This window comes from Schistocerca americana, chromosome 5 (assembly GCF_021461395.2).
Source record: "Schistocerca americana isolate TAMUIC-IGC-003095 chromosome 5, iqSchAmer2.1, whole genome shotgun sequence".
Taxonomy (NCBI): domain Eukaryota; kingdom Metazoa; phylum Arthropoda; class Insecta; order Orthoptera; family Acrididae; genus Schistocerca; species Schistocerca americana.
The window spans coordinates 678,641,930-678,714,018 of NC_060123.1; the positions used below are offsets into that span (position 1 = coordinate 678,641,930).

Below are 72,089 nucleotides of genomic sequence, written 5' to 3' on the forward strand. Positions count from 1 at the left end.
TGTAAACCAATATTTAAAAATCTAAGTATACTGCCTCTTCCTTGCTTATATATGTATGAAATATTAAATTTCACAAAAGGAAGTATTTTAAAAGATGGAAATATCTTCAAGTATAACTGTGATTACCACCCTCATGATACTAGGCAGAAGCATTACTTGCATGTCAATACAGTAAGTACAAACATTTGTAAGAGGGGAGTGTATCATACTGGCATAATGCTGTACAATCACATGCCACCCTATTTGAAACAGATGCAAAATTTACAAAAGTTTAAAGTGAAACTGAAAGAGTACCTGCTTGATCGCTGCCTCTAGTCTATTTCCAAGTTTTTAGAGTACCAGAAAAGTGTAGTGTAACTGCTCAAATATTCTTAATAAGTCTATCATTTTATTTCATTATATTAAATTTGTCATCAATATTCAACATGTATTGAACAATTATTTATCCTTTCAAAATAACTATGTGTATGATGTCAATATAATGGAAGGAAACATTCCACGTGGGAAAAATTATATATAAAAACAAAGATGAGGTGACTTACCGAACAAAAGCGCTGGCAGGTCGATAGACACACAAACAAACACAAACACACACACAAAATTCAAGCTTTCGCAACAAACTGTTGCCTCATCAGGAAAGAGGGAAGGAGAGGGGAAGACGAAAGGAAGTGGGTTTTAAGGGAGAGGGTAAGGAGTCATTCCAATCCCGGGAGCGGAAAGACTTACCTTAGGGGGAAAAAAGGACAGGTATACACTCGCACACACGCACATATCCATCCACACATACAGACACAAGCAGACATATTTAAAGACAAAATATGTCTGCTTGTGTCTGTATGTGTGGATGGATATGTGCGTGTGTGCGAGTGTATACCTGTCCTTTTTTCCCCCTAAGGTAAGTCTTTCCGCTCCCGGGATTGGAATGACTCCTTACCCTCTCCCTTAAAACCCACTTCCTTTCGTCTTCCCCTCTCCTTCCCTCTTTCCTGATGAGGCAACAGTTTGTTGCGAAAGCTTGAATTTTGTGTGTGTGTTTGTGTTTGTTTGTGTGTCTATCGACCTGCCAGCGCTTTTGTTCGGTAAGTCACCTCATCTTTGTTTTTATATATGTGTATGATGTTGTATTTACTGTACCAACCCGACTTGTCCTACATCGTTTGTGCAAAATATGTACCTAAACACGATTTACAGGACCAATAAAGAAATATAAATACAAATACATTGTCCACTGCTGACTTTTGCCATGTAATGGAATGGACAGTTAGAAAAAAAGACTCTCTCAGCTCAATCATCTCCCTCTGGAAATTGCTTTAGATTCCCCATAAATCCAGTTAATGTTATATATACAACCAGCAACAGGCATATCAAGGAAGCAGACTGGCTACTGTACACTGCTAAAAACCAGGAGAAGTTTTACTCCTTTAACAATTTGTTAGATGCCTATCAACAGTGCATTTCAGTTATCGAAAAAGCTGCAACAGCTTTCATTCCAAGGAAAAAAGAAGTCATTGTTTCAAAGCGACTACTCCTATGTGTGGTGGACACCAGAGTATTCTAGAGCCGTAGCACAGTGAAAACTTGCGCACAGTAGCTTTCAGAAGGAATAGGCAATAGGAAACTTTATTACATACCATAAAATAGCTCCAAGAGTTCAACAGCAGTTAAAAGATATTAAAAAGAACAGCTGGAAATCTTTCTGTTAATCAGAAACTATCAATGTTAGTCTTTCTGATGTATGGAAAAAATTAAAGCATTTTGTCTCCTGGAACATAAAGATCACAATCATCCTCTCATGGAGCCATTTTCGTATGAGGAACTGTCAAGATGTATTAAAAAGGTGGCAAATTTCTTACCTGGCAAGGATGTCACTTATTACCAAATTATAGAAAATCTCCCTGACATAATCCTCTGAAAACAGTTACAGATATTTAACCAAATTTGGATGAATGACACTAACAGAAGATTGGACAACTCAGGTAGTAATAACTAAATTGAAATCACATGAGGAAGAGGAGCAGGTCGCATCATATAGACATGTTTCTCTTTCTTCCTGAATCAGCAAAACTTTAGAGCTCCTGATCAAAAATTACTTGGAATCATTGTTAGAATCAAATTGAATCCTGCCATCTAGTCAGTTGCTGTTGTTGTTGCTGTGGTCTTCAGTCCTGAGACCGGTTTGATGTAGCTCTCCATGCTACTCTATCCTGTACAAGCTTCTTCATCTCCCAGTACCTACTGCAGCCTACATCCTTCTGAATCTGCTTGGTGTATTCATCGCTACGATTTTTACCCTCCACGCTGCTCTCCAATACTAAATTGGTGATCCCTCGATGTCTCAGAACATGTCCTACCAACCGATCCCTTCTTCAAGTCAAGCTGTGCCACAAGTTCCTCTTCTCCCCAATTCTATTCAATACCTCCTCATTAGTTATGTGATCTACCCATCTAATCTTCAGCATTCTTCTGTAGCACCACACTTCGAAAGCTTCTATTCTCTTCTTGTCCAGACTATTTATTGTCCACGTTTCACTTCCATACATGGCTACACTCCATACAAATACTTTCAGAAACGACTTCCTCACACTTAAATCTATACTAAATGTTAACAAATTTCTCTTCTTCAGAAACGCTTTCCTTGCCATTGCCAGTCTACATTTTATATCCTCTCTACTTCGACCATCATCAGTTATTTTGCCCCCCAAATAGCAAAACTCCTTTACTACTTTAAGTGTCTCATTTCCTAATCTAATTCCCTCAGCATCACCTGACTTAATTCGACTACATTCCATTATACTCATTTTGCTTTTGTTGATGTTCACCTTATATCCTCCTTTCAAGACACTGCCCATTCCGTTCAACTGCTCTTCCAAGTCCTTTGCTGTCTCTGACAGAATTACAATGTCATCGGTGAACCTCAAAGTTTTTATTTCTTCTCCATGGATTTTAATACCTACTCCAAATTTTTCTTTTGTTTCCTTTATTACTTGCTCAATATACAGATTGAATAACATCAGGGATAGGCTACAACCCTGTCTCACTCCCTTCCCAATCACTGCTACAATTTGTACAGAAAGCAGATGGCAGTTATAAGAGTCGAGGGACATGAAATAGCCTTTCGCTCCCTGTATTTCACCCCTACCACCTTCAGAATTTGAAAGAGAGTATCCCAATCAACATTGTCAAAAACTTTCTCTAAGTCTACAAATGCTAGAAACGTAGGTTTGCCTTTCCTTAATCTTTCTTCTAAGATAAGTCGTAGGGGTCAGTTTTGCCTCACGTGTTCCAACATTTCTACGGAATCCAAACTGATCTTCCCCGAAGTTGGCTTCTATCAGTTTTTCCATTTGTTTGTAAAGAATTCGCGTTAGTATTTTGCAGTTGTGACTTATTAAACTGATAGTTTGGTAATTTTCACATCTGTCAACACCTGCTTTCTTTGGGATTGGAATTATTATATTCTTCTTGAAGTCTGAGGGTATTTCACTTGTTTCATACATCTTGCTCACCAGATGACAGAGTTTTGTCAGGAATGGCTCTCCCAAGGCTGCCAGTAGTTCTAATGGAATGTTGTTTACTCCCGGGGCCTTGTTTCGACTCGGGTCTTTCAGTGCTCTGTCAAACTCTTCACGCAGTATCATATCCCCCACTTCATCTTCATCTACATCCTCTTCCATTTCCATAATATTGTCCTCAAGAACATTGCCCCTCTATATACGCATTCCACCTTTCTGCTTTCCCTTCTTTGCTTAGAAGTGGGTTTCCATCAAAGCTCTTGATATTCATGCAAGTGGTTCTCCTTTCTCCACAGGTCTCTTTAATTTTCCTGTAGGCAGTATCTATCTTAACCCTAGTGAGATAAGCCTCTACATCCTTACATTTGTCCACTAGCCATCCCTGCTTAGCCATTTTGCACTTCCTGTCGATCTCATTTTTGAGACGTTTGTATTCCTTTTGGCTGCTTCATTTACTGCATTTTCTCCTTTCATCAATTAAATTCAATATTTCTTCTGTTACCCAAGGGTTTCTACTAGCCCTTGTCTTTTTACCTATTTGATCCTCTGCTGCTTTCACTATTTCATCCCTCAAAGCTAACCATTCTTCTGCTACTATATTTCTTTTCCCCCATTCCTGTCAATTGTTCCCTTATGCTCTCCCTGAAACTCTGTACAACCTCTGGTTTAGTCAGTTTATCCAGGTCCCATCTCCTTAAATTCCCACCTTTTTGCCATTTCTTCAGTTTTAATCTACAGTTCATAACCAATAGATTGTGGTCAGAGTCCACATCTGCCCCTGGAAATGTCCTACAATTTAAAACCTGGTTCCTAAATCTCTGTCTTACCATTATATAATCTATCTGATACCTTTTAGTATCTCCAGGGTTTTTCCACGTACACAACCTTCTTTCATGATTCTTAAACCAAGTGTTAGCTATGATTAAATTATGCTCTGTGCAAAATTCTATCAGGCAGCTTCCTCTTTCATTTCTTAGCCCCAATCCATATTCACCTACTACGTTTCCTTCTCTCCCTTTTCCTACTCTTGAATTCCAGTCAGCCATGACTATTAAATTTTCGTCTCCCTTCACTACCTGAATAATTTCTTTTATCTCATCATACATTTCACCAACTTCTTCATCATCTGCAGAGCTAGTTGGCATATAAACTTGTACTACTGTAGTAGGCATGGGCTTCGTGTCTATCTTGGCCACAATAATGCGTTCACTATGCTGTTTGTAGTAGCTTACCTGCACTCCGATTTTCCTATTCATTATTAAACCTACTCCTGCATTACCCCTATTTGATTTTGTATTTATAACCCTGTATTCACCTGACCAAAAGTCTTGTTCCTCCTGCCACCGAACTTCACTAATTCCCACTGTATCTAACTTTAACCTATCCATTTCCCTTTTTAAATTTTCTAACCTACCTGCCCAATTAAGGGGTCTGACATTCCACGCTCCGATCCGTAGAACGCCAGTTTTCTTTCTTCAGATAACAATGTTCTCTTGAGTAGTCCCCGCCCAGAGATCCGAATGGGGGACTATTTTACCTCCAGAATATTTTACCCAAGAGGATGCCATCATCATTTAATCATACAGTAAAGCTGCATGCCCTCGGGAAAAATTACGGCTGTATTTTCCCCTTGCTTTCAGCCGTTCGTAGTACCAGAACAGCAAGGCCATTTTGGTTAGTGTTACAAGGCCAGATCAGTCAATCATCCAGACTGTTGCCCCTGCAATTACTGAAAGGCTGCTGCCCCTCTTCAGGAACCACATGTTTGTCTGGCCTCTCAACAGATACCCCTTTGTTGTGATTGCACCTAGGTACAGCTATCTGTATCGTTGAAGCACACAAGCCCCCCACCAATGGCAAGGTCCTTGGTTCTTGGGGGGGGGGGGGGGGGACCAATGGAGTAGCAAGATATATATCAGATATACTAGTGCCCATGTCACAGCACTTGTGTATTGTTTAGAGAACCAACCAGTGACTAGAACTATACAAACTACAGAGAGATTTGTAATTGTGGCTGAGACCAAGAAGGTGGAACAATAAAAACTGTGTAAATGTAAATTGGGAAAAGAAAGAGTGTGGACATATGGTAGCTACATATAACTTTTATTCCAGACTAGTGCTCTGTAAAATGTGGACTGCACGAACAGTTCATTTATTGTAGCCAGACTTAACTCAAGAATTCCAAGAGGGCAGGACTGTAGTGGTGCAGGGCACAGGCTGGGGACCACTGCTGAAATCCGAACACTTGTCGACACCTACATGCTGAGCTTTTACATTAATCCAGCAGCTCCGAGATCATAACCTGGCTGGTGGGGCAATGATTGGCACTTTTGAGACATTTTGACAGCATTAGGTGATCTTAGCTGCAACATGACCTGCATTGTCTTGTATAAAAGCTGGCAGTCAGCCAATTTGGGCACGACACAGACAGACTTATAATTGGTGTCTGCTATATTTTGGCTTCTGCCAATGTCTGTCCAGCATCTTGTAGGGACCTCCAACTGTGTTCCAGTTGCAACGTGGATGGGCTGGAAGTCAAACTAAAGTCCTCTCTGCCAGGAGCTCCCGGGATCTGTCAGCATCTGCTGCCACCTCTGCATCACCAGTCCCAGTTCTGCCCTGGGACACTGCCATCCATCACCGTAGCTGCACACTGGTCTCTTCCAACCACAGTTATGAGAGCAGAAGTGTAGCGACGTACAGCTAGCAAGGTCAGTGCTGTGCCGCATTGACAGAAGCGCTGACACTGGCACCTCCTCGCTTGCTGTTATGGCCTGGATCACTGCATCGACCACTGCAGGTTCTAAATATATCAATAATAATTAATCCAAACATAATAGTTAATTGGATTCCAAACATAATAGTTAATTTGTCTTGAAAGGAGGATATAAGATGAACATCAACAAAAGCAAAATGAAGACAATGGAATGTAGTCAAATTAAGTCGGGCGATGCTGAGGGAATTAGATTAGGAAATGAGACACTTAAAGTAGTAAAGGAGTTTTGCTATTTGGGGAGCAAAATAACTGATACTGGGCAAAGTAGAGATGATATAAAATGTAGATTGGCAATGGCAAGGAAAGCGTTTCTGAAGAAGAAAAATTTGTTAACATCGAGTATAGATTTAAGTGTCAGGAAGTCGTTTCTGAAAGTATTTGTATGGAGTGTAGCCATGTATGGAAGTGAAACATGGACGATGAATAGTTTGGACAAGAAGAGAATAGAAGCTTTCAAAATGTGGTGCTACAGAAGAATGCTGAAGATTAGGTGGGTAGACCACATAACTAATGAGGAGGTATTGAATAGAATTGGGGAGAAGAGGAGTTTGTGGCACAACTTGACTAGAAGAAGGGATCAGTTGGTATGATATGTTCTGAGGCATCAAGGGATCACCCATTTAGTATTGGAGGGTAGTGTGGAGTGTAAAAATCATAGAGGGAGACCAAGAGATGAATACACTAAGAAGATTCAGAAGGATGTAGGCTGCAGTATGTACTGGGAGATGAAGCAGCTTGCACAGAATAGAGTAGCAGGAGAGCTGCATCAAAACAGTCTCAGGACTCAAGACCACAACAACAACAACAACAACAACAACAGTTAATTACTAAAGAGCTACTTTAGTACTACCTACCACAGAGAAACTTTCCTTAAATATTTCAATAATCAGTCTAAGAACTGAGATACTCCAAAAATAACTAATTAATTAAATTCAAGTCCAAGGAGGTTTCTTCTGTACTTGAATGAAAGAGGGAGCAATTTCATATCAGTCATATCTCGCACAATTCCAGTGATAGCAGATATTCAACACAAAGTCAAAATATACATTCCATGAGTACTCCACGTACATGGCAAAGATTATCATGACAGCACACAAGGTGTTAAGGTAGCTTGATGTACACAGCATTTCCATAATTGCACAAGATGCATTACAAATTTTGAACGACAGTTCCTGACAGAACATTTGGGAATAACTTAAACCTGGTAAGTAGAGTGTATTGACTGATTCTAAAACCAAATGAATCAGGGATATATTTGTTAAAACAATGAAAACAATCAAACATATAGTAATGCCTTTGGAGTAAGGCCTTAGAAGTAAACCACAGAGAAATTTCTTGTAATTAAATGTCCTAAACAGCAATTTGGTTTTGTAGTCTGCATTTGAGTGTAACTGATGCAATCTACACTACTGGCCATTAAAACTGCTACACCAAGAAGAAATGCAGATGATAAACGGGTATTCTTTGGACAAATATATTACACTAGAACTGACATGTGATTACATTTTCACGCAATTTGGGTGCATAGATCCTGAGAAATCAGTACCCAGAACAACCACCTCTGGCTGTAATAACGGCCTTGATACGCCTGGGCATTGAGTCAAACAGAGCTTGTATGGCGTGTACAGGTACAGCTGCCCATGCAGCTTCAACATGATACCACAGTTCATCAAGAGTAGTGACTGGCGTATTGTGACGAGCCAGTTGCTCGGCCACCATTGACCAGACTTTTCAATTGGTGAGAGATCTGGAGAATGTGCTGGCCAGGGCAGCAGTCGAACATTTTCTGTATCCAGAAAGGCCCGTACAGGGCCTGCAACATGCAGTCGTGCATTATCCTGCTGAAATGTAGGGTTTCGCAGGGATCGAATGGAGGGTAGAGCCACGGGTCGTAACACATCTGAAATGTAACATTCACTGTTCAAAGTGCCGTTGATGCGAACAAGAGGTGACCGAGACGTGTAACCAATGGCACCCCATACAAATCATGCCGGGTGATACGCCAGTATGGCGATGACAGATACACGCTTCCAATGTGCGTTCACTGCGATGTCACCAAACACGGATACGACCATCATGATGCTGTAAACAGAACCTGGCTTCATCCGAAAAAATGACGTTTTGCCATTCGTACACCCAGGTTCATTGTTGAGTACACCATCGCAGGCACTCCTGTCTGTGATGCAGCGTTGAGAGTAACCACAGCGATGGTCTCCGAGCTGACAGTCCATGCTGCTGCAAACGTCGTCTAACTGTTAGTGCAGATGGTTGTTGTCTTGCAAACGTCTCCATCTGTTGACTCAGGGATCAAGACATGGCTGCACAATCCGTTACAGCCATGCGGATGAGATGCCTGTCATCTTGACTGCTAGTGATACGAGGCAGTTGGGATCCAGCATGGCATTCCGTATTACCCTCCTGAGCCCACTGATTCCATATTCTGCTAACAATCATTGGATCTCGACCAACGCAAGCAGCAATGTCGTGATATGATAAACCACAATCGCGATAGGCTACAATCCGACCTTTATCAAACTCGGAAACGTGATGGTACGCATTTCTCCTCCTTACACGAGGCATCACAACAACGTTTCACCAGGCAACATCGGTCAACTGCTGTTTGTGTATGAGAAATCGGTTGGAAACTTTCCTCATGTCAGCACGTTGTAGGTGTCACCATCGGCGCCAACCTTGTGTGAATGCTCTGAAAAGCTAATCATTTGCATATCACAACATCTTCTTCCTGTCGGCTAAATTTCGCATCTGTAGCACATCATCTTATTGCTATTTGATAAATGCTACCTGTTAGATAAAAACAAATATATTACAGTCACAAATAAGAAGAATTTGAAGTATAAATACTCAGAAAGATCTAAAAACACACACATGTATGATTTATTTATTTATTTATTTATTTATTATCAAATATAAAGACAACTCCTTTCATGATGCTGGTACTTAATATACACAAGATTGAATCTTAATCTATACATAAATTGCACAAATAGGAAACATGTTTAACAGTCATTGCCATCAGTTTACGTGACTATTTATAATAGAGAGGCAAAATAAAGCAGAAAGTGAAATTAAAATTTAAACCACAGAACACCACACATGAAAGGCATGCTTTTCTGTAAAAAAATTCCAAACATTACAAAACACGTTCTATTCTTGCACTTTGTAAGCCATTACAATAAATGACAATGTTGCAAAAATGTTTGAGGATGCATTACAACAGGCATAATAACATTACAATAAAATAAATGGGCTCTTGTGTCAACAGTGCTGAATGCCTCAAAAGTCAATCATTGTTATCAAAACACCAATGTTTCTTAAAATATACCATATGGATTGTAAGAATCAATCTCAGCTGTGATAATAGATGACAGCGAACATCCTGATCACCAGGAAACTTAAGTCAGTCAGTTCAGTTAAGACTGTATTACTTTGAGATAATTTTCATGCAAATTCACCTCTGTACATAACAATATTTTTTTCAGTTTCATGGATTTTTACTTCATACAGTATTTCTGGGTTAGGTAGCAGGGATTTTAAGTTATTCCATATAAATATAGCAACATTTTCTGTTGTACTGACTATGTCTTTAAAATAAGGAACATCTTTATCAAGATTCTTATGATCCATTACATCCATGATCGCTTCATTCATGTACTTCTTGAGATCACTGATGTTCATTACCATGCCAGTGTCTGCAGCAACAGGACCCCTGAGTGTTACTTCAACTGCAAACAGAATAATACAACAGTGAAAGGAATACTAAATGACAAATTTTTAATACAGAATCACACACAAGAACAGAAATTAATCACTACAAAACTAATAATTCTGCAAATATGAATGAACAACTGATTAATGAAAGGAAATTTTTCATACAATCAAGACTGGAACTGCATAATATCAATTTCTTGCTGAACTAAAAGAAAGAAGAGATGAACACGATTACGTCAGTAGGAATGGGATACAAAATTGAATTAATGAAGGACAGGGAAGGAAATTGACCATGCTCTTTCAAAGAAACCATCCCAGCTTTCACCTTTAATGATTTAGGAAATTCACATTATACCTAAATCTGAATGGTGGAACAAAGCGTTGAACTGCTGTCCATCCGAGTAAGAGTCCAGTGTTTTGCCACTGAGCCACCTCACTCCGTCTTGTCAAACTAGTATTCGACAGCAGCAGACTATTGGGCATAATGCTCGGTACTAGTTCAAAAATCTACTCAGGAAAAGCACGCATAAGATATACAGAATTTCACAAGTTTTCAGAGCCATTGGCTCCTTCTGCCAGAAGGGTTGAATGGAAGGAAGAGGGATAAAGAAAAAGGACTGGTGAGATTTCATAAATGTCACCCTGAAGGCTGGATAGGGGAGATTTATGGGATGAGAAGGAAAGACTGATCATTGGTGCTTGTACCAGACGAGATTTGAAAACTTGAGAACTTATTCTCCAGTTAAATTTCACATGGTCCTAGTCCAAACCTCATTCCACTGTTCTTGCTGTTGACTTTATCCTCACCAAGGGCCAGCTACACACATTAAGCCTACAAACAAATAACAGTACTTACATTTTGACATCCTTTTCATGTTGGACATCCCTCCTATACAGACTTGCAAACAAGACAAACATTTGTTCGAGTACAGATTCAAAAAACTGATGTGCCCTCCTACCAACACCTGTACCAGCCCTGTAGATGGCAAAACATGTACTCCCCAACACATTTACTCCCCCCACCAATCTACCATGTATAATACACTTAGTTTTCTGCTGTTATTGACTTTTGCATAATGCTTTTTTCAGTAATTTGTGTTGTTTATTACCCTGTCTTCAATCTTTAAGTTATAGGTTGTCTGATGCAGGTGCCAGCAGTCAGTCTTTTCTTCTCATCCCACTGCAGTAAATCTCCCTTACCCAAAGGTTCTGGGTGACTTTCCTAAACCCCCCTCTCCCCTCATTTCTTAAATCTCACCAGTCCTTTTCCATCCTTCCTCTTCCTTTCCCTTCACCCTTTCTGTCAAAGTCAAAGTTTGGATTTCTAAAAGGTTCTGATATTGAGAAGGCTATCTACACTTACAGTGAAAATGTGCTTAATTCATTAGACAAAAAATTGCTGGCAACTGGTATATTTTGTGATCTGTCAAAGGAATCTGACTGTGTAAGTCACAAGGTCCTTTTAAGTACATTAGAATATTATAGTGTAACAGGAAATGCTGCAAAATGGTTCAAATCTTATATCTCTGGCAGGAAACAAAGGGTGTTATTAGGAAAGAGACATGTATCAAGCTATCAGGCATCATCCAACAGGGAACTAATTACATGTGTGGTCCCACAAGGTTCCATTTTGGGGCCCTTACTTTTTCTTGTGTATACCAATGACCTTTCATCAGTAACATTACCAGATGCCAAGTTTGTTTTGTTTGCCGATGATACAAACATTGCAATAAATAGCAAATCAAGTGCAGTCTTAGAAAGATCAGCCAATAAAATATTTGTGGACATTAATCACTGGTTCCTAGCCAATTCTTTGTCACTTAACTTTGAAAAAACACACTACATGCAGTTCAGAACTTGTAAGGGGTGTCCCACGAGTATAAAATATTTGTGGACATTAATCACTGGTTCCTAGCCAATTCTTTGTCACTTAACTTTGAAAAAACACACTACATGCAGTTCAGAACTTGTAAGGGGTGTCCCACGAGTATATGTCTAACATACGATGACAAGAAGATAGAAGAAGTGGACAGTGTTAAATTCTTGGGATTACAGCTTGATAATAAATTCAACTGGGAGGAGCACACCACAGAACTGCTGAAGCGTCTTAATAAATCTCTGTTTGCAATGCGAATTTTGTCAGACATAGGGGACATAAAAATGAAAAAGCTGGCATACTATGCTTACTTTCATTCCATAATGTCATATGGGATTATTTTTTGGGGTAATTCATCAAGCCAAGCTAAAGTTTTCCAGGCACAAAAACGTGCAGTAAGAGTTATATATGGTGTGAACTCAAGAACATCCTGCAGAAGCCTGTTTAGGGAACTAGGGATACTAACTACTGCTTCCCAATATATTTATTCCTTAATGAAATTTGTCTTTAAAAATATATCACTTTTTCAAACCAACAGCTCAATTCATGGAATCAATACTAGAAATAAGAATAATCTTCACAAGGACTTAAAGTCACTTAGTCTTGTACAAACAGGTGTGCATTATTCAGGAACACACATTTTCAATAACTTGCCAGCAGCCATAAAAAGCTTAACAACCAATGAAATACAGTTTAAGAGAAGCCTAAAGGATTTATTGGTGGCCAACTCCTTCTACTCTATTGATGAATTTCCCAGTAAAACCAACTGATTTCTATATAAGTACAATATAACTTCTGCACAATTTCAGTGCAGTAATGTGTTCATTGACAATGTGTGTGTGTGTGTGTGTGTGTGTGTGTGTAAGTACAATCTAACTTCTGCACCATTTCAGTGCAGTAATGTGTTCATTGTAAATAAGTATTATAGTAGTTGTATTACATGTTTATTACCTTATAAATAAATAAAAAACTTTTTTATTTTAAATTCAGTGCATTAGTATTTGTAAAATGACTCTTTCATACAGTGCTCATTAAAAAATGACGATCATTCCACTTAATATTTGTCATGTATTGTTGTTTTTCTGACATGTTCCACACCCTGGAGGACCTCCTCACTATGGATCAATTGGAATGAAAGTAAATCTAATCTAAAGCACAAGGATCAGTGGCAGCAGAAGTTTGTGCATTTCCATATTCTTTTGTGTGTTTCCTTCCACTGTTACTTTTATTTAGTTATATTACATTTTCAAATATTGATTATTTTTGTTGATACTAGTTCAGTTAAGAATAAATAATTATTCGTATTAGACAGCTAGTTACCTTCATAATATCAAAAATGAAGGTTATTCAACATATGATGTGTACCATTGTTTTAAAGGTAGAAAACATACAATTGAACTCAAAAAAGATGAAGTGAGGAAGCACTATTGACAATATTATGGAAAGGATGGGGTGCTACTCACCACATAGAGGAGATGCTGAGTTGCAGATAGGCACAACAAAATGACTGTGGAACATTTGAGCTTCTGGGCAAAAGGCCTCCCCCTAAAGTAGACCAGACGCACATTCATGCAAGCACAACTTACACTCACTTGACCTCTGTCTCTATCCACTGGGACCTTACTGTGAGCAACTGCACATGCTGAGAGAAGCAGTCTCAGCAGCAGAGTTAAGGGGGAGGCTAAGACGGTGATGGGGAGGGATAACAGGGTAGGATTGGGGGACAGTAACATGCTGCTTGTGGGACGATGCAGGGACATGGTGTGGACAAGGTGGGGTGGCTAAGGGCCGTTTGGAAAGGTGGGCAGTAGTGGAAAAGGAGACTGTGAGTGCATTTGTACGTACATACATACATACATTAATACTTGTTCCATAGATCATGAATATGACATTTCGTAATCATGTGGAACATGTCGCTTTACATAAGTTTTCTTTACACAAAATAATTAATTTTTTTTACAGTTACTACTTTATATTTAAAAATCCATCTATGAGTAGAAGGAGCTGTCATTTAGAAATTCTTTTAATTTGCTTTTAAATGTTGGTTGGCTGTCTGTCAGACTTTTAACGCTATTTGTCAAATGACCAAAGATTTTTGTGGTCGCATATTTCACCTCTTTCTGTGCCAAAGTGAGATTTAATCCAGTAAAATGAAGATCATCCTTTCTTGTAGTGTTGTGGCTATTTTAAATTGGGATGGATAACAACAACAAATTTCCTAAGTGAATATATGTATTGTGAAGGTACTGTGACTAACCTGAGTTCCTTAAATAAATGTCTGCTAGGTGATCTTGGGTGGGCTCCAACTATTATTCTGATTACATGCTTTTGTGCAATAAATATTTTTTCTCTTAATGACAAATTGCCCCAAAATATGATGCCACATGAAAGCAGTGAATGAAAATAGGCATAGTAGGCTAATTTACTGATATGTTTATCAGTAAAATTTGCAATAATACTAATAGTAGAAGTAGCTGAACCTAACCGTTTCAGCAGATGATCAATGTGTTTCTTCCAATTCAATTTATCATCAGTGCAACTGCCCTTACTGGACTTAGGTATGGGTTTGACAGTGGCTCCTCTCCAGCATCTCGGAAAAGTGCCATCTACTCAAATGCAACTGTATGTATGAAGGAGAAAGTGCTTGCCACAAAACGAAGGTGCTGCAACATCTGAATGTGAATATTGTCCAGCCCTGCGATGAAGATCAGGATGAAGTGAGAACTACCTCATAGTAAAGGCGGCATTGTAGCGTTCAGGATTCTGAGAGGAGAAGGATATCACCTGAGCCTCCTTGTTTCCAAGGGAGGGTGATAGTGGGTGGATTTGAAATCTCTCCAAAATAGTGGCCAAAGGTGTTGGAGATAGTAAGAGGGTGCACAATGATGTAATCTGCTACAGTCAGGCCGGAAACTGGTGAATGGACCTTGGTCCCAGAGAGCCAATGGAGGTTGTCCCACATGACAGAAGAGTTGTGAAATGGTTAAAAGAACTAGTAAATGAAATACAGCTAGATGTTACTTTGTAGGCTTTCTCTGCATAATAAGTCTTGAAAGTCTCTTCAGGTTTGCTGCCGGATCCTAAAATCAACCAATCCTAAAATCAACCTGATTCAATATTTCATCGATCCAAATGTTCACCATCTTCAGTAGAAGCAGTGTTCTCCTGAATATGGTGAACAGTTGGATCATCAAAATATTGAATCAAGTTGATTTTAGGATCTGGCAGCAAACCCGAAGAGACTTTCAAAAAATCCAGCTAGCTTTATTTGCTATCCTGAAGAATGCGATGATACTGTGCATGCGACAGTCATAAGATGGCTGTTAAAAATGCAGAGAGCACATCTGGGTGTGTGAATCGCATTGCAGCATGCCTCAGTCCACCAGGGGACAGAGACACAGAAGGGTAATAAATGATAATTAATTGAAACCTTCAGCTGCCGACAGGTGGTGTTGATATACCTCGATGGGGACAGCTGAAAATGTGTGCCCCGACCGGGACTCGAGATCTCCTGCTTACACGGCAGACGCTCTATCCATTTGAGCCACTGAGGACACAGATGAATGGCGTGACTGCAGGGACTTATCCCTTGTACGCTTTCTGTGAGACCCACATTCCCAACTGTCCACAATCTACATACGTATTGTACCTAATAGGTATTTGCTCATCCACTCATTACTCGCTCACACTAAGGTGACGATTCCCGTAAGAGTTTGGGCAACCAGTGCGCATTCGCACAGATGAAGGTCAATGGCCAGGTAGCCTTAAACTATATATGAAGATAGTAACTGCTCTCAAAAGATCTGATTTTGCCACCAGAGGTGAAGATCTGGTGGCTTGTCGCACAGCTGTTTAAGAAGGAGATGGGGATGCTACCATGATACTGGGCAATTTCACAACTGCAGTACTCAAATCTGCTTGGACATGTCCTTTGTGGAGTGAGACATAGTAAGAACAGTGGTATAACAGGGTGTATACATGGACAAGGAAAAAAATTTCCCGGATTTTTCCCGGATTTCCCGATTGAAAATACACTTTCTCCCAGGTGAAAATACAATTTTTTTCCGTGTTAAGTGCCAGAATACTTTTCCTCGGCACTGTAAAACTTATCATTGTTTTGAATGTTTATGGTTTTATATGCCGACGTAGAATTTCACTGCACTTTATAAAACGATACTCGGGGGTGGGGTGGGGGGGTGGGGGGGGGGGGGGGGGGTGGGGGGGACACGTTTTGGAAAGATCTTTGATGTGCAGCAGCAACATGTACGCTGCATATTTTCATGTTATGAAGATATAAATTCGAATTCCACCAAACACAGCATGTTACTTTCCAAGGCATTGAAATCTAGATTGCAACGCGCTTTTGTAAGCCAGTCATAGCTCATGTCATGTGATCTCGCCAGCTGATGACAGCACAGAACACGTGATGTAGTCAGCCAATAGCAAAATCACTCTTAAGTAAAGCCAACACACAAATTAGAAAATTTGATGGTTTAAATTAATATTCATAGTGTTGCTGCAAGAAAAACAGAGGTTTCACATATAATTGTAGTCTCGAATACTAATAAGCTGCAAGAGAAGCTAAGCTTCCACATATAATGTTGATCTTTTTTGCGCGTGTTACACTTTAAGATACATCACACAAATGTGCCAGCAAAATTTTTAATAACGACGTAAATGTGGTGTCACCGCCAGACACCACACTTGCTAGGTGGTAGCCTTTAAATCGGCCGCGGTCCGTTAGTATACGTCGGACCCGCGTGTTGCCATTGTCAGTGATTGCAGACCGAGCGCCGCCACACGGCAGGTCTAGAGAGACTTCCTAGCACTCGCCCCAGTTGTACAGCCAACGTTCATAGCTATGGTTCACTGACAAATATGCTCTCATTTGCCGAGACGATAGTTAGCATAGCCTTCAGCTACGTCATTTGCTATGACCTAGCAAGGCGCCATTACAAGTGTATATTGAAATGGAAATTATGTACAGTCAAGAGAGATGTACACCGATTGTGGATTAAAGTTAAGTATTCTACCAGTACCTCCTGTTTTGCTAGTTTTATTTCTCTGACCTGTTCCAGACCTCACGCCAGTCTGCGTGTAATTAAACGCGTGCATTTCGGCCTCCTTTAGCAACACTGTGTTGGCACTTCTGCCAACACTTCACTTCAGTAAGTGTCTGATCTTCTGGGCTCGAAATTCTTCTAGATGGTTGTCCTCAAAGAGTTGAGAGTCAAACGCTCTGTGATATAAGAAATTCATCGTACATTCTCGCATATAGTTCATCTTGTGCAAAAGGAAATTTACTTTGAAAGTAACGCTTTTCAAACCACCATACGCAATGTTTTCCGTGACCTATTAGAAACTGATTCGTTTCAACAGTTGCCAGAGAGCGCTAGATAACAGGTGCCACCACTCTTGCACAGCTACGATGACACAGGAAGCCCATATGTTCCTACGTGTAAAACATTAAAAGATCTTGCACTCTGTCACAAAAGAAACAAGGCATCAGAGGACACTTCAAGTTCATTGGAATTTCGTGAACCATACTAAAATGCATAATTGGGCTTAAAGTGCACATTTGTACGTCCAGATTCGGATGTAAATTTTCTTGAGTACCAGTACTGTATTATCTCATGTTTGGTTCTTTATTGTGGCATAATGCCATGCGAGCTAGAAGATGGAAAACGTGCACTTGAAATGCAGCGAACAATTGAATCTAGCCAACAGTGTGAAATTAAACACTCCGTTTCAAATAAATTGACTGCCTCAGTGTAAAAGATTTAACAAAGCGACAAAAATAACTTCATTGTTCTGCAAGGTGATTAATGCTTCACTGTCAGAAAGGTGGAAATAAAACCTGAAAATAGCATATTTCAGCCTTCTGTAATTATGCGAACATATTTTCATTCATTTGATAGCTCCCGGCCACAGAAATTCGTTTTGTTTTCATCTGATGTGAGAGTAATAAATGAAGAGGAAACAGCAAAATCACTAAATGTAAACACAGGTCACATGGAGACTACCCACCTCCCCACCTGCTCTGTGCATCAGCCCCGGATCTACGACATTTCCGAACCGGAACAATACTAGATAGTGGCACCCAGCCACACATCCGTAGCCAAAAGCGAGAGAAGGTACTACCCATACACTACTCAATGGTGCATGCACAAGAGTCCACCCACAACTGCTCTAACAAACCTAATGTCAACAGCTGTCACATCACGCTCATCGGAGTCAATTTGTCGTTATGAATCATTGCATAGTCTTTCTAAAGCCTTTGACACACTTTGCTGTTGGCAGACGCTTGTATGAGCACTATGTTTTGTTGTTGTATATGGCGGATTTACTTTGCGACTTAAGTTGTATTTTCGTTTTTTCTTCCTCCTGTTAATGTTTTGTGGCTGCAGTATTATCCTGCAGACGCGGGATACAAAAAAATGGCTCAAATGGCTCTGAGCACTATGGGACTTAACTTCTGAGGTCATCAGTCCTCTAGAACTCAGAACTACTTAAACCTAACTAACCTAAGGACATCACACACATCCATGCCCGATGCAGGATTCGAACCCGCAGGATACAGTAATATCCTTTGTTGGAGTATTGGTTCTTACCAATCAAAATCACAAAAATTTAACTGAAAATTAGAACAATGAAACATTCCCAGAATTCTAAAAAATTCCTGGGTTTTTCCCGGTTTTCTCCCGGATGAAAAAATTCCCGGATTTTTCCCGGATATCCCGGTTGTCCCGGGTCGTATACACCCTGTATAAGTGTTGGATGGTAAAATGCAGGGTTTTTGACTAGCCAATAACTTGTGGGCAACAGGGTAGCGTACTTTTTCCTTCACTTGGATCTCCTGGATGGTCCGCTCATCGAGATCATTCACGAGATGAGGCGGCATGGTTGCCATTTCAATTAATGCAGCAGGGAGGAAGAGGCAGCCAATCACCCTCATGAGCATTTCTACCACAAGTAACACATGTGGCCGTGTTTTTACAGGACACATAACTGTGCTTATAACATTGATACAGGTAGCAATGCATCAGGTTTGGAATGTACAGTTAGACTGTAATGACTTCATAGCCTGCCTTAATCACTGACTGCAGCACCACTCGGTCAAATGCGAGAAAAAGAGTGCATGTAGGCAACTAAATTTACATCAACCTTTTTCATTACATGATGGACCATAGTGACACCCTGATTAGAGAGATAAATTTGGATTTTTCTCTTGATCACACAATCAAACAGCTGAGTGTAAATATGAAGAATTCAGCATACAATGGGCCTCGACACAAACAGGATAGCTGTGGAGGAGCGAAATTGCAAGCAGTTGTTTGGCTTGAAAATCGTAATTAGTCGCCAGAAGCAAAGTGCCATTATGTAAGCAAGAGCAGGATTTCACAGGCCCTGCAGTTTCATCAACACCTTTCTGAATAACGAACGGATTAACTGCAGCAAAGGACTGACCTTCTTCGGTACGTGATACCTCAGGGAACTGAGGTGCAGATGGGGCAGTCTTTGAATCTTTAGCCTCATTCTGTTCGTGTTTAGTAGACATAGATTGAGATGGTGAGTGGCTCACTGTGAAAAAATCCCCCACAGTTGTCAGCATCTTCAGCACCTTAGACATCTGTTCACACCTCCCAAACTCTTTAACAGTGGGACCTTTTGACAGTCGGGAAAGTAACAACTCAGGCAATCACCCCTCCCTGGGCCCAGCCCACAGGTGCTGACTCCATAGGGCCTGAGCCCCCTCAAAAATTCATTTGGGGGGGGGGGGGCGGAGAGGGGCAAGGCACCCCCCCCCAATAATTTAAGAAAATTATTAGTTATATTATGCTTTTTAAAATCACAAATTATATTGGAATTTTTTATTTTCCTTGATTGATGATAATTACCTTTTAAAATACATTCAGTAATGAGTTAAAACAAATAATTATTACGATAGTAAGCAGGTGAACTGAAAACGAAAGGTGTGAATCATGATAGTGTTACGGTGCTGCGGACACACTTAGAATTTGTCTTGGTGTGTGAACCTTGGGGTAAAGTCTGGCGCCAGCAGGCCAGCACTGTGGCCGCGGCAACTTCAAAAGGACTGGAGCAGAAGCTCTGGGAACCCTCCACCTCGCATCGCCTTGACGCTTCGAGACATTATGATGCCGCAGCTATATAAAGCCCACCCTGCTGTTGCAGTCATTCAGTGTGGATAGTTTCGTTCAGTGCATGCTGCAGATGTGTTTAGTGTTCTGATTTTGTGTCTACTGGACTATTTTATATGACTATATTTTATTCATTTGCTTTAATCACATAGTGTATTGTGAATTAAGTTTGCAATGGATAAATTTGTTAACAAAAAGGCATGCTGCAAGTTCATGATAACTGCGAATCAACCTCCAACAATTACAGTGTCATCAATTGCTTCGTCGGCTTCAGGTGAGAACCGCTCACAGCCCAAACCTGGACAGTCCAGTAAGGGAAGATCATTTCAGATGTCTTGGTTGGATCAAATAAGCATGGCTAGAATATGAAGCATCTACCGAAAAAGTTTTTTGCAAAACCTGCAAAGAGGCGGATCCTAAAAATCTATTACAATTTTGTTAAAAAAAAAAAAAAATAGAAGATGCATTTACTTCTGTAGGGTTTTCAAGCTGAAAAAAGGCTTTGGAAACATTCCGTCTTCATGAAGATACGTTTATGCATAAAGAAGGTTTTCTGAAACTAAATTCTATCACCAACTGAAGTGTGGTCTCCCAATTGAATGAACAGTTAGATAGTGATATGAGGAAAGGCCTTTTAGCTCTTGAGAAAATTTTTCCTACCATGCAATTTCTATGCCGACAAGGATTAGCAATTAGAGGGCACGAAGATATAAGCTCAAATTTTTTTCAGTTGTTGGATCTCTGAAAGATTGACATACCTTACTTTAAATATTGGTTAGGGCATTCAAGGTATAAGTGGACATCCTACGATATTCAAAATTAGATCATTGATCTACTAGGAAAGTCTGTATTGAGAAAGGTATTGGCTTCAATCAAGAAGACTTTCTATTATGGTTGACAAAACAAATGATTCTTCAATACACGAAGAAGTGTCATTTTGTATTCGTACTGTTGATGACTCCTTATCATCAGCGAAGACTTTATTGGCTTATATGAAACCCCCAACTCTGAATCACAAACTCTGTTTAGTATTTTAAAAGACGTTTTTGCTCGTCTTCATTTGTCAATGGATACCTTAAGAGGACAGTGCTATGATGGTGCCTCGAATACGAGAGGTAAGGTCAAAAGACTATAAAAGTTAATTTTGGATATACAACCAAAAGCACATTATGTGCACTGCACTGCTCACAGTTTAGACTTTGCAGTTGTAGACAGTCTTTGTCATCTTACGTCTATGAGGGATATTATGGCTCTAGTCAAGGACTCAATAAACACCTTAAGGGAATCCAACAAAAGGATGGGACTTTTCAGAAGCATATGCTGTGAGAGCACCAATGACCAAGCTGGCCTACGACCCCTTTGCCTGACTCGATGGACTATGCGAGCTTCTAGTATCCTGAGAATATTGAAAAACTTTGAAGAAATTCTAGACCTTTTTGAAACATTTTCTGCAGAGGACAAAACAGAGGCAGGTTACAAATGTGCAGTCTACCTTGAGACAATGTTACAAATTAAGACTTATTTCTTTTTACGTCTTTATTGCCATGCAATGAACCCAGTAGAGGATGTCAATGAAAAAATTCAGTGCCCTCATCTAAGTGTTGCTGATCTGGAAAAAAATATATGAGGGCTTGATTTATATATTGAATTGGAAGGCGTGATAGTTTTGAACACTTTTGGGAATTGTGTTTAAAAGAAAAACCTTCAAAAGTTGATGATCCTTCGATTCCTTGGAATCTAAGTGTACCAAAGAAGAAAGAAAACAATGAAGCCAGCTCACCACCCACTTACAAAACCCCAAAGGAATACTACAAAGGTATTTACATTGAAATTTGTGAAACAGTGCAATCATGCATTAATGAGCGGTTTGCTTCAACTGGACTCACACAGGTCATTGCAGTTGAACAAGAGTGCTTGCTTTTAGTAAAAAGAGGTGAAACAAATTTGGAAAAATCAACTGAGTTTTTTAATAATGACCAAGACATTGAGAGACTGTGCTTGCACTTTAATATGTTAGCCGATATTGCTAATAAAAAAACAACTTGTCTTAAAAAACACGTGTGATGTAAGAAAGTACATTACACAAGAGCCTGCAGTTGGAGAAATGTTATGAGAAGTAGTGACATGCATTAAGCTTCTCCAAGTAGTTCCAATCACGACAGCAATAACAGAATGGTCATTTAGCGCCCATAGATGTCTGAAGTTGTGTCTCCCATCAACAATGGGACAGAAGCAATTGAACAACTTGGCTGTTCTTCATACCCATCGAGGTGTTTTGGATGAATTGGATATCTGACCAGTCATCAACGACTTCATATTCAGTAATCCAGTCAGACGGTCGACATTCACAACTTTTTGAAGGCATTAGCCCTTATAATGGTATTTAGAACAATATTAAAAATCTTTACAAAATAGAGAATTAAATACATGCATAATGTTAAATTTTCAGTTTAAAAATATTAGTACTAGTTTAGTTCTGTATTAGTTATTTTCAAATACTTAAATATTTTTAGGGTGTAAGAACCAATTAAAACCCACTATTTACGTACTTTTTGACTGAAAGTATTAGGCATACTGTGTTAACCTGATTAACTGTATGAAAGCATTAACTTTGATATATTGTTTTTATTTAATGAACTGAGCCTTATTCAAAGTAAGCTTAAATTACCTGTGTGACAGCAATATTTTATGTTTTATTCTTTTAATGATGGTTTAGGATTTATTTAAATATAATTTCAGTCTTTTCCGAGCTATATACTCACTGCTCTGTAATAGTCTATAAGCATGATTATTACTGTAAATTAAATTAGCTTTTTCGAAAATACCGTGCGTGTTTGTGTTTTGTTTCTTTTTTCAAAGCCAAAAAATGTGTCAGGCTTGTCAAGTTTCCTGGAGTGTTGAGTTATCGAGAGTCCAGTTTTCAGGGTTCTAATGTTGATCATTTGACTCTAAAATGCTTAAAAACTTTAAAACTCACAATTTTCATCTAAAATTTAGAAAATTTCCCATGGTAAGAACCCCAGTATGCCCCCCCCCCCCCCCAATATTGTCTATAAATCAGTGCCCCTGGCCTGCCCTGTACCAGGATGTACGTGTGAACCCTGCCTGTCAATCCGGGGCTGGGAATTATTATGCATTACCCGGTGACCTGTTACACATCAAATGCATGGGCCAGCCTTCAGGAGTCCATAAGGTGCAAGAAGAAACAAAGAGAAACATCAAAGGCTGAAGCTGAGGAAGCGGAGGAGATGGAGAGCGAAGAAAGAAAGAAAAAACAGACGAGGGACTCTTCTGATGCCAGGCTATCAAAACTTAGGAGGGCAAAAAGAATAACAGGAGCATAGACATGCAGCACAGGAAGGGAAGAGGTTCTGCACAGTCAGGGGCCCCATGTTAGCCCTGCATGTTAACCATATCCTTTGTCAGGACTTTGAGTACTTATCATCAAGCCTGAAAGTGAGGAACATCCTACTCACCCCTGGTCATACTCCTGCAGAAGACTCAGGTTCAAGACACATTGTATGCACACACCAAATAAATTCTATTCTGGGTCTGTCACAGACATATCTTATCCTATTGGGGGCACAGAAATCTGTGAAATGTAACCTTTGCACAGCTTTTTATGTGGACATTACCACCAATTACTCTTAGTTATACATCTTAATGAATGACCACCTCAAAATAGTGGCCAAGTGCAAATCTGAGCACTCAGTGATGGAACACACTGCTGAGACAACATGTTCCACTTCAATGACTACTGCAAAACCAAAGCCATGTGGATGTCCCCACCACCATATCCCTATACCAGCTTCTCTGAACTTTTAGGATGGGAACTGTCCTTACAATACATACTATGTCCCACCAATCCTTCTGGTCTTCATCTGCAAGATCTAAAAGCTTTGAACCATTCTCAGTCTTGTTTACCGGTGTGTTTGGAAATGCTCGTGGATCTTTTTCTTTTTGTAAGAATAGGAGATTTTGTAATTCAATTCATGTCTATTACCCCCACACCTTGTTAACTTCACAACTTTTATTCATACACTGGTGCTCTCAATAAACATCGTATCTCTCCTTGAGTGTTGCAAATTCTTGTTCAGTAGCTACAACTGCAGCACTTACTTTCACTTTTGCGGCACAGTAGAAGGGTAGCACTTTTGATAAGCATGATGCAAAATCTCAGGAGCAGTGGGCAACTCTGCTCAATATACAAAAGAGTCTCTTCATTGTTTAATCCTGAGCCTGCAAGCCTTCTAAGTAATATTGTGTACTGGCAGCTATTGTATTTAATCAATATTAAATACAAGTTCAAAAACATAAAAAGTGGTGTGCAGACCTCAGATATAATGATTTGGAGCTTAATATGGGCTTCCTACACAAAAACTGAGAATTTCTTCTTCTCCAAACAAAAGTGTTACACGAGCACACATCTTCACTTAAATTTTTTGAGTATCTGATTAGTCTAACATGAGACAACATTTATGAATTTTAACATATGACTTTGAATACTGCATTACTGATATCTGTGTTCCACTAATTCTAACATACATATTTCTGAGAGACAGTTTAATATGTATATGAGGCTATATCATTATCCACTTGTTAGAAGAAGTGCTGAGCAATGGACAAGTACTTGTTTTATTTATTGATTTCTGAAAATCTGCCCCTAAAGTATATTGCACAGTATCACATTCAATATCTTGAATATCTTCTATATAATGCTGTTTTTTACGCTATCTACTCAAACCTCCGTCACCATCTACATTATCTCTTGTGCTCTTTCCTATGTTAACTTTCCTCAGATAGGTGTCATTGTCACTGCTGTTAATATCTATTCTGAACTTGTTTAGTTTGTTCCAAGTTGTTTTAACACAAAGGCCTCAATACTCCCAACTAATAACTATATTTTGCCCTGAGTGGGTTCTTACCACCTAGTTTTCACTTTTTGAGGATATCAGAAAACCACATGCACAGGGGATCCTAACCTACCACAGCCACATCACGCTGAGAGTGTATATATTGGGACTATAGGCCATGTCCTACCATAAAATCAACCATACACCTGCTCACTTTGTGGCAATTAATTTGTTATCTCTCTTTAATGTTCGCTCAGTTTTCCCTGCGGCATATAATTCCCCTATAGCAATCTATGGCTAGGTGACATTTAATCTGAACCTAGGCTTCCAGAGAGCTTTCACATGGCTGTCTGTCATTGCTGATGTCCCCTGCCCTATCATAGGTCTGGATCTACACAAACTAAATGTGTGAAGTTGCATCATGGATCAAACAACTTCAGTGTGAAATAACTAGCCAACTAAGTCAGTGGAATGATCAGACTGTGCATTTCATTACAGGACCACCTCTAATGGAATTTCCATTGATTACATTTCCAGTAGGCGTGTCAGACCCTTCCCAGTATCCCACATCCCACTCAACAGTGCATCATATATGGCCTACAGTTGGTCTTCCTGTCTTCTCTTGAGTGTGGCATCTCAGTATTGGCAAACTTCAGATCACCTAGGCAGAATTCGACCCAATGGTTCAGCCAGGCACAGAGCGGCCATTGGAAAGCACTGCAATTGGTGGGAAAGAAGCCAGTTGGTTGGCAGCCATGCATTGATTAGAGAGTGCCGATCGCTCAGACAATCCCCAACCACTACTTGGTGTGAAACATTGGAGATTTTCAAACAATGGAAAGTCTAGGATGGAATAACAAAAGTATGGAAAGGACACACTGCTACTCACCACATAGAGCAGACATTGAGTCATGGACAAACACAATGAAATGAACACAGAAAAATATATGTTTCTGGATAAAGACCTTCCTCATAAGAACTCTCACACTTTCACGCAACAACAACAACTTACTCACACATGGCCAACTGTCTCTGGCTGCTAGGGCCTGACTGTGACTGTGTCTGCAACAAACTACTGAGCTACTGAGTTGAGTTGTGGGGCTTAGGAGGCAACATAGTGCAGGGAATTAAGGGGGGGGGGCGCTAGCAGGATAGGGGTGGAGGAGAATGCTAGTGCTGCCTGTGGGAGCATACAAGGACTAGTTGACCATTGGGAGGATTTATAAGTGAACATCACCTTCTAGAAGTTTTCTGCCACTTAGCCAACTACAGAATGCTGCTGAATCCTGTCAAACGTGCTATCAGCACTACACAAGTGACCTTCATCCAGCTGAAGATATCTGCTACCAGCACTAGCCCACATCTGGAACAGTCATCTCCCTGAGGAATAATCCACTGTAAATGACAGTGCAAGAACAGTATCAACATCTATATATGATAAAATTCCATTGCTGCTTTATACTTTACACTGTTGAAGTCAATATGCCACTGTATTTGGTGATACTTGGCTCCCACCTCTACACCTCTCATGTGCAATAACAATCTACAAGAGGTGTTCAAACTACTTCAGGTCTTTTATCTCATCCAGAAACAGAAGACAAACATGGAGCTAGTTCTGGAGATAGACCACAACAGCAGAGAGGTCACCACCAAAGCCAGTGTATACAGCCAGCAGATGTAATATGGGACTGATTACAGAAGTTATGACAACAAGGAGGGCACCTCCAACCTGGTATTAGTTCCTGTACTGTTAGAACAGAGCCAAGAAGATACCACCGATCTTCATGTGACCTCAGAGCCACACCAGTGGCACCATGTGGTCTGGGTTACAGGCACTTTGTGTTTGATTCTCGTCATATATCTGTCTGCCTCAAGTTTTGTACACTGTCAGTAGATTATTGTGATCTGGAACCTGCATATGACTCTGCTTCAGATCGCCGCTGGACTCTGTATGCGATTGTGCAGAGTCTACTAGTTTTTTTTTTTTTTTGTCATCAGTCTACTGACTGGTTTGATGCGGCCCGCCACAAATTCCTTTCCTGTGCTAACCTCTTCATCTCAGAGTAGCACTTGTAACCTATGTCCTCAATTATTTGCTTGACGTATTCCAATCTCTGTCTTCCTCTACAGTTTTTGCCCTCTACAGCTCCCTCTAGTACCATGGAAGTCATTCCCTCATGTCTTAGCAGATGTCCTATCATTCTGTCCCTTCTCCTTATCAGTGTTTTCCACATATTCCTTTCCTCTCCGATTCTGCGTAGAACCTCCTCATTCCTTACCTTATCAGTCCACTTAATTTTCAACATTCATCTATAGCACCACATCTCAAATGCTTCGATTCTCTTCTGTTCCGGTTTTCCCACAGTCCATGTTTCACTACCATACAATGCTGTACTCCAGATGTACATCCTCAGAAATTTCTTCCTCAAATTAAGGCCAGTATTTGATATTAGTAGACTTCTCTTGGCCAGAAATGCCTTTTTTGCCATAGCGAGTCTGCTTTTGATGTCCTCCTTGCTCCGACCGTCATTGGTTATTTTACTGCCTAGGTAGCAGAGTTCCTTAACTTCATTGACTTCATGACCATCAATCCTGATGTTAAGTTTCTCGCTGTTTTCATTTCTACTACTTCTCATTACCTTCGTCTTTCTCCGATTTACTCTCAAACCATACTGTGTACTCATTAGACTGTTCATTCCGTTCAGCAGATCATTTAATTCTTCTTCACTTTCACTCAGGATAGCAATGTCATCAGCGAATCGTATCATTGATATCCTTTCACCTTGTATTTTTATTCCACTCCTGAACCTTTCTTTTATTTCCATCATTGCTTCCTCGATGTACAGATTGAAGAGTAGGGGCGAAAGGCTACAGCCTTGTCTTACACCCTTCTTAATACGAGCACTTTGTTCTTGATCGTCCACTCTTATTATTCCCTCTTGGTTGTTGTACACATTGTATATGAGCCGTCTCTCCCTATAGCTCACCCCTACTTTTTTCAGAATCTCGAACAGCTTGCTAGTAAGTGTGTATTAAATATTAGTTAGAATTGGAAACTAGGCACGCTGAATCCTGTTGCTGAAACTCCCTTGGCAATCTTTTCAGACACTTCATCCCACCTGCGGGTATGGTTTTGCAGCAGCATGTTCATGGAGCCTGGGAAACATTAGGTGTTACTCCAAAATCTGATTTAAAAACAGTGCACTTTCCCACCATTCCTTGTAAAGCTCCTGTCTTCATATGACACCATAAAATATTTCAGGTTAATGGTCTAACACCACATTTTCACAATACACACCAATCACTGTCCACTGACTTTTGTATTTTTGCAGCTTCAGAACAACTATAAACCACTTCAACTGAACCATCTGAATTTCATTGCCAGTTCATGATCAACATTTGGCACATCACTGACAACAAGAATGTGGATGCTGACACTCTGTATAGTTAGCACCATACTCAGCCACCAGATTTCAACAACCTAGAAACAGCGCACAGCTATAACTTTAAATGAAGGATGCGCTGCAAGGAACATTGGCCCATCAACTGCTGTGTGTGCCACTGCCAGGCACTCATGTAGCAGTGTACTCTAGTGAAGCCACAGGCTGATATAACCACATACACCAAACATCACTATGCCACTGCTTCTTCGAGCCTTCGCACTGACTAAGTCATCCACGCATCCACGTAGTGAGAGCACTGGTGACATTACCTTGTATGGCCTAATGTGCATAAGCACTGAAATTCGTTCATCCCAGAATGCACTCCTGCCAGAAGTGAAAAGTGACATGCCACATCCAGGCACCACTCGAAAACTTTGTTACTTCTGATGCTCGTTTTGCACATCTGCATGTGGATCTTGATGGCCCCCCACCACCTGCTCTCACAACTTCTATTACTGCCTGACTGTGATCAACAGGTCTGGAAGGTGGCCATAGGTTTTACCTTTACAAGATGAGACAACATAAAGAGTAGCCTGCACTTTTACTCTCAGTTGGATATTGTGTATCGGTTACCCAGAATATGAGATGTGATCAAGATTGCCAATGGGTGGCAGAGGTGTTCAGTACTACAGCACAACTTCATGCTTCTCACCACAGAATAACAACAATATATCATGGAGCTTTTACTTCTGTGGTAGACTGCTTTCACTGTTCTCTTATGGCTGCCATAAAGTGCCACTTGAAGGGGTGAACCTACTCCCACTAGCACTACTTGGACTGCACAGTGATATGAGTGACGATTGTCAGCTTCTTTGCAGCAGACCACCTCAATCATAATCAGCTGCAAATTCTGTGCATGTTCTTTGTCCCAATCTGCCACACATGCTAGCACGGCACCTACATTTGTAACAAACCTCCAGAAAAAGATGGGAGAGTTGTGACCAAAGCATGCCTTTGCACCATACAAGCGGGTTGTGTGTTTTTGCAGACCTGGGCATTATGCATCACAGATTGTTTTGCACCGAGGCCCATTGCACAAAATGGACTCATCTTCCCAAGGCCCCACTCAGTCATAGAACACAGTGACAGTGCACTGATTCTCCAGGTAAAAATTGACAAACCTGAGTGCCAAAGACATCATTGAACTGCCAACCACTTCCTGGGACTGCATTGCTTCTCCATTCCCAACAACTCAGCCAGTGGCCACTGCACACCCAGATACAGATGCTTCACTGCATCACGAGAAGAGGTTACAACTGTCACCACATGAAAGTGACTACTAATACTATGCCACTGGCATGGCAATTTCATGAACTGACAATTATTGTATGTTTCTCCCTGCAGAAGGTGTGCTGTAGTGGCCTCAGCACCACACATTATACACCTGGGAACCAGCAACATTGTTAAAGAGATTTACCAGTACTATAGGAGGCCACCTGGGGGTAAGATAGCCAGTCTGCACCTACGCAGTGAATCAGATGGATACTGGACATATGCACTATAATGTATAAAATTATGTACGCCACAGTTATCATCTTGGGTGTACCCGCCAAGACGGAGGAGGAGGAGATGGAGGGTTGGTTGGTTTAGAGGTGGGAGAAGGGACCAAACTACGAGGTCATCAGTCCCTTGTTCCTAATAAAACAATGCCACAAGTGTGAGAATAAAATGAACGAAACATATAACACAAAACAGAAAGAAATGAAAAGCCACAAGAACAAAGGGAAGGCAGTGAACACTAAAAGGAACAAAAGAGGGCAAGAAAACAACAGAGAGATGCTAGAAACAGAAGAGCGTAAAACATGAAAGCAGATTACAGTGGCTGTCCAACCACGAAAATAAAAAGGTAAAGCCAGCCACTCTGCAACACATTAAAACCTCCACCCTAAAAGCCCTAGGGTAAAGGACACAAGAGAGACAAAGGACATGCGATAAAACTTACATAGAAGTATAAAACCTACTCTCATGGATAAAACGTAAAACTAAAGCTGCTGTGGAGGCATTGTCACCCAACACTGAAGGCAGGGTGCTGGGAAAGATAAAAGTCTGCCGCAGAGCGGCTAAAAGTGGGCAGTCCAGCAAGAGGTGGACAACTGTCATTTGGGAGCCACAGCTACACTGAAGTGGGTCTGCGCATCGGAGTAGGTATCCACGTGTTAACCATGTATGGCCAATGTGGAGCCGGCATAGGACAACTGATTCCCTGCGAGAGGCCTGCATGGAAGACGTCCACACATTCATAGTCTCCTTCATGACATGCAGTTTGTTGTGTGTGCTGTTATGCCATTCTGTCTCCCAAAGCCGGGAAACCCTGCGGTGTAAGACAGAACGCAGGTCAGCTTCAGAGATGCCTATCTCCAGAAGCGGTTTCTGCATCGCCTGTTTGGCCAGCCTGTCGGCAAGTTCATTGCCAGGGATCCCGATGTGTCCTGGGGTCCACACAAACACCACGGAATGGCGGGACTGTTCCAGGGCATAGTTGGACTCCTGAATGGATGCTACCAGAGGGTGGCGAGGGTAGCACTGGTCGATAGCTTGTAGGCTGCTCAATTAGTCAGTACACAAGAGAAATGACTTGCCAGGGCATGAGCGGGTGTACTCAAGAGCACGAGATATGGTTGTCAGCTCTGCAGTGAAAACACTGCAGCCAACTGGTAAGGAGTGCTGCTCAATATGTCCTCCATGAACATATGTGAAGCCTACATGACCATCAGTCATTGAGCCGTCGGTGTAAATGACTTCTGAGCCCTGGAACACGTCAAGAATCAAGAGGAAGTGACAGCAGAGAGCGGCGGGGTTAACGGAGTCCTTAGGGCCATGCAAAATGTCCAGACGAAGCTGCGGCCGAGGCGTACACCATGCAGGCATACATGAACAGACGGCAAGTAGAGGTGGTAAAGGGAAGGACTCCAGCTCAGAGAGAAGGGACCACAGGTAAACCACAATTGTCAACCCCGATCTGGGCCGCCAATGTGGGAGATGGACTGCTGCGAGTGGGAAAAGGAGACGGTAATTCAGATGCTCAGGGGAACTATGAATGTGTGCTGTGAAACTGGTGAGCAGTTGCGCATGTCCGATCTGCAATGGAGGGACACCAGCCTCCACCAGTACGCTGGTCACCGGACTCATCCTAAAAGCTCCTGTCACTGATTGAACCCCAAAGTGGTGCACAGGGTCGAGTAAATGCAATGCTGAAGGCACTGCCGCACCATAAACCACACCCCCATAGTCAATTCAGGATTGGACAAGGGATCTGTAGAACTGCAGCAGTGTAGAGCGATCTGCACCCCAATTGATGTTGCTCAGGCAACGAAGGGCATCGAGGTGCTGTCAGCACTTCTGCATAAGTTGACGAAGATGAGGGAGCCAAAAGTCAATCAAGCGTCAAAAACTAGTCCTAGGAATTGATATGTCTCCACTACAGTGAGTGGATCATCATTAAGGTAAAGTGCGGGTTCCGGATGAATGGTATGACACCGACAGAAGTGCATGACACACAACTTTGCAGCTGAAAACTGGAAGCTGTGGGCTAGAGCCCATGACTGTGCCCTGTGGATAGCTCCCTGGAGGTGCCAGTTTGAGTAAAAGTAGAACATATAACGCAGTATACCCAGATCAATTTGTGATGGAATCTCAAAAACTATCTTACCATCCTGAAACTTCCTAAAACAAAGGAAATCCTCCCACTGTGCTACATGCTGACAAGACCACTGTGCAAATCCCATCCTTGTAATATTCTGGATAATACCAAGTCCTTATTGGTCCCTCCGTAAGAGATCTTGGGATGATATTGGATGGAAATTTTACCTGCAGTGAGAAGCATATTTTAAGCAATGTATTGTCACTGCTTCTTATCCTGCAGAAACACAAGAATCCGAGTTAAAAGACAAGAAACAGAAAAAGTTCATGGTTTACAACAGCTGTGACTCTCCAAAATAAGATATAAATTGTAATATTCCTACCACCTTGACAATTCCTTTCATTTTGGTGGGATTCACTCCCTACTTACCTTTCTAACATCACATTGCTCCTCCTTACATAGGTATCTCTTGATTATATATAAGTGGAAGATAGTATTACCACAAAGTATGCTTGCTCCATTGTTTCCTCACATACCTATTCTCATATACTAAAGACATCTACAATATGCATGATATACTTTACCTTTATATTCCAAATAATTTACTTTGAGGCCCCACTCTTCCTATCCCAGGATTATGTAAAGTTCTTACAAGCACCCAACAGCCAAACGACGTGTGCCATAATAGCAAAAATTGGACATGGCTCTGCTTTCACTAAATTGCTCAACCTTTGAAACAGCAGCTGCACAGACTTTGGTTCTCACCAAGCCTCCAAACACCAACTGAGCAACTGCTCAAATTGACACCTTTTTCTCTTCGCTGTCTCATTTTATTTTGTTTCCAAGATTCTGGTCCAATTATAGCTTTTTGCAACTATTATTACAATAGATATCAATGATGTACCCCTTAAACCAAGAGTGCCTGAAGGCCCTTATTTAGCTATGATAAATAAGATGATGATAATTTGAGGTGAGGGATGCTCGACATCATGGTCATCAGCGCTGTGACGAAAAGTCGGCATCCTGATCTCATGGGTGTGGACAAAAGCTGTCCCCACATGTGGAGCAGTTTATAACTTATTAAAGTCTGCCTCCCTTCCTCAACAATTTAGGGATGAGCCCTGACAGTTCAAAACTTTCACCGCTCTTGTAACACTGGAATTAGTATCTGCGAGGATGGTGGTCAGGTCTCCATCGAGACTGAGGGTTGCCCTCATATCAGTATGTAGCACACACATTGCCACAATACGCTGACCTGAACGTGGCACGCCACAAACTTTACAGAGTGGTGGATCCTCTCGCCGGAGGAGAAAGCCATGTGTTAAAGGGCTTGTCTGATGTGCAGTCTGGTAAGCAGAACTTCCTTCCAGTGGTAAGGCTGACATGAAGTCCGCCATACCTTTGTGGCCAATTTGAGCGACTGCAGTTTGTTTTCTATCACCAGCAACCATTCTGTCTCCCACTGATGCATGACCCGTCTGTCAGAAAATGAGATGATGGCGTGCAGCGGGATGGGTCATTGATGGACGGTCCTTCCTTGGTGGCTTTGTCAGCCATGCTGTTGCCCTGTGACCAGGTACCCAGCAAAAGATCACCTTCTTGCCACGGTGTTGGAGCCACTGTAAGGAGTCATGGATGAGCTGAATCAGCTGCTCTACTGGATACGTTTGATGAAGTGCTTGCAGTCCACTAAATGAGTCTGAACAGACAAGAAATCTTCTACAGTGATGTTGGTGAATCCTCCCCAGTGCTATCAGAATGCCATACAATTCTGCATCACAATTTGTAAATTATTCCAGAAGATGCACTTTAAAAACACTATCAGGGAAAACAGCAGAACAACTGAGAACATTCTCTTGCTGAGATCCATCTATATAAACAATAATAAAAATGTGGTACATACTTAAAATGGATGAAACCAAGTTGTAAAAACATAATCCGGAGGACAAGTTGTCTTGTACTTTGTCAAGCTTAACATCACTTTGGGCCTCTGAAGACACCAAGATGGCAATGTGGTCCATCCCTGGCTGTGTATTTTGATGCCTGATAGATCCAGATCTGTGAGACAGTCTGTAGCACGTATTCCAAATGACTTGGTCACATGGGGCCGATTCCTGAACAACCGTTCAAAGGTGTCAATGACTGAGGCAAGACTGAGATTTTCAACACCTGTCAAGCCAAAAGGACACGCTGACGAATCCAGAGTGTGGTTCACCAGCCTCTGCACACAGATTCTGAACTAGGCTGGTCCGAAAGGCTCCAGTCGATATCCGAATGCCTTCATGGTTGACAGCATCTAACACCTTGAGGTAGGAAGGACAGGCTGATCTGTAGACCATGTTTCCATAATCTAAACGTGATCGAACAAATGCCCTATAAAACTGCAGGAGGCAGCATCTGGCAGCTCTCCATGTCTTTCCGCTAAGGCATTTCAAAATATTCAATGACTGGAAGCCCTTTGTTCAAAGGTTGGTTGGTTGGTTTAAAAAGGGGAGGGGGGAGGGGGAGGAAAGGGACCAAACTGTGAGGTCATTGGTCTCTTGTTCTCAGTAGAACAATTACCCAAGGGAAAGAAGAAAACGTAAGGCACAATAACAGGAGAAAAGAAGAACCAGAAGAATGACAGAAGGATAAGAAACACAACAATGGACAAAACAGGACAAGTAAACTACCGAGACGCTAGAAACAGGGAGAGGAGATAAAAAACAAGAAAGCAGATTACCATGGCTGGCTGACCATAAGAATAAAAAAGGAGAAGCCAGCCACTCTGCAACACATTAAAACCTCCATCCTAAAAGCCCTAGGGTGGAGGACACAGAGGGACAAAGGACACACACTGAAACTCAGATCAAATGATAAAACCCTACCTCATGAACAGAACGTAAAACTAAAGCTGCTGTTGAGGCACTGTCGCCCAACATTGAAGGTAGGGTGCTGGGAAAGTTAAAAGTCTGCTGCAAAGAAGCTAAATGTGGGCAGTCCAGCAAGAGGTAGACAACTGTCATTTGGGAGCCACAGCGACACCTAGGTGGGTCCTCACGATGGAGGAGGTAACCATGTGTGAGCGGAGTTGACAAAGGACAACTGATTCCCTGGGAGAAGCCCACATGGAAGACTTCCACACATTCGCAGTCTCCTTAATGACACACAGTTTGTTGTGCATACTGTTATGCCACTCCGTCTTCCAAAACCAAAAAACCTAGCAGCATAAGACAGAAAACAGGTCAGTTTCAGAGATACCCATCTCCAGGAGCTGTTTATGCATAGCCTGTTTGGCCAGCCTGTCAGCAAGTTCATTGCCTGCGATGCCGACGTGTCCTGGGATTCACACAAACACCACTGAACAACTGGACCTTTCCAGGCAGAGATGGTCTCCTGGATGTTCGCTACGAAAGGGTGGTGAAGGTAGCACTGGTTGTAGCTTCTAAGCTGCTCAGGGAGTCAGAACAGAGAAGGAATGACTCACCAGAACAGAAACTGATGTACTGAAGTGCACGAGATATGGCCACAAGCTCTACAGTGAATACACTGCAGCCAGCGGGCAAGGAATGCTGTTCAATATAGCCTCTGTGGACATAGGCGAAGCCAACATTACCATCGGCCATCAAGCCGTTAGTGTAAACAATTTCAGAGCCCCAGAACACGTCAAGAATCGAGAGGAAGTGACAGCGGAGAGCGGTGGGGTTCACGGAGTCCTTAGGGCTATGCAAAAGGTCCAGACAAAGCTTTGGTGGAGGTGTACATCATGGAGGTGTACGTGAATGGACCTCAAGTAGAGGTGGTAAAGGGAAGGACTCCAGTTCAGAGAGAAGGGATCGCACGCGAACCGCAACCGTGGGCCCTGATCTGGGCCACCAGTGCAGGAAATGAACTGTTGCGGGTGGGAAAAGAAGACGGTGATTTAGATGCTCAGGAGAACTACAAATGTGTGCAACATAACTGGCGAGCAGTTGTGTGTGTCGGATTCGCAATGGAGGGTCTCTGGCCTCCACCAGGACACTGGTCACCGGACTCGTTCTAAAAGCTCCCGTTGCTGAACGAACGCCACAGTGGTGCACTGGGTCGACGAAATGCAACGCTGAGGGCACCGCCGAACCATAAACCAGACTCCCATAGCCAAGGTGGGATTGTACAAGGGCTCTGTACAGCTGCAGCAGCTTAGAACTATCTGCATTCCAGTTGGTGTTGCTCAGGCAGCGGAGAGCATTGAGGCGCTGCCAGCACTCCTGCTTAAGCTGATGAAGGTGAGGTAGCCAAGTCAATTGGGCGTCGAAAACCAGTCTTAAGAAACGATACATCTCCACTACAGTGAGTGGATCATCATTAAGATAAAATTCAGGTTCTGGATGAAAGGTCAGCAACAGGAAACTAAAACAAGGATATATATATTTTCAGTAAACTAGATTAAAAAAATCAGTAGTGTCGTATCTCAATTAGGAACTTGAAACTCTCAGCGTGGGGCAGGAGCATGTAGATGAACTCCGTCTCAAGTTTAAAAGAATAGTTGACCATACACTGAATAGATATGTACCCAATAGAACAGTTCATAATGGGAGATAACCTCCCTGGTATACAGTCACTGTAAAGAAACTTCTAAAGAAACAGGGATTACTGCATAATAGGTGTGAAGCAAAGTGTTGGGCTATAAATAGAGAGATGCTGAATGAACATGTCTGGCTGTCAAGTGAACAGTGTGTGATGCCTTCAATAACTACTGCAGCAGAATATTGTCAAGTGACCTTTCACAGAACTCAAAGAAATTCTGGTTGTATGTAAAGATTGTTAGTGGCACCAGGTGTCAGTACCTAGTGAAGGAAACAGGAACCAAAATTAAGGATAGTAAAGCAAAAGCTGAAATACTTAACTCTGTTTTCAAATGTTCCTTTACAAAGGAAAACCTGGGAGAATTGGCCCAGTTTAATACTTGCACCACTGAAAAGATTAATGAAATAACTATTAGTGTGAGTGGTGTTGAGAAATAGCTGAAATTGTTAAAACTGAAAAAAACTCCAGGGCCCAAAGGAATTCCTGTCAGATTCTATACTGAACTTGAAGCTGTGTTAGTTCATCTCCTAACTATTAGGTAGGTCCCTCGAACAAAACTGATGCTCAGTTTTCGGAAAAAGCCACAGGCCACACCCATCTACAAGAAGGTTAGTAGAAGCGATGCACATAACTACCGTCCAGTATCCCTGACATTAATTTTTTGTAGACTCAGAATATATTCTGTGCTCACACATAATGAGGTATCTTGAACAGATTGACCTCCTCAATGCCAGCCAGCATGGTTTTCCAAAACACTGATCATGTGAAACCCAACTTGCACTTTTCTCACTTGTCTTACTGAAAGTTTTGGATCAAGGCAATCAGGTAGCTGCTGTATTTCTTGATTTCCATAAAGCATTTGACTCGGTACTACACAGCTTATTGACAGAAGTACAATCATATGGGGTACCATGTGAAATTTGTGACTGGATTAAGAATTTTTGACAGGGAGGATGCAACATGTTAGCTTGGTTGGAGAGTCATTGTCAGACGTAGATGTAACATTGGGCATGCCGCAAGGAAGTGTGTTGGGACCCTTGCTGTTCATGTTGTATATTAATGTCCTTACAGACAATATTAATAGTAAAATCCGGCTTTCTGCAGATGATGGCATTAATGGAAATGGAAATGCCACGTGGCTAGGGCCTCCCTTCGGGTAGACCATTTGCCCGGTGCAAGTCTTTCGAGTTGACACCACTTCGGGAACTTGCGTGTCGATGGGGATGAAATGATGATGATAAGGACAACACAACACCCAGTCCCTGAGCAGAGAAAACCTCTGACCCAGCCGGGAATCGAACCCGGGCCATTATGTGTGACATTCCGTTGCGCTGACCACTCAGCTACCAGGGACGGACATGGCATTAATTGTAATGAAGTACTGTCTGAGAGAAGCTGCATAAATAATCAGTCACATCTTGATAAGATTTCAGTGTGGTTCAGAAATTGGGAACTTGCTCTACATATTCAGAAATGTAAAATATTGCACTTCACAAAATGAAAAAAAAAAAAAAAAAAACCATAGTAACCTAAGACTACAATATCGATGAGTTACTGTTGAAATCAACCAACTAATACAAATACCTAAGTATAACACTTTGTAGGTATATGAAATGGAATTATCACAGAGGTTAAGTCATGGGTAACGCAGGTGGTAGACATTGGTTTATTGGTAGAATACTGGGGAAGTGCAATCAGTCTACAAAAGAAAATGCTTACAAATCACTCATGCAATCTGTTCTAGAATGCGCTTAAGTGTGTGGGACCTGTACCAAATAAACTTGACAGGAAATATGGAATGTATACAGAGAAGAGCAGCACAAATGGTCACAGGTTTGTTTAATCCATGGGAGAGTGTCACAGAGATACTGAAGGAACTGAACTGGAAGACTCTTGAAGACAGACATAAACTATCCCGAGAAAGTCTATTAACAAAGCTTCAAGAACTGGCCATGAATGATTACCCTAGGAACATACTACAACCCCCTACGTGTCACTCACATAGGGACTGTGAAGATGAGATTAGAATAATTACTGCATGCATAGAGACAACCATTCTCCCCACACTCCGTGAGTGAGTGGAACAAGAAGAAATGCACCTCACAGTGATTTGGCAGTGTGTAGATGAAGATGCAGCAATGACTTTACATGAAGAATTGAGAGAGAGAGAGAGAGAGAGGATTAAATGTGTCTATCATATTAAGTGACCTGAGTACAAACAAATTGGGAAAATTTTAGAAATGAATTGAGTCACTTTATATGTGGTCATTCTTTCTTGACAAACACAATGTTGATAAACTGATTCTTGACAGCAGTGTCTGTGCAATGTAACATAGCTCTCTGCGTAGGAGTGTGCCGTCTTCCATTCCACAGCCACTTCTGTCACATGAAAAAAGATGTAATTCCTCCCATAGTTTTGAATAAGTTTGGTCCCTTACATGTAGCAATAAGAGCATAGGGCCAATGACAAAATAATTACTCAAGTTTCTGTAGGGACTAAATGGCAATTGAAGTTTTTTGTTTGTTTGTGTACGTTGGTAAAGGCACTAGTTTTCAATCACATCCAGTGTGCAAGTCCCCTCTTCCTTCCCGGTTACCTCACTAGTTCACATACTGATGGATGGAGTGCTTAGAAAACCCATTTACTTTGTTCAGTCGCTAGAGCAACTTAACATTCAACAATCTGGGAGACTTGGAGTTTGTGCAGGTGGTCATTTCCATACACTGCAGTATGTGTTTTCTTGTGCTTTACCCTATACTTACCGACATAATTGTGGCCATGCCCGTGAAAGTTGTTGCATTTCCCGTATGTTACACGGTTTTCTTCATCTGTAAGCTGTGGACTGTAAAAAAAAAAAAAAAAAAAATCAAATTTCAGTAGGAATGATAAGCAGAGAATTTAAAGCGAACACTTTAAACAGCGCGCTCGCTGCGGAGAGTTTTACCTGTGTAATCTGTGACAAGCGCTGAATATTTCCCTACGAGTGAGGTACGCTACTGGATTGCCCGCCATTGATCTATGTGACGAGAACAAAATTGGGCACAGACACAGAAAGATCCGTGGTCAACTTGTTACCTAACGAAAAGCCACTGACATACTCTTTTTTTTACCAATGCGGGTCGTCTGACAACTCGCTCAACTATCTCACATAACAGGTGTCTCCGGCATTACCAACCGTTATTTACGTAACCGAAAAGCTTCAAGTTTTCTAGGGATAACGTTGTAAACAACCAAAGTGAAAATTATTCAGTTTGTTTGTCACTTGACCATTGATAGGTATTTTCATTTCGGAAAGATCGTAATAAATACTTGACGATTTGATTTCGTTAAGTTGCCTCGTGTTTAGCTACTAGTGGAGCAATTGCCCTTTGACTCCATCTATGGACCAGGCGAAAATCTGGGGTCGAAGTCTGTGTGTGTGATGTGGAGTCTAAGTTCGGAGTAAAATGTTCGCATCTAACAGCAGGGGACTAGCATTGCAGGTAGCTTCCGTTTTAGTATACTTTCATACATTTAATACGATGCCCGACCATATATTGAAAAGGCTTGTCTGCCGTTTAACAGCTGTGTTTACCTGGTGATATAGTTACTACAGCCCTTCCACATTGTTCAACACCCCTCTTCGTTCCTGCTCTCAACAATTTTGCGCCTCCCGCATCTTTGTGGCTATCTGAGTGTACCGTTTATCAAACGGTCACTCCCATTTTGTCAAGTAAAAGCGCAGCCAAATATCACGAGGTACTTCTGTTAAAACGATTCCATACGCTACGCTGGTGTGCCATTATATAATCCTAAATTTATTTACATCGCCACAGACATTAATCCTGAAATTGCGATTTCACTAGTAGAAAAATTTGCCGAATCGGTATTTCCGTAAGGAATACGAAATGCTGTTACTTGTATGTTCCCAAACAACTGTAGTACGGCACATTTTAAATTATTTACTTAAACAAATTTAACACCCACTGTAGTGGTGGGTGGTGTTAAGACACAGGACTCGTTTTCGGGAAATATGGGATTAAAATCCTCCTCATAGCCACCTGGAATAAGTGTCACCAAATCACTTCCCGTAATTGTAGGACAGTGGTGGGCCATGTCTGCCTACCTACTCCACACATGTCATTTTTGGTCATGAATGGCATATTAAACACTAGTCTTCCGAGTTCTTCACATTTCCAGTCATCTATTATAGCAGCAGACCGAAAAGTAATAGATACCAGACTGTGTAGGTCTACTGTACAATGTGCAAATATACGAATGAAGAGATGTAGGTCTCCGTTATGAATATGACTTTTTAACTAAGTGTCTGGTATTGACTCAGACAGCTGCATTTACTTGTATTAACAGAGCATAGCAACAGTTATCAAACTCCATATTCATTAAACTGTATTGACATTCCAAAGAGGTAAGATAAATTTCCACATTTTCTGTATAATACATTATTTTTATTAATATCATATGTTACATACAGTGCGCCACTTCCACTTGACTGTTGTTTTGGGTGCCCAACATCACAAGTGATTAGTATCCCTGAAGTCCGAAAGTGATACACATCCAATTTCCTGACAGTAACAGTTCCTTGCTTGGGGAGGAGAGAGGGATAGCTTGGGGATGGTCTAAAGGATGGTTAGGTCACTAAGACGATAGCGTAGGATGAAGGGGGAACCATTTGCAGTGAGGATAGGTGCAGATTTTACTATATAAAGTCTGCAAGATCAATAATACGCAACTTAAACAGAAACATGATGGATACTGTAATCCTCTTCTTGTCATTTCCATAGGGATTCTGTGCACAAAATCAGATTAATTACAGCATGCACAGAGGCATTTAAATAGTTGTTCTTACTGTGCTATGTATGTAAATCAAATGTGAAGAAGCCCTAATAACTGGCACATTCAAAAGTACCCACTGCCTTGTATTTCAGTGGTTTGCAATGTATTGCTGTAGAAGTAGAAGTAAAAGGGTCTAACACACTTTTCTGGGAAACATTGAAATTAGTTCTATGTGTGTTAAGATGGCTAACCATCGAAGATCGTATGCTGTATCCATCTTAACTTGAAATGATAAATTGTTACACATTTCATTTGACACGTGATATGACCTTACTGTCACTAATAAGCATTGGTGTGTTAATCAAATGCCTCGTGAAAGTCTACTTGCTCTGATTCGTGGTGTGCAGGATGCCTTCTGAGAAGTGTGAGTTCAGTTTTGCATGACTATTGCCTTTGGAATCCATGATGGTGTAATTTGTTCTGTTACAGAGACCTTTTTATACATTAGCTCTTAAAATGTTCTAATGCTTTGTAACAGATGGATGTTTAGGGTAATGAGCCTTAATTTTGCGGATCTCTACTGCTGCCCTTATTGTCGAGGAATCGAAGTTTGCTTTTTAAACAAGTCTTCACAATGGGCCTGCTTACTGTTACTATTGTCTCTTTCTGTTAGTTGTAAACAGTGTTCATATTTTGTGTATTTGTTACCCTGGGAACACATCAGTCAGTAAGAACTGATTGTGTTACCAATAGTATGTAACTAAAAGGCTACGACTGCTGCGCGTGCGCACTCACACACACACACACACACACACACACACACACAGGACATAACGTGTAATCACCCTGTTTACAACATTTGTGTCCTCGGTCTTCAAATTACGGGATGCACAAGATTTTCAATTACTAGTTGAACATTACTAAAAGAGAATAATTAAAATACGAAAGGACAACTTATTTCTTTATGATCAGAACCCTGTATTTGGTTGTATGTTCTGTTTTGGGTTAAAGTGCACTTAGTGTCTGCAGCTTTCCCGTTGCATGCTGCTGCTTGCAGTTAATTAACCTTGGCCATAGCCATTTGGGTGATAGCATAATATAGCCACTGAGAATCACTAAGCTGTATAATCCTGGTCGTCACAAATATTTCAGTGTTTTTTTGTGAATATATCAAAATTTCTAATATGGTCTTTAGAGTACAACTTATTAGCTTACCTTTAAAAAAATTATTTACAAAGCTTAGGAAATGATGACTGAGCAATGAGATTGGCTGCTCATATCCAGCTCATAATTTGCCACGTTCATTTCCCAACCATTCTTAATGCGAACTGTTACCAGCACACAATGGAAAATCCATGAACACTGGTAAGCGCTCTTTTACCCCAATTTGTACAGGAAAACTGTAAAATGACACAATATATTGCATCCTGACAGAATTGAAAGTTAACAATTTGTAACATAATGTAATATTTAAAACTTTCATTAAAGGGTATGCCCCATATTATATAGTATTTCATGTTAAAATTTACTTGATAATGTTACTTTAATTAAATCTATATTATACCAAATGAATTGCCTTTTTAAAGGAACGCAATGTGGGTAGACTAATGCTGAAATTTAATGCTTCTTTTTTTGTGTCTTTATAATAATTTTTAATACTGTAAGTTGTCTGCTTCAGAAGTGTGGACAGCAAGCACATGTATATTTCTATAGTAAGTGTGTTATACTGCAATTTGTTCTTCCTTTCCTTGCTTGCAGCTTTCTAATCATCTGAAGAGGCTACAGAGCACTTTGGTGCTAGCCGAGCACAACAATGAAAAGTTGATACCAATAACACAGAATGCCATAAGTGCAGCAAAAAAGATTGGTGGAGATATTTCAGTTCTTGTAGCTGGAACAAAATGTGCCCCGGTTAGTATATGAAATAGATTTTTATGCAAATGAATAACATAACTTGGTTACATAGGTGTATACTTTGTTTGTGTTGCTCATGTTGTGTAAGTTTTGCAGAGTCAATAATTTGTCAACAGACTGTGACATCTACTTTTATTTAGAAGCAGTTTCCGGCTGTTTAGCTGGGTGGTAACATGCTCGCCTGCCACGAAAGTGTGCCCGGATTAGATTCCTGGCCGGGTTGGAGATTTTCTCCCCTCGGGGACTGCGTGTTGTGTTGTCCTCATCATCCTTTCACCCTCATCACTGGCGCCAAGTTGCCCACTGTGGCGTCGACTGAAATAAGACTGGCAGTTGGCAGTCAAACTCCCCAAATGGGGCCTCCCAGCCAACAATGCCATACACTCGTTTCATTTCATTGAGAAGCAGTTAAAGTTGTAACTTGGATAAATTTAATTTTGAATAAAAGTACATAAGTAATCACTGCCACTATCATAAGTTACATCAGAATAAATTTCGGTAATTTAGCTACTTCCTTTTTATCACGTTAACTTACAGGAACTTGAAAAAGTTTAGTGTTAAAACTGAGCAACATGAACATTTTGGTACCATGATCCTGTAAATGTCATTTTTGGCTCACCCTCATGTCACAAATGTTTGTGAAAAATTGTTATATGAAAATACTGGAACATACGAAAAAAGTTTAAAATATCTTTTCCCAAATTTTGGATCAAAGCTGTTGTTGATGCATAATTTTGAAATTATGCACATTTTCACAGATTAGTGTTGCTGGAAAGGTGTGTTAATAGTTTGTAACCTTGTAACTTTTTTACATACAAGTACATTTGAGTCAACTTTGTGTCAGTGGAAAGATAAAAGAAGCAGTTATGATATAAAATTATTAAAATACTGGAATTGTGCATACAGATCTGTAATGAGACATTTCTAAAGATTTTTTGTAAATTTCAGGATTTTTTTGTCACCAAAATCACAGGTTTCACCATCTTAATTTTGTTTCGCGTAATATTAGCCATCATACTTATCAACATAAAAAAATCACAATTGTGTTTGTGCCGGTTAGTGTTTTTAAACAGAAAGAACATAAATGAAACTATATTTGCTCTATTTTTTCTCTTAGCTAATGTCAACAAATGATCTTCAATTCATATTAAATAGATCTATAACATTTTAAAAAGTGTTCACCCTCTTCTACAAGATATCAATGGAAAATACTGTCTGATCCTAAAGTATATCTGTGACTTGAGCTTGCACTAAGAGAGTGCAAAACTATTAAAATAGGATCATAGGGGAGCCACCAAACTTTGGCATGAAGTGGCCATGAGTAAACTGTGCTCATTAATTTTACCTTTGCTTTTCTTCTTCACTGATCTCCAAATTTTTTGCACGCCACCATTGATTATCATATGTGGCTGCAACAAACATTTCTTCCTTGATAATGGCAGATAAGAGGCCTTGCTTGATGGACGTGTATGAACATGATGATGATGATGATGATACACACATTATCTGCAACCTGCTGTCATTCAGTGGTTTGAAGAAATGATTACATCTGATCCCAGTAATGGTAGAACCAGTTTCATATTATTTTTGTAATATATTTGTGAATTTTATCTCCTCTGTTACAATGTAAAATTTTGTATTTCCCGTGACGAATATAAACAGATCTTTGGACATGAAATGAAATTGTCATGTGGATTCTGTAAACTTGTTCTTGTGACTAAATGTTTGAGTCCCACCATCTCTTATGTGCATTTTTGCTATGACTAGAGGCAAAATTCCATTATGCTGTTATCCCATAATGTTGCTTATGATGGCACAAATTTGCAAGGTTGTTGAAGTTTTTATATTGTGCCTAACTGCCATCACTTTAGTAAATGACATGTTTGATGTGTGTTACTTGCTCCAGTATTCAGGTGAGTGCAGTTGCATGGGAATCTATGCAAGACAATGATGTTGACTTAACATAGCCCTGTGTTTTGTAGTACTTAACAGAAGGATAAAGTACTGCATTGCAGTGTCTGAGACACTGCTTTAACAATCAACAGCCGCATTAAACTGAGAATGAACTCAAAAACTTGTATTATGGTTCTGCGTCAGCTGTAGAATATTTCAGAGCAAATGAAAATTTGTGCCGGTACAGATTTTTATTTGCGTGTTCTACAGCTGATGTAAAATTCCATGCTTGATTTTAATTCACAATTTGGAGATTTCAGTATTTAATGACATTGTGTGAAGTTTCTCATATTTAATTTTTTCATCTTAAGACGAGGTACTAAAGTTAGATTATTTTCATTGCATTCCATGAAGGTTGATCAGTTTTGGTCAATTGCTTGAAAATAACATTTTCAGAATTTTGTAAGGATTCTAGCTCTATTATACTGTTTTGCCAGTCCCTGAAGACACACGTAAACAATTTTTTTACTTGCAGAAATTCAGTGTACGTCGTCATAATAGTAAAAAGTCTGAACAAGTGTTTCCACATCATTACCTATTCTGTTTCCCACTTTCTAGTTTCCTTTTTGACCAAATACCACATTACTTTTGTTATACCCTAGACTTCTTTATCATGTACTCTGTAGTGTTACAAAAATCTTTAGACTTTTCTTTTCTCCATCAAGTTAGTGTTAATCATTTAGCGCTGCAATGTTGTTCACACATTTTCCACTGGAACAGGTAGCACTTCGGAAGCTGTTTGCTGGAATTTTAATGCTAAGATAAAAGACATGGATTGAGTGCATTTTGAGTGCCTGTCTTGCGTTCTTTAGTTAATTTTTAATGGTGAAGAAATTCCAAGTAATTCTCAACTTTCATAAGTTTCTCAAAGACTGTAGACCAGTCTGCTGTATATTCTGGATCATCAACTTCACATTCATCCATCCTTGGCAAGCTGTATGTGTAGGAGATAGGATGGGATTATGACATGCTGCCCAAAGCTTTGTACCCGAGATAAGTCAGTCATTTGTATTTGCTTGCCATGGGTAAAGAATTTAATTTTAAACATTTCTTAACATCTTCTTTACATTGCTTATTAAAAGGATTGCAGAAAATCATTTGTATGTCATCACAAATATTCCAAATTAGAGCCTTTGATGAGAACAACACACACATTGTCAGTAGGCTATTCTAACATTGTCAATATTCTAACAGGAAATTCTTAACTTTAATTCTCAACTTCAATGATTCAGTATAAGCTTCATTCATACTTGACATGTCTATTAAACCAAATCGTTTTGCTGCTGCTGCTACTACTTTTCTTCTGGATGAGGGGGACTATAGAACATTTGTTTTCCATAATTATTTCTAAATTGGGTGTGTGTATTGTGCAGAAAAGGGATAAAAGAGTTAATGACAATTTTATGTTATCTGTATTGCTTATGTTTAGGAACAAATAAGATTTATATTTGACATAGCAGAAATCTCCCTGTAACATGCTCAGAGTAAGAACGATCATAAAGCTGTTGCCAGTTCACAGCAGTCACACTTCTGTTACCAACTAATACTGTTTACTTCTGACTAACTTAGCAGTCAGAAGAGGCACTGAAAGAGCCTGGGAGCCCGGCAAGAATGCCGAAAGCACAAAATCAAGGCAGTCCTCCAGTGACACTCTGCGCATGGCGTGTGGTGTTTGGGAGTGCTGCTAGCAAGAAATGAAAAGAACTGGGTTCTGATTTGTGTTGAAAAGTGTTGTAATAGGCATTATGTGAATTAATCCCTTAATCCCCAAGAACATAATAAAATTTTAAATTTTTCACAAAATTGACCTTCATTTTCACAGCAAGCAATGAATACAAGAATAAATTGGCAAAAAGTAAATAATCAATTGTTTAAAGTTGTTTCACTTTGTAACCACTTGGGGATAAAATTTTCTACCAACCATCAGTTCATGAGATATATCTGAAAGCAGTTTTGCATTTTTTGTAGACACAACCTGACATCCTGAAACTTCTATGAACTCCTATGCCTGAAACAAATTATACCCATGAATAACAGACATGGGCCAAAAAGTAACAAATATATATCAAAAGTACAAACTGCTTCAAAACCACTCATAACAGCAACAGCACCAACTCAAATTTACACTACAATAATGTTGGGTACTCCCCCCATGAACCATGGACCTTGCCGTTGGTGGGGAGGCTTGCGTGCCTCAATGATACAGATAGCCGTACCGTTGGTGCAACCACAACGGAGGGGTATCTGTTGAGAGGCCAGACAAACGTGGTTCCTGAAGAGGGGCAGCAGCCTTTTCAGTGGTTGCAGGGGCATCAGTCTGGATGAGTGACTGATCTGGCCTTGTAACACTAACCAAAACAGCCTTGCTGTTGTGGTGCTGCAAACGGCTGAAAGCAAGGGAAACTACAGCCATAATTTTTTCCCGAGGGCATGCAGCGTTACTGTATGGTTAAATGATGATGGCGTCCTCTTGGGTAAAATATTCCGGAGGTAAAATAGTCCCCCATTTGGATCTCCGTGCGGGGACTACTCGGGAGGACGTTGTTATCAGGAGAAAGAAAACTGGCATTTATGGATCGGAGCATGGAATGTCAGATCCCTTAATTGGGCAGGTAGGTTAGAAAATTTAAAAAGGGAAATGGATAGGTTAAAGTTAGATATAGTGGGAATTAGTGAAGTTTGGTGGCAGGAGGAACAAGACTTCTGGTCAGGTGAATACAGGGTTATAAATACAAAATCAAATAGGGGTAATGCAGGAGTAGGTTTAATAATGAATAGAAAATAGGAGTGTGGGTAAGCTACTACAAACAGCATAGTGAATGTATTATAGTGGCCAAGATAGACACGAAGCCCATGCCTACTACAGTAGTACAAGTTTATATGCCAACTTGCTCTGCAGATGACGAAGAAATTGAAGAAATGTATGATGAGATAAAAGAAATTATTCAGGTAGTGAAGGGAGACGAAAATTTAATAGTCATGGGTGACTGGAATTCGAGAGTAGGAAAAGGGAGAGAAGGAAGCATAGTAGGTGAATATGGACTGGGGCTAAGAAATGAAAGAGGAAGCCGTCTGGTAGAATTTTGCACAGAGCATAACTTAATCATAGCTAACACTTGGTTCAAGAATCATAAAAGAAGGTTGCATACATGGAGGAATCCTGGAGATACTAAAAGGTATCAGATAGATTATATAATGGTAAGACAGAGATTTAGGACCCAGGTTTTAAATTGTAGGACATTTCCAGGGGCAGATGTGGACCCTGACCACAATCTATTGGTTATGAACTGTAGATTAAAACTGAAGGAATTGCAAAAAGGTGGGAATTTAAGGAGATGGGATCTGGATAAACTGACTAAACCAGAGGTTGTACAGAGTTTCAGGGACAGCATAAGGGAACAATTGACAGGAATGGGGGAAAGAAATACAGTAGAAGACGAATGGGTAGCTCTTAGGGATGAAGTAGTGAAGGCAGCAGAGGATCAAGTAGGAGAAAAGAGAGCCACTTGTACGAATATCAAGAGCTCAGATGGAAACCCAGTTCTAAGCAAAGAGGGGAAAGCAGAAAGGTGGAAGGAGTATATAGAGGGTCTATACAAGGCGATGTAATTGAGGACAATATTATGGAAATGGAAGAGGATGTAGATGAAGATTAAATGGGAGATACGATACTGCGTGAAGAGTTTGACAGAGCACTGAAAGACCTGAGTCAAAGCAAGGCCCCGGGAGTAGACAACATTCCATTAGAACTACTGACGGCCTTGGGAGAGCCAGTCCTGACAAAACTCTACCATCTGGTGAGCAAGATGTACGAGACAGGCGAAATACCCTCAGACTTCAAGAAGAATATAATAATTCCAATCCCAAAGAAAGCAGGTGTTGACAGATGTGAAAATTACCAAACTATCAGTTTAATAAGTCACAGCTGCAAAATACTAACGCGAATTATTTACAGATGAATGGAAAAACTGGTAGAAGCCGACCTGGGGGAAGATCAGTTTTGATTCTGTAGAAATGTTGGAACACGTGAGGCAATACTGACCTTACAACTTATCTTAGAGGAAAGATTAAGGAAAGGCAAAACTACATTTCTAGCATTTGTAGACTTAGAGAAAGCTTTTGACAATGTTGACTGGAATACTCTCTTTCAAATTCTGTAGGTGGCAGGGGTAAAATACAGGGAACGGAAGGCTATTTACAATTTGTACAGAAACCAAATGGCAGTTATAAGAGTCGAGGGGCATGAAAGGGAAGCAGTGGTTGGGAAGGGAGTGAGACAGGGTTGTAGCCCCTCCCCAATGTTATTCAATCTGTATATTGAGCAAGCAGTGAAGGAAACAAAAGAAAAATTTGGAGTAGGTATTAAAATCCATGGAGAAGAAATAAAAACTTTGAGGTTCACCGATGACATTGTAATTCTGTCAGAGACAGCTAAGGACTTGGAAGAGCAGTTGAACGGAATGGACAGTGTCTTGAAAGGAGGATATAAGATGGACATCAACAAAAGTAAAACGAGGATAATGGAATGTAGTCGAATTAAATCGGGTGATGCTGAGGGAATTAGATTAGGAAATGAGACACTTAAAGTAGTAAAGGAGTTTTGCTATTTGGGGAGCAAAATAACTGATGATGGTTGAAGTAGAGAGGATATAAAATGTAGACTGGCAATGGCAAGGAAAGCGTTTCTGAAGAAGAGAAATTTGTTAACATCGAGTGTAGATTTAAGTGTGAGGAAGTCGTTTCTGAAAGTATTTGTATGGAGTGTAGCCATGTATGGAAGTGAAACATGGACAATAAATAGTTTGGACAAGAAGAGAATAGAAGCTTTCGAAATGTGGTGCTACAGAAGAATGTTGAAGATTAGGTGGGTAGATCATGTAACTTGACGAGGTATTGAATAGGATTGGAGAGAAGAGAAGTTTGTGGCCCAACTTGACTAGAAGAAGGGATCGGTTGGTAGGAGATGTCCTGAGGCATCAAGGGATCACAAATTTAGCATTGGAGGGCAGCATGGGGGTAAAAATCGTAGAGTGAGACAAAGAGATGAATATACTAAGCAGATTCAGAAGGATGTAGGTTGCAGTAGGTACTGGGAGATGAAAGATCTTGCAGAGGATAGATTAGCATGGAGAGCTGCATCAAACCAGTCTCAGGACTGAAGACAACAACAACAACAATAATAATATTGGGTATGCTTTCACTGTCAACGATCTAGTCAGTATGGTCACTAAACATCACACACATCAAAATCTCTTACCAACACACAACACAAGCTCCTTGCTGATTGTTGCTTTGAATGCTGTGACTGACTGCTACAATGCACTACATTCATAGAGTACCTCAGTTGGTGTCTTATCTTGCCACCACATCAGTGGTTTCATATAAAAAGCACTGGTACCTGAAAAGGGTGGTTTCAGACAGAAACCACTGGTACACAGAGGGTTGAAAACTAAGATGATGCAACTTGTGATTTTGGTGGAAAAGTTCTTGAAATTTGCAAAAAAAAAAAAAAAAAAAAAAAAAAAAAAAAAAAAAAAAATAAGATAGCTTTCATTACAGATTTGTAACTATTTACATGCATATTTCCATCATTTTAATAATTTTATATTATAGTTGATTCTTTTATCTTTCTTTCCAATGACACCAAGATGAACAAAACTGATTAACAAATAGGAAAGTTGTAGTGACTATTGTGGCTCTAGAAGCCAGTTTGTGCAAGTGACCCACATTTAAAAATGTCCCCTAAATCTAGTTTTGATCAAAATAACATGGAAAATTATTTTAACCTTTTTTCTTACACATACTTATTCATATGAACATCTGCAATGTGAGGGTAATGGTCACTAGGTGATTCCATGTGAAATAGGAATTTTGTTAACTGTACTAAGGACGTGCATCTTTTTTTTCTGTCTTCGTGCTTGTGGTTTACAGTTTTTGCTGCCTTTGTAATCTTAATTCCTTTGCTACAGGCATTCCACTTAACACTTCAGTTATCAGATAACCTCTTTGGTACTGACAGTGAATTAAATATAATTGAAGGGATGTGATTCTAATATAAACTGCCCGGCAGATTAAAACTGCATTGGTCCAAGACTCACTCAGAACTTTCGGCTTTTGTCGATGAATGTGTCTTAGCTATCCACTGATGATTCACGACTCACACTCACAGCCTTAACTTCTGTGAAGTTTGGAAAGTGGGAGGTTCTGGTTGAAATAAAGTTGTGAAGGAGTCGTGCCTGGATATCCCAGATGGTAGAGCATTAGCCCACGAAAGGCAAAGATTTCAGGTTGGGGTCCCAGTCTCAGTCCAGTACACAGTTTTAATCTATCAGGAAGATTGAAATCTGTGTACACTCCATGGCAAACTGAAAATTCATTCTGGATTCCATTGTAGTCAGTCAGGCAGTCCACATATTATTCTTTTCTGTAAGTAAGTAAAGTGGCCATCAACCTGAATGTCAGTTTGAACACCACAGTGCTTTTCTAGGCATTGTGCTATTGAGAGACAATATACCACTGCCTTCCTAAGATGTCCGAACCGTCATATCCAGCCCCTTTATAAGTAGATCTACAGTTTAATGTGGGTTTCGAAACCCAGCACAACAAGGCATTCTTCTCATACAAATGGTTCCCAGTGGGGGAAAGAGTTGATAAATGACAGATAAAAGTACTTACGTCGACTGCGAGTTGAACCTGTGACCTCTGGATCTGTATTCAGACATTTTACCACTGAGCCACTGTCTTTTCTAGAGTGAAATGAAAAGTTGTGAATGTGTATTATTTTATGGGTAGTTGTCACAAGACATGTACTAATCATGATACCTCCAGAAAGATGTGATACTGATTTAACTGTCGACAAATATTGAAAAAAGAGGATGAATTACAAATTTGTTTTGATAGTATGAAACTATTGTAGTTCTTGTCACTTTACTTTCAGTGCTATTTTTGACACTAAGCTTAGAGTGCAATATGAAATTGATATGAAGGCTAACACAAGACTTAAAAAATAAAGTTTGATGCGACGTTTTCTTAGATTAATGTTAAAGAAATGTGGTGTTGGTTTTTCAGTCGGGGTTGCAGCTTTCCACACTAGTCTATACCGTAAAACTCTCTTCACCTCTGCATAATTACTGCAGCTTACATCCATTTGAATGTGCTCACTGTATTCAAGCCTTGATTTCCCTCTACAATTTTTACATTCCTCCCTTCTATCCCCACACTTCCCTCCATAACAAAATGACTCTTTCCTGATGTCCTGTCACCCAATCCCTTCTTTTAGCCAGATTGTGCCATAATATTCTCTTTTTCCTCATGCTGATTCATTGCCTTTTCATTACTTATTCAATCTCCCTTCTAATTTTAAGCATTCTTCCGTAGCAATATATCCCAAAAATCTTATATTCTCTTCTTGTCTGAACCTGAACTGTGTATCATAAATCTTCCTTTCTGTACAAGGCTACACTTCAGACAAATACTCAGAAAAAATTTCCTAGCACTGAAATTTATATTTAGTATTAACAGGTTTCTCTTTTTCAAAAACACTTTTCTTTGCTATTGCCAGTTGGCATTTTATTTCACTCTGTGTTGGTCATCATCAATTTACTTTTGTTGATGCTCATTTTATCACCTCTTTTTCAGGACATCATCCATTCCATTCAACTGATCTTTCAAATACTTTGCCATCTAGACAGAATTAAAATGTTATCAGTAAGCCTTAAACTGACTATTTCTTCTCCTTGAACTTCATCAAAATTTCTTTTTAGTTTTCTTTACTATTTGCTCAGTGTACAGATTGAATAACACTGGAGATAAGCTACAGTCCTGTCTCTCATTCTCTTATCAACCACTGCTTCCTGTTTATGTCCTTAGACACACATCTGTTTACTGGTTTCTGTAAAAGTTGTAGTTAACCCTTTGGTCCCTGTATTTTATCTATGGCACCTTCAAGATTTCAAAGAGTGTACCAGTGTACAGTACATTAATTCTTTACAGGTTGCTGCACAGCTTTCAAAAGCATCAGGGGTGTCGAAGATTCTCCTTGCAGAAAATGATGCTTTTCTGGGATTCACCCCAGAAACTCTGACTCCACTTGTGTTGGCAACACAGAAGCAGTTCAACTTTTCACATATTGTAGCTGGTGCTAGTGCTTTTGGCAAGTCTGTCCTTCCTCGCATTGCAGCAAAGCTTAATGTGTCGCCTATTACAGATATCATTGATGTGAAGGCACCAGACACTTTCGTAAGGACAATTTATGCAGGTAAGATCACATATGATTTTGTATCTGTGTGTTATGTTGTGGTTTTGTAACTTCTGTTCAATTTAAGCTATGGTACAGTGAAAAAGCTTACTTGTTATATTGCTGAAGTAACTGCACAATACACTGGTAGACAAACTTAGATTTGTGAGCAAGGGTGTTTGTTTGTGCTACCTTCTGCCTGAGATGACTGTCTGCTGCGTCTCAGAATTACTTGATGTGACTGGAGAAAATTTGGTTTTTTGGTATCCAGCAAGCAGATCATTCAAAATTAATGTTTTGTCATTGTGTGGCAGAACTCGAACAGCTTAAACAATTAAGTCAAAAAGCTGGCTTGGACTACAGTTGAGCATCCCAGTTATATTTCTCATTGTGAGACTCAATCCTGAAAACATATCATCAAAAGGTTGAGTGAATAGGTGGTGAGCTCATGAGATTGTATTTACACTATGTTAACAAGCATTGGAAAATGTCTGTTTACTGATTTTAAACAAGTTCACACAGGAAATAACTGCAAATTGTCATGTGTATCGAAGGGGTGGGGGCGCAAGCAGAGAGAGAGAGAGAGAGAGAGAGAGAGAGAGAGAGAGAGAGACCACACACACACACACACACACACACACACACACACACACACACGGGAACAGGCTTGCACTCTCTCCATATGCGCGCACGGATGTTGGGTATTGCAGTAAGGATTCTACTTTGCAAATGTAATGTAATACTTTAGAAAACAATATAAGCTATTTTATATCACTATCTGACAGGCTATAAACTAAGCCGGCCGGTGTGGCTGAGCAGTTCTACGCGCTTCAGTCTGGAACTGCGTGACCGCTACGGTCGCGGGTTCGAATCCCGCCTCGGGTGTGGATGTGTGTGATGTCCTTAGGTTAGTTAGGTTTAAGTAGTTCTAAGTTCTAGGGGACCGATGACCTCAGATGTTAAGTCCCATAGTGCTCAGAGCCATTTGAACTATTTGATTTTAGCTATAAACTAAAAGTATTTCAAAGCAGATTCTATCACAATTTGAATGAAGTTGAATCCAGCACAATTAAAAGAAACACCCCCCACAAAATTTTCAAGCCAGGAGTGTGCTTTGGAAATGTTGTGTGTATTTATTTGAGAATTAATCAAGTGTTATTCTGATGATTTGAATGAACCTTGACATACTTGACCATTTTTTAAAACATGTCTCTAATTATCACTGTAATTTTTTGTTTTAAGGAAATGCGATCCTCACATTGAAGTCAAAGGATCCTGTTAAAGTCGTCACAATTAGGGGGACGAATTTTGAACCAGCACCTCTGGAGGGTGGCAGTGCTTCTACTGAACAAGCTGCTGCAGGAGACTACAAAACTGACCTAGTACAGTTCGTTGGACAAGAATTAAGCAAGAGTGACAGGCCAGAACTCACTAGTGCCAAGGTGGTTGTAAGTGGCGGTAAGTGCATATGTATATTTTTGCATCTAATGATGTAACTTATTCTGTTAGGTTTCACTCTAGTTTTTAGTTATGTATGATGATCCCATTACCATATTATCTACATGGGCTGTGTAAGACATAAACAATACATTTCTTAGGCCGAGGTATGAAGTCTGGGGACAACTTCAAGCTTCTGTATGATCTTGCTGACAAGCTCAATGCAGCAGTAGGTGCATCTCGAGCTGCTGTTGATGCAGGATTTGTTCCAAATGATCTACAAGTTGGTCAAACAGGAAAAATTGTAGCACCAGTGAGTATATTAATTGATTTATTGAATTTGTAAATCAGTCTTGATCCCTTTTTCCTAACAGAAAACATTAACTAAAATGTGGCAGAATTAAATGTTTGTTTATACTGGCAAACCATTAAAACATTGATCCCTCTCTGCAATTTGGAACAGCTGTATCTCATAATGGCATGTATTATTTATGCCAGAACTTGACAAGACTGTTTCAATTTACAGAACAAGGGATTTGTGATTTCTGTCGCTCTTCTTCAAGTTTGAGTATATATTCCTGACTCATAGGGTCTACCATCAGGTTACAGCTGTGGATAAAAATAAATAAAAAATAAAATAAAAAAGCGGTAATTTGACTGCAATTAAAGTTAATTCAGTTGTCACAGAGTATCACCAATAGCCACCCATGCTTAGCAGTTTACACAGGGAGTTACAAAGAATGACAGCATTCTACCACTGCTCATTGCTTTGTGTAAAGCACAATATGACCTTTTTTTATAACTAAATTATTATTAAGTTGTACAAATAAGCAATCCGTCCTGTTAAGTCTCCCCATGTAGTCTTGTAATCAATCAGTTATATTTTTCATTTATTTAATTCTTGATCAATTTGTTTGTGTTTAAACTAAATGCTATTTTTAATTCCAGGAGCTGTACATAGCAGTGGGTATATCGGGTGCCATCCAGCATTTAGCAGGTATGAAGGATTCAAAAACAATCGTCGCTATAAATAAGGATCCGGAAGCTCCAATATTCCAAGTGGCTGATTACGGATTAGTTGCTGACCTCTTTAAAGTTGTACCTGAACTTACTTCTAAACTTTGAGTTTGTATTTTTTATATTTAAGCAAGTTTATTTTTATAATCTGAAGCCAAATCACAATATTTCACATTTTTATACGTCGTCATTATGTTATTTCATAAACAATGCCTCTTAAGACATTGTGGTCCTAAGTATTTTTTTGTTATGAGGAAATGAATGTACCACAAAATTTAATAAATATCTGCCATGCATTGCTGGTCCTGTTATCGGTGTTTCATTTTATTTAAGTTATATATCTATAATTACCAAAATATGGTCATAGGCTGATATATTTAGCAATATTTACAAATAAGCTTCTGCATTTTGTGATGTATTTTATGGTATGTAGTACAGCTTGTTCACTTTGCTTTCAAGTTCAGTGTATGCTAATTTGGGATGGGTGTGGGATAAAGTTTTGAATAATAATTCTGTAATGCTTTTACTTGCTGAACTTAAATTTAGTCTGCTGAATGAACTGATTTATCATGGAGGTGACCTCACACACACTCACAGTTCATTAGCATGCAGGAACCAATGTTATCTGTAATCATATTTCTGAAAAGGCTGTAGTTGGCAGTAATGATTTCCAGTTAAGTTTTCAAGTGAATTTCTTTGACTGTGCATCTAATAACCATGTTCAAAAAGTAATTGCCAAAAATAGTTACTTTACATAACTTTATATTTTATCAAAGCATACTTAATATGGGCCTTACAGAACTTGGAAATACTTACCCATTTAAGACAAAATAGGAAAATTCTTATACGATCTGCCAAATTTTCTTGCTGTGAGTAATGGTGTGCTTCTGGACATTCAGCCAAGCTGTTGTATCCATTTTATGCACAATATTTTGTTGTCTGGTACCGAAGTATCTTCTTGGGTGCCTAGAACATGACTGAATCAGTTGTCAAAATATTGTGCATAAAATGGAAATAACGGAGCAGCACACCATAAAGGAAAATTCTAGTAAGATTCTCTGCGGAGAAAGCAAGACAAGGTCTAACAAACAGGATACTAGTAGAACTAAAAGAAATTATCAAATTGGTATGTTCTGTGACCTGCCAAAGCATTTGTAAAACACAAAATTCTACATAGCAAAATAGTGTTATAGCATTAATGATGTCCATCTTGCATGGATGTAATCTTGCCTCCATAATAGAAAGCAGAGGGTCCCATTAATAGACTGTCTCTCAGATGGGAGAACATAAGAGGCTGATTACCAAAAGGCCGACTTGTGTTTCTAAACTACATAAATGACCTTCCAACGACTTTGAAAGGTGCTTGAAAAACTGTAATGCTTTCTGATGACACAAGCATTATAATCAAAGGTCAGTCCTCATCCTTCAGACGCAGCTCAGATTATAGGTAAGCACACCTAAAATTGTTTAAATGAAGTCATTTTCTCTTTTTGCTGCGGTATTGCAGTTGCGACTTATGTGTGATTGTCAAGCATTACAAGAAGTTAATGGACACTTGTAAGTGGCTGACCGCTAACAGTTTTAAGTTTTTAATCATACAGAGGCTCACATTATGCAATTTTCAGATAAGTAATAGTGACCAGTTAGCACCAGAAGATGTTGGTGACACGAACAGTAAAATTTCTAAAATCTCACGTATTATTCCTTCGTCAGTTGCAACAGTTTTCGATGCAACTGAACGAGGGTTATGGAGACTTACGTGTTAAGTCAATGGGCAAGCCGGCAACTATTTTTTAGCTTTAAAACTTGCTGTTATTGAATTTATGAAGGAAAAAGGAGTAAAGACATGAAAATCAGGACATCTGGAATGGATTGCAGTCCTTGCGTTTTAACTGGACCTGACTGCACACAGCTCACATTTAGCAAGGTGAGAAACAAATTGTTTCTGATTTGATGTGGATGCATTTAAAGTGAAACTTGAATTGTAGAAGGGACACATTCTGCCAAACACAATCCATAAACCTAAGTGCACTGGCACTAAAGAAAATGCAAGGTTTCAATAATTCATTGCAGGCTTGAAAGAATTAAAAGGATAGTTCCGTAGAAGGAACACAGTTCAAATCAAGACATGACCTCAGTACAGTAGGTGAAGACAAACACTTTGAAATATCAGCTATTTAATTAACAGGGCTTGATATCACCAAGAAATTAATCTTTTTGTGTATGTATAGCTCTCCCAGTGGCAGTGTGGACACTTTTTTCAATAAATTAAGTGAAGTTCTAGATAAAGTCTCAAGTACAAAGGTCAACATAATTTTGTGTGGGGACATTAACATCAACACTAATATCATAAATGAATCCAGCAGCACCTTCATAAATATCCTTCAGAATTTTGGCATGTCCCTATTGGTCAATAGTGCAATAAAGGTTACTACAATGACTGCATTAGTAATTGACCATGTGGCCACAGTTATGGACAGGGAAAAATGTGATGTAGCCGTAAAAGATCTCGGACTATCAGACCATCTCTGTCAAATAACAACAGTAAAAGTAGGCATCAAATCATTCCCTAAACTACAAGCCTACGAACAACATCTATCAGAAATCAAAATAAAAGATTTTTCAAAAGAACTAGAAAGACAAAACTGGGACGAAGTGTATAAGGAAACCAATGTGAATAGGAAATTCTCTTAACTCTTCACATTGTTTAAATTGAACTTTGAAAAGGCATTTCCAAAAGTATGCATGTCTATATCATCTCACAAAAACAGATGGATAACATCACCTGAAGATGGCGGGCAGTTGTCTCGCTGAAATATTGTGCAGTTTTTACAATATAATCCGGCATAATTCCCAGGAACCTATCAAGCAGATGCAGCACTGGGAAAGCCTCAAACAGCACATCAGGTATTAAGAAGTCCTCCCAAACACTTATTCACCTCAGTTCCATGAAAAAGATTCAGTGATCCAGAATTCTTAAATTTCTGTCATAGATACAAGATCTATATGTAGGTGCTGATTTCTGCAAAAAAGTCATTTAATGACAAAATAATATATAATGCTGAGAATAAAAGCAAAGCAGCCTGGGATGTTATAAAAAAGGAAACGGGTAGAGCAAACAAATGCAGAATAACATACTGCTAAGGAAGGGGATAAGGTAATAAATGATCCACAACACTTAACAAACTATTTAAACGAGCATTTTTCAAGTATTTTAGAGAAGTTACAGCAAATATTCTCCAAAACAAATATACCACCTGTAAATAATGTTGCACTAAATACAATGATGTTACTTCCAACCACAGAGAATGAAGTCAATAAAACTGTTCAAAAACTAAAAAATAAAAAGTCAGTAGGCTTAGATGAAGTACCAATGTGTGTACTCAAACAATGCATAGGGATTATACAAGGCCCCTTAACAAGTATAATAAATGAATCCTTCACATCAGGGACATTTCCAGAGCAGTTAAAACAGGCAAGAGTTCTACCTTTGCTTAAGAAAGGTAATGCAGAAGACATAGAAAATTACCGGCCCATTTCCCTGGTGTCACCATTCTCAAAAATAATAGAAGCAATTATGAAAGACAGGTTAATGAATTACATGAGTAAATACATTCTTTCTAGCAAATCAGTTTGGTTTCCGAAGTGGCAAAAATACGGAGTCAGCCATAGAATTCACAAAAGTTGTACTTGATGCTCTTGATAAAGATGAATGTGTCACAGGCATATTTCTGGATCTTTCTAAGGCCTTTGATACAGTCGACCACAAGAATCTATTAAATAAATTAGAAGCATTAGGAATAACAAGATTGACTGGTTTTGATCATACCAGCAGATAGGGTACAAAGAGTAGAGATAACACATACTTCAAATAGATCTAAAAATTTTGTATAACACTTATCAGATCCAAAATACATTAATAGAGGGGTTCTGCAAGGTAGCACATTGGGACCAATACTATTCCTGAAATACATCAATGACTTTCCCAGTAGCATTACTCATGGTGAAAAAATTCTCTTTGCTGATGACAGCAATATTATAGTCACTGAGAAAACGAGAACTTGCAGAGAAATCAAAAGAAACTCTCAAGGAGGATTGGTCAGTAAGCAATAAAGTTACATTGAACATAAAGAAAACTAATGCCATGAATTTCAGTTTGAAGAAGAAAAATGACAATGTCAAATTAAATGTAGATGTCACCTCTATAGACTGTGTAACAAATGCTAAATTTCTAGGAATGAATATTGATTCTCAGGTGAAGTGGTGTGAACACACAAAGATACTTGCAAACAGAATGTCATCAGCATGTTATGCCCTTAGAATCCTATTGTCAGTGTGTAACATGCAGTGTCTTTTAGTTAACATATTACTCAAATGTACACTCAGTTCTTAGCTATGGCATTCTTTTTTGGGGAACAAACACACAAAATATGAACACAATTTTCAAACTCCAGAAAAGAGCCATAAGAATAATAACCAAAAATACTAGTTGAGCTCATTGTAAAGATCTGTTCAAAACACTGGAATTTTATATGCTCCATGTGAATACATTTACCAGTCAGTTGTACACATGAAAAATAACATTGGTAATTACTGCACAAAAAGCTGTCCATGACCATGCAATAAGAGCTAGACTCAACTTACATTTACCACAAAAAAATAAACATAAAACTCAAAACAGCATTTTCTACCAAGGAATACTCTGTACAATAAATTACCAAAAAAGTTTGAAGAAACTGTAAAAATACACTTCTTTAAAAAGGCAGCTGGAAAGTACCCATTATGCAATACATTTTATACATTATTTAATCATATGCCTAGGGCCCCCCCGTCGGGCAGACCGTTCACCGGGTGCCGGTCTTTCAAGTTGATGACAAAATAGTTTATGAAATTGCTTGGATAACAATCACTCTTCACAGGCAACAAAATTATTGTAATAATGAAATACAGGGAAGTAGAAAACATTGATACATTCTATTACCTCTGTTCCGAGTGTGTGTTTGTGAACAACAAGTAGTTTTCCATTATTTATTTATTTATTTAGTCATTAATTTTTTTAAAGCACCTGACTACCTGCTTCAGTCTGTCAGCTGTTGCAATCAGAATAACTGACTTTAAAAGATAACTTCAAGGTATCAAGTAAAAAGGTATATCTGCCATCACCTGTTGGTTGGTTTGAACACCTAAGATGGGATTTTTGGACCTATGGAATCTTATCAACATTACTTTCAAAATTACTTAAGTTAAAAATACTTCTCTGCAGGGTCTGAATCAATGAAGACTCCATGAGGGTATGTAACTGTCATTTTGAAAATGGATGACTACTTAGGAAGTAGGCAAATAACTTTTGGGCAAGTACTTCTGCCCACCACTCATACACACAGATATATCTGCGCATAGGCAGCATTGTTCCCTCCGAGAATATTTTGTGTGTTTTGGCACTGAACTGCAAATGTAAGGTGACATGCAATCATCCACTATGAAGTAACTCTACATGAAACCTGCTCTGGCTTTCATTGAAGATGTTAAATCAATTACAGTATTTCCTTTAAGTAATTTCTTCTTATTTTATTGTGTATGTGTGAACTTTGTTCCTCTTCAGATACTCTGAAACCAGTCCAGTTGCAGTAGTTCTGTGCGGTAACTGAACTATTTTTTCTTTCAGAAACATAGTGTTGTTATGTACATGACTGTTGAGCAGTTACATTACAGTTGTTTTCTCAGAAATATTGACAAAATATAACTGTAGTCCAAAAGAGACTTTTTAATGATAAACTACATTCCACAAATAAATGCTTGCCAAAAGTTAAAACTACTTCTACAGTGCAATTTAGCAGAGCTGTCTTCCCTGGTATATATGCAGATGTTTGCTACACATGTCCATTTGCTGAAGTTGATAACAACATCAATATCTAAATTTCTTTTTCAATTGTCTCTACGTGACATTCACTGTCACAGTATTGTAGAGACTGGCTACCTTTCAGATATGTGGCAATGCCAAGTACTGAAGAAGTGCGTAGATGCATAGCTAGAAATACTGCTCAACTGCACTGGCAATAAATAATACCATAAACTAGGAATGGGAGGGCTGTTTAGAGGGTTCTTTGATCTTAAGTTAGGGCATTGTTCGCAGCCATGTAATGTTTACCATATAACCACTGAGTGTATTTAAAAAGGGAGCTAACTACATTTGTTCGTGATACTGAAAGTCTATCCCAATCAATGATGATAGTTTCTAGTGCTGCCTGTGGGAATGTGCAGGGATATGGTGGGTACTTGATAGGGGGCTGCTAGGTGCAGCATAGGGAGGGGGAGGGCAATGGGAGAGGAGAGAAGGGGAAAGAACTAAGCAGGTGCATTGCTGAGATGAAGGTGTGTGTAGGTCTGGAGTGGGAAAAGGCAGGGAGTAGCAAACATTGGGACCAAGGGGTTATGGGAAGAAAGGGTTTGTTGCAGGGAGAAGTCCCACCTGCAAATTTCAGAAAAGCTGGGTGTGGGTGGGAAGAATCCAGATGGCACAGGGTGTGAAGCAGTCACTGAAGTCAAGCACATTGTATTGGATGACATGCACAGCAACTGGGTGATCCAGTGGTCTTTATGTTACAGTTTCCCAGTGGCCATTCATGTGGTTAGACAGCTTGTTAGCAGTCACATCCACATAGAATGCCACACAGAAGTTGCAGCTAGGTTGGTAGATCACTTGGCGGCTTACACAGGTGGCTCTGCCTTTGCTAGTACAGGAGATGCCTGTAGTAGAACTCAAGTAGGTGGTAGTGAGAGGATGTACAAGGCAAGTCTTGCATCAAGTTCTTTGCAGGGATATGAACCATGTGGGGAGAGTTTAGGAGCAGGGCTGGAATAGGAACAGACTACGATATTGCTTAAAGCAGGTGGCTGATGAAATACCACTTTTGCAGAGGGGTATGGGAGGATAGTGAGGAGGATATTTCTCGTTTCAGGGTCGAGCAAGAGATCATTGAAACCCTGGTAGAAAATGTGATTCAGATGCTCCAGCCCTGGACGGTCCTGGTCCAAGGGGGGGACGGGAGGGAGGGGGTGATCATTTGTGGCCTGCCAGTGGATTTCTGTGGAGGTACATAAGCTAGGAGACAAGGTGTGGGAGATCTGTTTCTAAACAAGGTCTCAGTGAGGCCATTGACATATTTGGAGAGAAACTGCTTGTCACTACAGATCTGACGAGCATGGGTAACTAGGCTGCATGGAAGGATTCCTTGATATCTTCCATAAATAGATTGTTATAGGATAATGTCCTGTGGAAGTCCAATGCCGTACCATGGATATGTCTGTAGATGATGGCTCCGAAGTAGAAGTAATTGTGGATGTGGGTATAGTCGGTCATGATGACCAGGAAAGATGTTGTAGATATGGCATCAGCTGGACATTGGGAAGGGCTGCAGACATTGAGTGTGTTACAGTAGAGGAAGGTGGTATCGACAGTGTTGGGCAGGGCATCAAGTGGCAAAGAAACGGGAACTGTGGAGAGTCAATAGAGGAAATGGTTAAGTCTTTTTTTTTTTATTTCCTCAGTGTTCTGACTGTTTCAATAGAGCCTGCCACGAATTCCTCTCCTGTGCTAACCTCTTCATCTCAGAGTAGCACTTGTAACCTATAGCCTCAATTATTTGCTGGATGTATTCCAATCCCTGTCTTCCTCGACCGTTTTTGTCATCTACAGCTCAAATGGTTCAAATGGCTCTGAGCACTATGGGACTTAACATCTGTGGTCATCAGTCCCCTGGAACTTAGAACTACTTAAACCTAACTAACCTAAGGACATCACACACATCCATGCCCGAGGCAGGAATCGAACCTGCGACCGTATCAGTCACGCGGTTCCGGACGGAGCGCCTTAACATCCACAGTTCCCTCTAGCACTGTTGTAACCGTGACAGGAATGGTCGCGGGGTTGCCACTAACGAAAACGTGGCGGGACCGAACGGGAGCGGCCCATGAACAAACAAGACAGACGAAAGGGAATGGAAGGGCAAGCATGACGACAGACAACCAAGCAAGACACCAAGATCAAGAACAAAGTATTAAGCAATGGAGTCACAAGAGATAACCTCACGAAATCAAAACAACGTCCACTCTTAAACAGGAAGTAAGCACACGCAACGTAAACACGATGTCTGTAAGCGAGATAGCAAACGGCTCAACGCGAATACCAGACTCAAGACTGCCTCGCTGAGTTTTTTTTTTCTTTATTGTATTTCAATTCCCCATCGGCGCGGGCTGGCAGCAGTATATGTGCTGCTCTTCATCCGAAAGACATAGAACAAACAATAGAAGACATTTAAAAATAACAAAGGAGAGCATATGGAGAACACAGATATAAGAAAGGGAGAACATCATGGAAGGCAATAGGCCAAAAACGGGGTGACTGTAAAATGGAGATAAAAAACTGTTTAAAAGTAGCACACACAAAAAGCCACACACTGCGACAATTAAAAGAACACAAGGCACAGTATGACTGGAGCATAAAAGGTATCAACTGATGGCGTAGCATATAACAAACACTGACGGCGAACCTCAAGGCGGTACACAATTAAAATCACACCTCTTGATGCACAGGAGAAACAGCACTAAACACAACACTGATGTGGCACACTGACAATGATCAAAATGGAGGATCTGCCAGGCGCAAGGAGATGAGGGAGGCTGGAAGAAGGGAGGGAGGGGAAGAGATGGGGGAGATGAGAGGGGGCCACGCTGAAGAGGGCCAGGTAGGGAGGGATGTGGGAAGAAAAGAGGCAAGTATGGGGTGCAGGGTCTCAGGGGCGGGGGGGGGGGGGGGGGGGAAGGAGGAAAGTCCGCTCTGGGAGAAGGAGGGAAGAGGAAAACGGGGGCCCTGGGGAGGTGGGGGGGAACAAGGCCAGGTTATAGTTGGAAGGAAGGGTATATGTCACGGCGAAGTTCATCATCCGGGAGGGGGAGGCGTTGCAAATTGCCCTGATGAAGGAGATGGAGGGTGTGGAGGTGTAGAGAGGGAGGGATACAGCGATAGAGGTGCGGCAATGGGTGGGGGCTGGAGAGGAACGAGGAAACCGGAGGGTGGGGGGGATCAAGCCTGCGGACAATGTAAAGGATACGGAGATGTTGGAGGAACAGGAGGAGGTGGGGGAAGGGGATCAGGTCATACAGGAGCCGTGTGGGGGAAGGAAGGCGGATACGGAAGGCAAGGCGGAGCGCATGGCGTTCAAGGATTTGGAGGGCCTTGTAAAAGCGGGTGGGGGTGGAGATCCAGGCAACGCTGGCATAGCAAAGGATAGGATGGATGAGGGATTTGTAGGTGTGGAGGATGGTAGAAGGATGCAATCCCCATGTCCGGCCAGACAGGAGTTTCAGAAGGCAGAGGCAGGAATGGGCTTTCTGCTGGACGGTCTGGAGATGAGGGGTCCAGGTGAGGTGTTGGTCGAGGGCGAGGCCAAGGTATTTAAGGTTGGGGGTGAGCTGGATGGGATGATCATAAAGGGTGAGGTAGAAATCATGGAGGCGAAAGGAGCGAGTGGTGCGGCCTATGATGACTGCCTGGGTTTTGGAGGGGTTGAGACGGAGGAACCACTGGTTACACCAAGTGGTGAACTGGTTAAGGTAGGTTTGGACCGTTGAAGGGTAGGATAGAGAGCCAGGAAGGCGGTGTCATCAGCATACTGGAGAAGGTGGACTGGTGGGGGTGGCTTGGGCATATCAGCCGTATACAGGAGATAAAGGAGAGGGGAGAGGACAGAACCCTGGGGGACGCCAGCCATGGGATAGAAGATACGGGAGTTGGTGTTGTGGAGGGTGACATAGGAAGGACGGTGCGAAAGGAAGGAAGCGACCAGACGGACAAAACTGATAGGCAGGGCGTAGGTTTGAAGTTTAAGGAGAAGACCGGGATGCCATACACGGTCATAGGCGTTTTGGAGGTCAAGGGAAACAAAAATGGCGGAGTGACGGGAATTGAGCTGGAGGGACAGAAGGTGAACGAGTTTGAGGAGTTGGTCTTCAGCAGAGAAGGAGGGTCGGAAGCCACACTGGGTAAGGGGGAGGAGGTGGTGTTGATTAAGGTGCTGATGGATACGGTGGGAGAGGATGGATTCAAAGACCTTACTGAAGATGGAGGTGAGGCAGATGGGATGATAGGAAGAGGCGGCAGAAGTGGGTTTGTTGGGTTTGAGGAATAAGAGGATGCAGGAGGTCTTCCACAGGTGAGGGTAGAAGCCAGTAGAGAGGATGGCATTATAGAGATGGGCAAGGACAGTCAGGAAGGAATAGGGGCTTTCTCGAAGGTGACGGTAGGTGACACAGTCGTGACCAGGGGCTGTGTTGCGTTTGGACCAGAGGATAAGTCTAATGTCTTGTGCTGTGATGGGAGTGTTTATGTCGGAGGGGGGCAACTGCCCCAAGTACTGGAGACTAGGAGCAAGTGGAGCGACCGAGGTATTGGCACGTTCCATGACGGTGGGGAAAAGAGAATAATCAAAGTGGGGATCATCGGGGATGGAGAAGACCTCGGAAAGGTGGGAAGCGAAGTCTCGATGAGTGAGAGGCAGCCGCCTAAATACACGACAGGGTATGCTGCTATTGGCCGCTGGAACAACGTACTCCACAGTGGCGCCCTCACGCTAGACTCGGGGCCAGGAGCACGCGCAGCCACAGCTTACGGCGCGACTGCTGCAGAGACTTCTAGCGCTCATCGAGTTCCATGCCGTCTGGCGCTGATTCGAAACCCTCGGCGCTCGGTACCAGAAGTACCATGGAAGTCATTCCCTGATGTCTTAACAGATGTCCTATCATCCCGTCCCTTCTTGTCAATGTTATCCAGACGCTCCTTTCCTCTCCAATTCTGTGCAGAATCTCCTCATTCCTTACATTATCAGTCTACCTAATTTTCAACATTCGTCTGTAGTACCACATCTCAAATGCTTCGATACTGCTCTGATCCGGTTTTCCCACAGCCCATGTTTCACTACCATACAACGCTGTGCTCTAAACGTACATTTTTCAGAAATGTCTTCTACAAATTAAGGCCTATATGTGATACTAGTTGACTTGCCCTGGTCAGGAATGTCGTTTTTGCCACTGTTAGTCTGCTTTTGATGTCTTCGTTGCTCCTTCCATCGTTGGTTATTTTACTGGCTGTGTAGTAGAATTCCTTAACTTCATCTACTTTGTGACCATCAATGCTGATGTTAAGTTTCTCCTTGTTCTATTTCTGCTACTTATCATCACTTTCGTCTTTCTTTGATTTATTCACAGTCCATGTTCTGTACTCATTACACTGTTTATTCCATTCCGCAGTTCATGTAATTCTTGTTCACTTTCACTCAAGATAGCAATGTCATCGGCGAATCGAATCATTGATATCCTTTCACCTTGAATTTTAATTCCACTCCTGACCCTTTCTTTTATTTCCATCCGTGCTTCCTTGAGATTGGGCGAAAGACTGCATTCCTCTGCCTTACACCCTTTTCAATCCGAGCACTTTGTACTTGGTCGTTCATTCTTATTATTCCCTCTTGGCTCTTGTACATGTTGTACATTACCCGTCCCTTCCTACAGCTTACCCCTATTTTCTCAGAATTTCGAACATCTTGAACCATCTTACATTTTCGAACAAATTGTCCAGGTTGGCAGATCCTATGAATGTGTCTTGATTTTTCTTTAGTCTTGCTTCCATTATCAATCGCAACGTCAGAATTGCCTCTCTGGTGCCTTTACCTTTCGTAAAGATAAACTGATCGTCTCTAACACATCCTCAATTTTCTTTTCTATTCGTCTATATATGAAAACTTTGATGTATGAGCTGTTGTGCTGATTGTGCGATAATTCTCGCACTTGTCAGCTCCTGCAGTCTTCGGAATTTCGTGGATGTTACTTTCCCGAAAATTAGATGATGTACCGCCAGACGCATACATTCTACATATCGACGTGAATAGTTGTTCTGTTGCCACTTCTTCCAAAGATTTTATAAATTCTGGTGGAATGTTATCTATCCCTTCGGTCTAATTTGGTCTTAATTCCTCCAAAGGTCTTTTAAATTCTGATTCTAATACTGAATCCCCTGTCTCTTCTAAATCGACACCTGCTTCTTCTATCACATCAGACAAATCTTCCCCTCATAGAGGCCTTCAATATACTCCTTCCACCTATCTGCTCTCTTCTCTGCGTTTAACATTAAAACGTCCGTTGCACTCCTAATGTTACCACACTTGCGTATAATTTCACCTAAGGTTGTTTCGATTTTCCTATATGCCGAGTCAGTCCTTTTTCGAATTCCTCACATTTTTCTTGCAGCCATTTCGCTTTAGTTTCCCTGCACTACCTATTTATTTCATTCCTCGATGACTTGTACTTCTGTATTCCTGAATTTCCTTGAACATTTTTGTACTTCCTTGTTACATCGATCAACTGAAGTATTTCTTCTGTTATCCATGGTTTCGTCGCAGTTACCTTCTTTGTACCTATGTTTTTCTTTCCAACTTCTGTGATTGCCCTTTTTAGAGATGTCCATTCTGCTTCAACTGAACTGCCTACTAAGCTATTCCTTATCACTGTATCTATAGCTTTATAGAACTTCTATATCCCATTCTTTGCGCATTGATTCTTCCTTACTAATGTCTTAAACTTCAGCTTACTCTTCATCCCTAATACATAGTGATCTGTGTGTATCTACTCCTCTGTACACCTTACAATCCAATATCTGATTTCGGAATCTCTGCCTCACCATGATGCAATGTAATTGAAATACACTCTTGGAAATTGAAATAAGAACACCGTGAATTCATTGTCCCAGGAAGGGGAAACTTTATTGACACATTCCTGGGGTCAGATACATCACATGATCACACTGACAGAACCACAGGCACATAGACACAGGCAACAGAGCATGCACAATGTCGGCACTAGTACAGTGTATATCCACCTTTCGCAGCAATGCAGGCTGCTATTCTCCCATGGAGACGATCGTAGAGATGCTGGATGTAGTCCAGTGGAACGGCTTGCCATGCCATTTCCACCTGGCGCCTCAGTTGGACCAGCGTTCGTGCTGGACGTGCAGACCGCGTGAGACGACGCTTCATCCAGTCCCAAACATGCTCAATGGGGGACAGATCCGGAGATCTTGCTGGCCAGGGTAGTTGACTTACACCTTCTAGAGCACGTTGTGTGGCACGGGATACATGCGGACGTGCATTGCCCTGTTGGAACAGCAAGTTCCCTTGCCGGTCTAGGAATGGTAGAACGATGGGTTCGATGACGGTTTGGATGTACCGTGGACTATTCAGTGTCCCCTCGACGATCACCAGTGGTGTACGGCCAGTGTAGGAGATCGCTCCCCACACCATGATGCCGGGTGTTGGCCCTGTGTGCCTCGGTCGTATGCAGTCCTGATTGTGGCGCTCACCTGCACGGCGCCAAACACGCATACGACCATCATTGGCACCAAGGCAGAAGCGACTCTCATCGCTGAAGACGACACATCTCCATTCGTCCCTCCATTCACGCCTGTCGCGACACCACTGGAGGCGGGCTGCACGATGTTGGGGCGTGAGCGGAAGACGGCCTAACGGTGTGCGGGACCGTAGCCCAGCTTCATGGAGACGGTTGCGAATGGTCCTCGCCGATACCCCAGGAGCAACAGTGTCCCTAATTTGCTGGGAAGTGGCGGTGCGGTCCCCTACGGCACTGCGTAGGATCCTACGGTCTTGGCGTGCATCCGTGCGTCGCTGCGGTCCGGTCCCAGGTCGACGGGCACGTGCACCTTCCGCCGACCACTGGCAACAACATCGATGTACTGTGGAGACCTCACGCCCCACGTGTTGAGCAATTCGGCGGTACGTCCACCCGGTCTCCCGCATGCCCACTATACGCCCTCGCTCAAAGTCCGTCAACTGCACATACGGTTCACGTCCACGCTGTCGCGGCATGCTACCAGTGTTAAAGACTGCGATGGAGCTCCGTATGCCACGGCAAACTGGCTGACACTGACGGCGGCGGTGCACAAATGCTGCGCAGCTAGCGCCATTCGACGGTTCCTGGTGTGTCCGCTGTGCCGTGCGTGTGATCATTGCTTGTACAGCCCTCTCGCAGTGTCCGGAGCAAGTATGGTGGGTCTGACACACCGGTGTCAATGTGTTCTTTTTTCCATTTCCAGGAGTGTATTCCTGTATCACCCGACATTTTCCAAGTATACCTCCTCCTCTTGTGGTTCTTGAACAGAGTAGGCCTATACACCATTACTAGCTGAAATTTATTACAGAACTCAATTAGTCTTCCTCCTCTCTCATTTCTTGTCCTAAGCCCATATTCGCCTGTAACCATTTCTTCTTCCCTTCCCCTACAACTGCATTACAGTTCCCCATGGGTATTAGATTTTCATCTCCCTTTACATACTGTATTAGCCTTTCAATAATCTTGTATACTTCCTCTGTCTCCTCACCTTCAGTTTGCAATGTCGGCATGTATAGTGAACTATAGATGTTGCTGTTGGTTTGCTGCCGATTCTGATAAGAACAACTCTATCACTGAACTGTTCACAATAACACACTCTTTGCCCAACCTTCCTGTTCATAACGAATCCTATTCTCGTTATACCATTTTGTGCTGCTGTTGATGTTACCCTATTCTCATCTGACCAAAAATCCTTGTTTTCTTTCCATTTCACTCCACTGACCCTTACTACGTCCAGACTGAGCCGTTGCATTTCCCCTTTCAGATTTTCTAGCTTCCCTGCCAAGTTTAAGCTTCTGACATTCCACGCCCCCACTTGTAGAACGTTATCCTTTTGTTGATTATTCAGTCTTTTTCTCATGGTCACCTTCCCCTTGGCAGTCCCCTCCTGGAGATTTCAATGAAGGACTATTGCGGAATCTTTTGCCAATGGAAAGATCATGACACTTTTTGTCAATTACAGGCCACATGTGTCTTTAATGCAGTGGTTTCCATTGCCTTCTGCATCCTCATGCCGTTGATCACAGCTTTAGGGCAGTTTCCCACCCAAGGACACGAGAGTGCCCTGAACCTATGTCCACTCCTCCGCCCTGTTCGACAAGGCCCTTGGCGGAATGAGGATGACTTCTTATGCCGGAAGTCTTCGGCCGCCAATGCTAATTATTACTCAAAATTTAAGCGGTGACGGGTTTCGAACCCGGGACCGAGGATGTTTTGATTACTAATCAAAGACGCTAACCCTTTTTATTATGATCTGAGAGAAGCGTCGGGGGTAAAGAGGGCAGGCGTCGTCTTCCGAGGCCTGGCTTCAATGTCCCGTTCCCGCCCCTCCCAGAGGCACGGAAGAAAAGGGGTTCGACAGGATCAAGAGAACTTTATTGGATAAAATTCATTTATTTATCCTACAACCGCCACCAGAAGCTTCCGAGTCGTCTTCGTGTAACGAATGTAAGGAGGACTCGCTCTAGACCACAGGAATCATATACAGTGTAGGAGTGATGGGGGTGGGGAGGGAGACAGACTGAGTGGAGAGGCTCTGGGAAGGACCTAAGGATTTGTAGAGGACCTGGAGATACTGCAGTATTGGTGGCATCCATGTTGAGGTGTTTGGGGGAAGATGGTGAGGCAAAGTTCAAGGTCAGGAAATTCTGGAAAGTTTAGAGGTTAAGAGGCGGTGATTCAGAGGGAGTACGGGTGGATCACGTTTAGATGGCTTTTCAAAATAACAATAATTAATGTAGACTTTTTGCACGGTCGATCACCCTTCATTTGTTGCCGCGTTACCGAAGACTAGATTGTTAATAATGTCTTTGGATGTTAGTTATTATTTCAAATCCCTATTTCCGGCGTTACTAATTATCCGCACTGTTTCTGATCTTACAGTTGGGGCTCGAACTAAGTTCAGTACCGATCAATTTTTTTAATCATTTTTCCAATAACTTAATATGTCTAGCAGGTAGTTAGAGCAAGCTTGAGATGTAACGTAAGATCATACTTAGCGTAGAACTACTCCTGGCTATTACATTGCCAAATTTTTGTTTGAAGCTGATAGCCAGTAAAAAGGGTGACGTTAACGAAATTGATCGAAAATGTCAATTTTCAATTTATTTTTTATTTATCTCTGGAACTCGTAGACAATAAGTCCCCAAAGTTTCAGTGATGAAATCGCATCCAAAGTTCGTGAAAAATAATGAAACATGTGAAGCGACCTTCCTGCCGCGCCCACTTTTTGAACCAACACTTTAATACTAGCTCAGCGAACGACGACTCAGTTCATTACATTCACAAGGAGAGGCTTCCAAGTGGTATCCTGGATGTTGTCAAGCCCACG

General features: G+C 40.9%; 2 protein-coding genes across 2 annotated transcripts; one reads left to right on the forward strand and one right to left on the reverse strand.

Moving 5' to 3' along the window:
• Positions 1-9,173: 9,173 nt before the first annotated feature.
• On the reverse strand, positions 9,174-39,623 carry LOC124615967 (6-pyruvoyl tetrahydrobiopterin synthase). The gene is made up of 3 exons (XM_047144167.1): positions 39,419-39,623; positions 39,237-39,316; positions 9,174-10,031 (listed from the first exon to the last, which is right to left on the reverse strand). The coding sequence occupies exons 1-3, from the start codon at positions 39,484-39,486 to the stop codon at positions 9,748-9,750; spliced, it is 432 nt and encodes a 143-aa protein (XP_047000123.1). The 5' UTR covers positions 39,487-39,623; the 3' UTR covers positions 9,174-9,747.
• A 177-nt stretch (positions 39,624-39,800) lies between these two features.
• Positions 39,801-56,115, forward strand: LOC124615966 (electron transfer flavoprotein subunit alpha, mitochondrial). Its single transcript, XM_047144166.1, has 6 exons — positions 39,801-39,956; positions 43,006-43,158; positions 53,107-53,371; positions 54,593-54,808; positions 54,949-55,100; positions 55,736-56,115. The coding sequence occupies exons 1-6, from the start codon at positions 39,921-39,923 to the stop codon at positions 55,910-55,912; spliced, it is 999 nt and encodes a 332-aa protein (XP_047000122.1). The 5' UTR covers positions 39,801-39,920; the 3' UTR covers positions 55,913-56,115.
• The last annotated feature ends 15,974 nt before the right edge of the window (positions 56,116-72,089 follow it).

Excerpts from the sequence above, each read along its gene's own strand:
- LOC124615967 (XM_047144167.1), bottom strand. The coding sequence starts at position 39,486 with ATGGCGGGCAATCCAGTAGCGTACCTCACTCGTAGGGAAATATTCAGC. Across the intron at positions 39,317-39,418 it reads GCTTGTCACAGATTACACAG|TCCACAGCTTACAGATGAAG; the intron begins GTAAAACTCTCC and ends TTTTTTTTACAG. Across the intron at positions 10,032-39,236 it reads GCATGGCCACAATTATGTCG|TTGAAGTAACACTCAGGGGT; the intron begins GTAAGTATAGGG and ends TTCTGTTTGCAG.
- LOC124615966 (XM_047144166.1), top strand. The coding sequence starts at position 39,921 with ATGTTCGCATCTAACAGCAGGGGACTAGCATTGCAG. Across the intron at positions 54,809-54,948 it reads CAAGGTGGTTGTAAGTGGCG|GCCGAGGTATGAAGTCTGGG; the intron begins GTAAGTGCATAT and ends TACATTTCTTAG. Across the intron at positions 55,101-55,735 it reads CAGGAAAAATTGTAGCACCA|GAGCTGTACATAGCAGTGGG; the intron begins GTGAGTATATTA and ends TTTTAATTCCAG.